General features: G+C 45.1%; 1 protein-coding gene across 1 annotated transcript; it reads right to left on the reverse strand.

Moving 5' to 3' along the window:
* Positions 1 to 356: 356 nt before the first annotated feature.
* On the reverse strand, positions 357 to 45393 carry LOC137528708 (H-2 class II histocompatibility antigen, E-S beta chain-like). The gene is made up of 6 exons (XM_068250202.1): positions 45250 to 45393; positions 44729 to 44998; positions 22982 to 23254; positions 11561 to 11674; positions 8120 to 8149; positions 357 to 603 (listed from the first exon to the last, which is right to left on the reverse strand). The coding sequence occupies exons 1-6, from the start codon at positions 45320 to 45322 to the stop codon at positions 590 to 592; spliced, it is 774 nt and encodes a 257-aa protein (XP_068106303.1). The 5' UTR covers positions 45323 to 45393; the 3' UTR covers positions 357 to 589.
* Between the last annotated feature and the right edge of the window lie 26696 nt (positions 45394 to 72089).

Below are 72089 nucleotides of genomic sequence, written 5' to 3' on the forward strand. Positions count from 1 at the left end.
CTTAATGCTTTGTGGGTGCAAACCAGGGCGTTAGGTGGTTTGCTCCCACACATTGAGTATAGTGCTACTCAGTGTGCGTGCAGCGCCGGTAACAGTGCGTGGTGCGACAATAACTTCGCACCCGCTGTAAACGAAAATGGTGCATCGGATGTCCCCGAAGCGGCGCATTGATGCGCCGTTTTCAGCGCGAAGTAGCTTTGCGCGACTGTTAGTGCGTGCAAAGCTACGCTATCTTGTAAATCAAGCTCTATGTATGTTAGTGAATTAACCCCTATATCACTAGCTTGTAATGTAGGGCTTCCACGGTCCCCATCTACTAAACTGGAAGAATAAGCCACAATAAGCAAGCTAGGTAGTTGTAATAATCAGCACATTATTTAATTCTAAATGTTCTTTCTGAACATAAAATCGGTAAATCTATTTGTCTCTTTCCAATCTTAAACCTATTATATGTAGATTGTTATCTATATTTGTTATTTAGAGTTAGCTATTGCGAGAGTGCAAGATTTTAGGTTTTGATTTATTTGAATGACAGCACTGCAAGAAGCAACATGAAGAATTGTCCAGTGTAGATGTCCTCCTCTCAAGTTCAGCTCATTGGACCTAGTGGAAGAAGTAAATAAACAAGCATGGTAACTAAGGAGGCAAGGTTCAGTACTTGAAAACTACAAACTTAGGGCTTGATTCACTAACCGGCACTAAGTGTTAGCACCAGAGTAAAAAAAAAAGTTTTCTGGCGCTAAGCCGGTTAGTGTGCCTTATCTGAGTTAGTGTGCCTTCAAGCAGACCCAAATCAGACATTTTTTTTATTCAAAATATTTAGTTGCAGCACTCTGACACATACAAAGATAAATAAACACTCCTTCAAGCCTATGAGCATTTCAGTGCATGCTTTTTACCCTTCTCTTTTCATAACTAGGATTATACAGGTGGCAGCCATTAGCAATTCCTCCTTTGCCGGACACCTCCTACTCCACCAGTTTGCTGGATTCTGTCCCGGCAATTTGAAAGGAAGGGAGGGGTTCCTCCAATAAATGTAAAATATTTTATATTTGTCGTTATGCAGCTGAAAAAAGGCTGCTATGTATTATTATAATTTAGAAAATAGATTTTATTTCTGAAATCTTGTATTTTTAATTTGGGTCAACTTTAAGTAGCTTTGTGCACACTAAACAGCTTTGTGCACATTAAAAGATGGACAAAGCTACATCGCAAACTGCAGATAAGGCACACTAACCTCAGATAAGGCACACTAACCTCAGATAAGGGTAGCGCTGTAGTTTGTGCCCACTAAGTGATAAGGCACACTAACTGGCTTAGTGCCAGTTTTTTTTTTTTTTTTTTTTTTTTAAAGAGAATTTTTATTACATTTTTAAACAAGTAACAAATCATGTCATTTCAGAAGGTTTAGTAATTCAGCTGGGTTACATAAATGCATTATAATTACCGTGACATCAATCAGAGCAGTGACAAAACTATCTAGATACATTCAATAGTTATTGAAGAGATATGTCTGAGGAAAGATTTACATAAATCAGATGTATATTGATTATAGAATTAGTATTTGATGAGTTTCCAGCATAAGTATCACCCTAATTAAGCTTGTATAAGGTCCTGTACAGTGGCCGTGATGTTAAGATTCGGGATAATGGAGTCTGTTGCTTTTACCCATCTATTCCATACTTTGTCAAATTTTTGAAACTGGTTACGTGATTGATATGTGAGTTTGTATAGTGGTAAAGCATCATTAATTAACTTTTTCCAGTTGGATAGGGAAGGTGGCACAGAGAGTTTCCAATTAAGTATTATTAATTTCCTAGCGTAGTATAGGAGTATGCGGATTAAGGACAATTGATGTTTATTACATGGAATATCTCCTATGATCCCCAGTAGGCATAATTTTAGGTCTAAAGTAATTGGTAGATTTAAGGAGTCCCTCATGAAGTGCAGTACTGACTTCCAGTATTGATTGACCATTGGACAGGACCATACACAATGTATGAAATCTGCATTACTCAGTTTACATTTAAAGCATCCACTACTCGACATAGGTTGCATTTTAGAAAGTCTCAATGGGGAGAGATATGCCTGGTGCAAGGCTTAGTGCCAGTTAGTGTATCAAGCCCGTAGTTTTTAAAGTGACCATCATACTTTTCCCCACATTGTACTGCAAGTTTATAATGTTCCTGTTTATATCTTTACCTTAACCACTTTTGGAAGCGGGTCTCTGCTCCCCTAAGGACCAGAGACTTATTTCCTAAATCGAGCTGTGATTGGTTCACAATGATCACAGGACACAGAGCTCTGTTGTCAGTGTGACAGCAGAGCGAGCAGGCTCCAATGACCACAGAGCAGTGCAAACTGTAAGAGCGATGGGACTGCACAGCAACAGTGATTGAAATCTAAGCCCTGGCAGGAATAACAGGTCATCAATATTACTAAAGACAGGTCCTGTCTCACCAACATGTTCACCTTTCATGAAGTGGTGAATGCACATTTAGATCTTGGAAAAGTTGAAAACTGTTTCCTACAATAGCCTGGTGCAGAGCTGAGGATACAGGGACTAGGAGAACATGTGTGTATGTGGATAGAGAACTGGTTAAGGGACAGAAGGCAAAGAGTGGTGGTCAACAGGTCATATTTAAAAAGGGGAATCTATTAGCAGTGGGGTACTGCCGGGGTCAGTACTAGGTCCAATCCATTTATTAATGATCTAGCAGATGCAATACAAAGTAATTTCACCTTCTTTGCAGAGGATACAAAATGTTGTAGAATTATAAACACTAAGCAGGATAGTGACATTTTACATCAGGATCTCAACAGCATGTGTACTGTATATAGGCAGAAAGATGGCAGATGAAATGTAATGTAAATAAATGTAAGGTTATGCACCTTGGACATGCTAATGGTAGAGCAACATATAAGATAAATGGCTTAAGGTAGCCATACATCTAGCAATTCTGATTCAATCAACAAAGCGATCGATTTTATTAAGGAATCGACTTCAGTATGGTTGATCGAAAGTCGATCGACTAGTGACCTACACACTACAAAAGATATCCTATGCATTTCACCTTCACATTCGATCTGACCAATGTTGTGTCTCCATGCTCTGAATGCAAAAAACGATTCAGAGTCGATGGAATGACATGTGAACAGTAGCCAATTCCTGTACGATCGACGGATATCTTGCTCGATTGACTAAGCTGGTTGTTCCGACACAAAATCAGCCACTTTTCATAGTTAGGGAATTATGGAACACACTCGATTCTCTCTCTCGATTCTATCAAATTATTGAATCGAATGGTCGATCATACAGCCAAATCACTAGATGTATGGCCACATTTACAGCTGAGAACAGCAGAATTGGAGAAGGACTTATGCCCAATACACACTATGAGATTTTCTGGCAGCTTTCTTGCCAGATCTATTATTTCTAGCATGTCCGATCTGATTTCCGAACGATTTTCCATAGATGTGAATGGAAAATCGATCGGAAATCAAATCGGACATGCTGGAAATGATTGATCTGGCAAGAAATCTGCCAGAAAATCTCATTGTGTGTATTAGGTATTAGGAATACTAGTTGATAACAAGTTAGGTACAATGCCAAGCAGCAGCTAAAGCAAATACAATTCTGGACTGCCTAAATGGGAAGTAATATCTCAAGATGCTAGTATACTACTCCCTCTGTATAAATTACTTGTGAGGCCACTTCTGGAGTAGGGAATACAGTTTTTGGCATCACACCATAGTAAGGAAATTAACATCCTAAAACAGGTACAAAGACGGGCAACTATATTAACCAGGGGGGTTGAGTTTATTTAGCTTGGACAAAAGACAATTAAGGGGTTGCCTGATTAACACGTATAAATACATCAGAGGGCACTTAAAAAAAGCTTGTCAGATGTGCTTTTTTTCCTAAAAGACATGGGGACATAATCTGCCTATGTAGAAAAAAAAGGTTTTGCCATCTATTTAAGACGGGGTCCTTTACAGTAAGAGTTGTTAAAATGTGGAATATTTTACCACAGGATGTAGTTAGGACAAATTGTATTTCTGTCATTTAAAAGCGGTTTGGATGATTGCCTAGTTTATTCCCAGCAGAGTTGTCCAAGGATATTATCTGACTGACCACAGCTGAAACGCCGCATCCCCACGGCAGAATGATCTATTTATACCCCCAAAATCTTGGGGCAAAATTCCTCGACTTTCCAGGTCATGGATTTTGCTGCCTGGGGAAGGTGGAGCTTTGCACTGTAGCTCTGCCTCTGCTCGTGCCACTCTCCGTTGCTCTCCACCTCTCCCTGCCCCTCTTCTTTCGCTGAGAGGGGTGGGGACAGGTGGAGATTGACGCGAGCAGAGGCAGAGCTACTGCGCAAAGCTCTGCCACTATCCGGAAGGAGCCCCAAATTTTGCCCCGGGGATTTCGGGGGTATAAATAGATCGTTCTGCCTCGGGAATGCGACGTTTCACCGATGATCATATTGCTGAAGAGGACTGGACAGTAAAAAGAGTTTTTTTTTTATACTTCAGACTGTCTTTAAAGGTTAATTAGCCCAAGCCTTTTAAAGTGGATCCGAGATGAACTTTTACTCATTGCATAGTTGTGTTCCTTTCCTATTGTTTATAGGGCATTCCTCAAGCCAAATACTTTTTTGTTTTAATACTCTAATCCCCTATAAACTAAACATGCCTTGCCCACAGCTTTTCAGAGAGCCTTGGCATTTTCATACAGGAGCAACGGCTCATGGGAGCTCAGTCTGGGCAGGAGGAGGGGGGTATTACTAGCCAGAGATTTCAGAGGCAGAGGGGAGGAGGGGGGATTAGATTTTTTTCACAGGCTGAGTGCTGAAGATGCAGATAAGCTTGCCTGTGTGTAAGGTTTACAAACATGGCTGCTGTCATTGTATCACAGGAAGAAATAAAAAAAACATTCTATTGAAGCTGTTTGCAGCTAAATTAGATCTAAACTTTAGATAAGATATATAGACAAGTTACTTGTTTTTCATCTCAGATCCGCTTTAAGGGTTTTTTTGCGTTCTCCTGGATCAACTGCACTGGCGTAACAATAGGGGATGCGACCCCTGCCACCGCGGTGGGAACCAAGGCCCCCCTAGGGCCCGCTCAGGGACTTTTATGGGGCAGGAGGGGTCGCAGCATAAGAGTAGAGCATGGCCACAGATCGGTGAGGAGGAGGGGGGGAACATTCTCCCCCCCCCCTCCCTCACCTCGGGCTCTCCTCTCAGCGCTCCCCCTCCTGCAATCATTGGTGGCAGTGGGCGGCGGCAGGCAGGCTGAACACATACCTTCTTAGCGCCGGAGGTCTTCCAAACTAAGAGCTTTATGCTACTTTCTGTTTACACAGGAAGTTACATGAAGCACTTAGTGATCGGAGACCTCCAGCGAGAAGGAGGAATGTGTTCAGCCTGTCTGCCGCCGCCCACTGCCAACTGCCGAGGTAAGGGGGGGGGGGGGGGCGAGAATGTCCCCCCACGATCTGCGGCTATGCTATCCTCTTATGCTGCGACCCCTCCTGCCCCACAAAAGTCCCTGAGCGGCCCGCTCCTACGGAGGTGGGGGGCCCGGATTTTTTTTTGCAGGGGGGGGGGCCAGGGATTTCTAGATACGCCCCTGATCAACTGGCATATGTGAGGGTGCAGGACAGAAAAGGTACTTTATGCTTATCTATTTATTTTGGTTGGACTTGATGGACAAATGTCTTTTTTTAACCAAACTATGTAACAAAGCATAGATATCAATCATTGTTATCTGCAAGAGGTTAAAGGCGACAAAAAACCTGTAAAAAGTAAATAACTTCCTGGTGATCTTACTGGTGCTCTGCATTATGTCCAAATATAGCCTGCAGTACACATGGCCATTTAACACCTCACAGTGATAGCCAGACATGTGTGCACACATGCGCAGAGTGTGCTGGGCTTTATGCATAGTCCCGGCAAGAAGTCCTGTGTCACCCCCCTGCTCCGAAAAAACCACCACATGCTAGAATATATAAACCATGTGTCATATAGGGTGGATACATAATACAGGTAGTCCCTAAGATACAAACAACCGCCGAGTCTACTGCATTTTGTTGCACACCCCCAGCTTAGTGTGTAAACGCAGAGTATAGTGCAGTAGAGTATAGTGCAGCAGAAGCTGTGCTCTCGCCTCTCCAGTGGAGTCCAGTGCTGTGTTTCCACCTGTCTACTCACCACTCGCCCTAGTGCCAAGCATCTCCTACCCCATGTGTGTGATTAAACGCTACATGAGGAGAGCCAGCGCTAGACAGAGAAGAAAACAGACAGGATGGTTGCACAGGCACAGCACAGGACTCCGGAGGGGAGGTTAGAGCACAGCTTCTAGTGCGCTATACTCTGCCTTTACACACTGGACTAGGGGTGCTCAGGAGGGAGATCAGAAAAGCTAGTGGGACTAGGGGTGCTCAGGAGGGGGATCAGTAAAGCTAGTGGGACAAGGGGACAGAAGGAAGCACAAAGGGAGACAAAAGGAGGCGTAGTGGGACGGAGGGAGGCACAGAGGGATGCACACAGAGCTGGATCATTAACAAGGCAACATAGGTAGATACCTAGGGGCCTGGTTCATGCTAACCCACAACAAATCTTGCCAAAAAAGAAAGGTGGCCATCATGCGTGGGCCCAAAGTCTTTGCTTGCCTAGGGCACCATTTCACTTTAATCCATCTCTGGATGCACAGGGGGACTGAAGGTGGTACAAGGACACAGAAGGAGGCACAAAGGGAGACAAAAGGAGGTACAAAGGGAGACAGAAAGAGGAACAGGGGGACAGAGGGACACACACAGGGCAGAGGTAGCACAGGGGACTGAAGATAGCACAAGGAGACATAAGTGGGCACAAGTGGACAGAAGGAGATACAAATATAAGTGGGGCCAAGGCTTCATTCCAGGGCATGGCTTAGTTGGGGTGGGGCTTAGTTAAGGGGGCAGGGATTAATCAGGGGCATTGCACCCCCCAGGGCTAATGGCACTCCAGGCAAAGGCATGTAATGCCCATGTCTAAAACCGCCCGAGGCAGATCATGTGCATGCAGCATGCACAGGGGTGCATATTAGTCATCCCAAGACAAGCATAGAAGACTCCTCCTAGTAGCATTCTGTGGTGCATCTTCCTGCCAGCTTCAGACCGAACCAGGGTTTCCTTGGGGTTGCCTACTGCTGACTTATATTACTGATGCTAGCCTGATTTCCACATTTAAACTGACCTAGCCTGACTGCCACCTGCTTTAACCTTTGTCTGAACCTTTAAATAAAGAATGTCTCATTTATCTTTATAAATAAATCTGATCCCCACTAAGTGTCTACTGACTCAAGTTTCCCCCTAGGTAATGGCAGAGTAAAGCAGCTTTCCCCCCCCCTCGTTTCCCCCAGACAATGTAATTCCAAAACTGGATGAACTGGAGTGTAGCGGGGGTTGCCACAGCTTTGGAATTACATAGTGTGGGGGAGAAAAGAGCCGGAAAAGTCACTTGCGCTGGTCTGAATTTTAGCATTCAGACCATAAGACGCACTGATTTTTCCCCCACTTTTAGGGGAGAAAAAGTGTGTCTTATGGTCCAAAAAATATGGAAAATGGGTTTTAAATCAGAATCAACTTTATTCTTCAAGAGTGACAGGGGCCACACCCGGAATTATTTGTGGTAAACATAGCAATTAAATCCAGGTGCTGCACCTGTGTTAAGAAAGACTTTAAAACATCCTGTGAAGAATACTCTGAAATATAGGGATAGCATGAACTTAGGAATCTTTCAGATTCACAGCGGAACTGCTTGCTTGTCAAACAATTTGGCATCCCCTCAGACAGCTACAAATGCCTTTCTGGTGAAATGAAAATGGAGCTGAATGGCACATGGTGGCGTTCTCTGGGGGAAAAACAAAACAACGTGGCACTGGAGCACTGCCGCACTCAGATTTTACTCCAAAGGGGGAACCTGTAATTCATCACTGGTACCGAGCACTAGCAAGGACATGACCATGCACAGGAACAGCTGTCAGGTGGTGAATTCACATCCTTCTGCCTCCCATCTGAAAGAGCCCTTTGAGAGGTTAAAGCTCATATGGAAAAAGCATAAGGCATACGTACTTTCTTGCTGTACAGCCAGAAATGCAACTCCTGCAAAGAAATGAGAAATTATGAGAAATTTAATTGAAAATGCAGAGATTAACTGGGCAAGATTTATCAATAATGTCTGAGAGAAAAAAAACTAAGGCCCGGTTCACACTTGCTGTTTGCCAAACGGACCGGATGACCTGACCGGATCCGGATCGGAACCGTACGGTTCTGATCCGGATCCGATCCGGATCCGGTCAGGTTGCATCAGGTGTCCATCAGGATGCGATCCGGATCAGTTTGGCAAAAAAACGTTAAAAACAAAAAAAAAGTTGGGGGTCTGGGAGGTCAGCAGAAGGGGGACCTGTGGAATCAGGCCCTCTGCTGTTTAGCACTCACCTCCACCTGCGACATGCTGCCAACATCTCCGGATCCAGCTGTGCTGCTCCACTCCAAAATGCTTGCCCATGTGTCCCCATCCAATATCGCTGCAACAATCCCCATAGGAAGTGGGGTAGAACATCCGGATTTCTCAGCCTGTGTGTTGTGCGCTCTCCGGTTCCCATTGGTTTGTATTGGCCGGATGGTGCAGTCTGGCTCCGCCCCGGATACGGCTGCCGGAGGAGCCGGATGAAAAAATAGCGCATGTTGGAACGGAGGCCGGAGTCCGGATCCGGCCCGGATCCGGTTCGGCAGAACGGACGCATGTGAACGGACGCATAGGCTTTCATTGCTATGCCGTGCGTCCGTTCCGTCCGTTCTGCAAGCGGTGCGGCTCCGGCACGGCGATTCCGGAGGGCCACCGCAAGTGTGAACCGGGCCTTAGGAGGTTTCTAGAAATCATGCAGAACTGTCCTAGACTTTTTAAGAAGGTGTTCTAAAACAGGAGGAAATAGGTAGAATACACAGATTTGTTGCAGTCTGTGAGAGAATCCTCTGAATGAGGTAAGCTCTACTGCATCAATAACACAGAAATGACTGGGGATCACATTAGTATTTTAACTGGTTCGAGTTCCATGGTTTTTACCCCTTAAAGGCCAACTGTAACAAGATGGATATGGTGGCTGCCATATTTATTTCCTTTTAAACAATACCAGGCTATTCAGCTGGTCCATTTGTCTGCAATAGTGTCTGAATCACACCAGAAACAAGCATGCAGATAATTGTCAGATCTGACAATAATGTCAGAAACACCAGATCTGCTGCATTCTTCTTGTTCAGGGTCTATGGCTAAATGTATTAGGATCATCAGGGATAGCCAGGCAAATGGTATGCCTTAAAAAGAAACAAACATGGCAGCCTCTATATCCCTCTCATTATAGTTGTCCTTTAAAGAGAATCTGTATCCTCCTAAAATGCCCCTTTTTTTCAGCAAGTCTTCTTAAGCATTAATAGATCAGCTGAAATGCCGATATCCCGCTGCAAAATGAGCCTTTAATCACTCTTAAATGCCTGGTGCAAATTGCAGGGATCCTTCCTGTTGGAGGCAGAGCTTTGAGCTGCAGCTCTGCCTCCATTCACATCAATCTCCTGCGGATCTGCGCCTCCTCCCACCCCTCTCAGTCTTCTTTCACTGAGAGGGGCGGGAGAAGGCGGAGGTCCGTGGGAGATTGACGCAAATGGAGGCAGAGCTGCAGCTGAAATCTCTGCCTCCCCGGGCAGCAAAATCCAGGACCTGGAAAGTTGTGGATTTTTGCCCCGGTATTTGGGGGTGATTAAAGCTTCATTTTGCCATGGGATAGCAGCGTTTCAGCTAATCCATTAATGCTTAAGAAGACTGGCTGAAAAAAAAAAAAAAAAAAAAAGGGCATTTTAGAAGGCTTCAGACTCTCTAAGGTTCCTGACAGTTTTGACATTTTAGCTGTGTCGTTTTGACAGCAGAAACAATCTAGGCTTTCTTTGGGTAATTTTTTCCCCCAGACTTTTTTTTTTTTAATAGTGTTTTATGGGGATATCACATGAATACGTTCCACAGTTATAAAACACACAAAAAAAAAATCATTTGGCCCTTCCGGTTAAAACGATACCCGGTATGCCATATTTTATTACTAGCTGAGCATACGGCAAAACTTTATCGCACAGTCTTTGGCGATCGGATGTGTTGGCTAGGGCGACAGTTCGGGGATCATAGTGCTGTACAGGTGCATTGCTAGGCAACAACAGAGCGATACATCTGTAGAGCATTGGGACCCCAAACTTTTGCCATAGCGATCGCATCCAGTCATTAAAAGTTTAAAAACAGGTATAGGTATTGCAGGGATAACAATGAGTTAATAGGCTAGGCTGGGGTTACAAAAAAACAAAACAAACCTTTATTTTACTGGTTCAGGTCACTATTTTTTTTTTCAATTTTTAAAACTTTTTCCCCCTAACCTTATTGAATGAGTGCTGGCTGCTATTTGCTAGCAGCATTCATTCACAGGGCCGTGCATGTGCGGGAGAACGCATCCACGTGGCGGCAGTTTTTAATGCAGGATGTAGATTCTATGTCCTAAAATCTACAGAAGCACTAATTAGGGAGTAGAATCTATGTCCTGGAACCATAAGCAGTTAATGGTAAAATTGCAGCAGTTCCTGGGTAGGATGGACAAGGATGTCAATCAGCCCAGATACTCCTGCTTCATAAAAAAAAAAAAAAAGTGGCTCTCTTATCTCACAGGCTAGTTGCTGTCTGGGCTCAAAGAAGAGATGTGACTGACAGCTGTGAAAGAGAACTTTAGTTGTGTGAGGAATAATCATAATAAAAAAAAATCTAGCACATGCTAACAGTTCAAGTCCCACAGTGTAGCAGCTTTACAGGAGTTTAATCAATATCAACACTGGTTTAGCACTGTTCTAACTGTACAACATTTCTAGAAATTCCTGTAAAACTAGTCCCCCTGCATGAAAATAATCATAATGCGGCAATGTTTCCCCATAAAATAATCATAATGTGGCAATGTTTTACCATAAAATAATCGTAATGCAGCAATGTTTCACCATAAAATAAACGTAACGCATCTAATAGACGCTGCGCCAGTTCACCCCGCAGCTCACCTCAGCCTTCTGGCAGGCAGAGCAGGGCTACGGAAAGATGTCGCCCGAAGCCCTGTACGGGAGTTTCTAGTGCAGGACTTCAGACGCCATCTTCCCGTACCCCTGCTCGGCCTGCCGGAAGGCTGAGGTGAGCTGCAGGGATGAACCGGCGCAGCATCTATTAGATGCCATGGCCAGTTCAGCACGGGTGGTCCCACAATCTGGTGGGGGGGGTGAGCATGGTCCCCCCTCCCCATGACAGCGCCCCCCACACGGCGGCCCAGGCGACTGCTTGGTCGGACTGTTAGTGCACCTGATTGCGATGAAATAGGTAAGAAATAAGAAGAAAAAGAAAAAAAAAAAGAAAAACACACACCTGTTGTAATTTGATAAAGCTACCCCACTGTTTTCATCACAAAATGTGCATAACAGAAAAAGGCATTAGATCAGTGACAATACCTTTCTTATTGTGGAAATACACAACAAGTCCGACAATGAGGAAGACTGCTCCCAAGATGAACCCAAATATTCCCGTCAGCTTCTTGTTCCGAGCAGATTCTGATGCATCAAGCTCTGCAAATAAAAACAGGAAAATCTAGTTTTGAAATTAAATTTCATCTCCAGGCATAGACCTAAATATACCATATTACTGCCTGCTAATCAGAGAACTCAGATGTTAACTTTCTGTGTGAAATAAGATTTTTACAATTACATTTTGATCACATGACCAGAAAAAATTCAGTTGAAGACGATTATTTCAGTTTCTTTTGGTAGGGCTGTGTTGCTTGGATTGCATCATTCCACTAGTTACGCACAGACTTAAGGTGGGTACACTCGTCAGATAAAAGTCTTTGAAAAATGAAAGATCACAGACCAATTTTACCCCCTTTCATGTAGTATGAGAGCCATACTCTACACAGTCTATTCTATGGAGCTGAACTCCCCTTCAGATAAAAATCTTTGCAAGATGCTGCACACACAGATGCTGTACACATGCAACAGATCAGTATCTGCAAAAGATCAATCCCTGCAAAAGATCCATTCCTGCAAAATACATTCATAGTCTATGAGATCTGCATATCCCATACACACCTTGTTTAATGGACATTCATCTGCAGATCAGACAATTATCTGCCGATCTGAAGATCCAACCTGGTGGATCTGATCTACAGATAACTGTCCGCTAAACAAGGTGTGTATGAGATCTGCAGATATCATAGACTATGAATGCGTTTTGCAGAAATGGATCTTTTGCAGGAACAGATCTTTTGCATATACTGATCTGTTGCATGTGTACAGCGGTCTTTGTGTGCAGCATCTTGCAAAGATTTTTTTCTGATGGGAAGTTCAGCTCCATAGAATAGACTGTGTAGAGTATGGCTCTCATACTACATGAAAGGGGTAAAATTGGTCTGTGATCTTTCATTTTCCAAAGACTTTTATCTGACGTGTGTACCCACCTTAAGAAGTTTGCAGCCAATAGCTCAGGCAGTCTGTGGTGCAGGAAGTTGCTAGAGTCTAGGCTTTACAGAGTACTTCAATTATTTGACAACTACTGACTTTAGCAGTTAATAGCAAAGCCCCCTTACATGCTAGAATCACCAAATTTTCAGGGTATGTGGAGGAGGGTAGTGGGTACAAGAGAGAATTTTTTTTTTTTTTTTTTTTTTTAAAAGACCTTTTGAGAAAATCAATTTTAACCATTTATCCCGCCTGGACGTCCTGGACGTTATTGTCACGTCTGGAGCTGGTTGCGTGCGATCATGTATGCCCGTGCCGCCCCAGTAGCCCGGAGATCAATGAATGGGAACCTAGTTCCCTTTCATTGATCTAAGTCTCCTCAGAGGCCGCGGTCTTTCTGACAAAAAAAAAAAAGTTTCCCGTGTTCTATACGCTTCCTGGAAGAGAGCACTTCCAGGGCTTTAAATTAAAAAAAAAAAAAAAAAACTCACTGTGGCCATCTTGTGGCCAAATAGTAAAACTACATCTACCCACATTATTACATTTAAAATTAACGGTTTACCTCCCAAACCAGCAATTCCAAAATAAAATTTTTAATGGAAAAAAAAAATGACAATAAAAAAAAACAAAACATAAATAGTAACCTAAGGGTCTGATCTTTTTTAACCACTTGAGGACCGCAGTGTTAAACCCCCCCTAAAGACCAGGCCTTTCTATTGTTAATTGGCCACTGCAGCTTTAAGGCCAAGCTGCAGGGCCGCACAATACAGCACACACGTGATCCCCCCCCCCCCTTTTCTCCCCACCAACAGAGCTCTCTGTTGGTGGGGTCTGATCGCCCCCGTGTTTATTTTTTTTTTATATAAATATTTTTTTTTGCTATAACTCGTTTTTGTTTATAATTGTAAACCCCTCCCTCCCCCCCAGCCAGCCAATCCTGTGATCGGCTGTCATAGGCTTCTGCCTATGAGAGCCGATCGTTCTCTTGTCCCCCAAGGGGACAGCCGTGTCACACACACGGCTGCCCCCAGTACAGTGCTGCTGCTGATCGCAGCGCTGTACTAACAGAAAAGACGGCGGTTCCGCTGTCTAACAGTCTTCCGAGCGGCAATCGCCACTCGGAGACTGAAGAGGAGGCGGAGCTCCGCCCCCCAAGCAGGAGATGCGAGCGCAGCCTGCGTGCAATCTCATGCAAATCAGAGCCCCAGGACTTGACGCCAATTGGCATTAGGCGGTCCTGGGGCTGCCGCCGCGTCCACGCCCATTGGCGTGGGGCGGTCTTCAGGTAGTTAATATGCAAGTGAAGAGGGTATATTGCAAACATTTTTTAAATTATAAGCTTGTAAATAGTGATGGACGCTAAACTGAAAAAATTCACCTTTATTTCCAAATAAAATATTGGCGCCATACATTGTGATAGGGACGTAATTTAAATGGTGTAATAACCGGGACAAATGGGCAAATAAAATACATAGCTTTTAATTATGGTAGCATGTATTATTTTAAAGCTATAATAGTCGAAAACTGAGAAATAATGAATTATTTCCATGTTTTTCTTAATACTGTATTCCTGTTAAAATACATTTAGAAAAAAAAAAAATAATTCTTAGCAAAGTGTACCACCCAAAGAAAGCCTAATTGGTGTAAAAAAAAAGACAAGATATAGATCAATTTATTGTGACAATTCGTGATAAAGTTATTGGCGAATGAATGGGAGGTGAAAATTGCTCTGATGCATAAAGTGAAAAATACCCGCGGGCTGAAATGGTTCTCCTTCTGAACATGGGAAAAGTTTTAACAGCCACCAAATTTAGCGGTTAATAGCAAAGCCCCTTATATGCTAGAAACACCAAATTTGCGGGCTATGCTATTGTTAGGCTATTTTTTTTTTCAAAAAGTCTTTACTTTGATTAAATTGATTTTAAATTTCTCGTTCAAAGTGTGGGGAATGTTTCCCTGGCTGCAGACTTAGGCAGTTAATAGCAAAGCCCCCGTATGAGCTAGAAACACCAAAACACCAAATCTGCAAGCTATGAAATGCATAAAAAAAATAAAAAGTTCAGAATATGGGAAATGTAAAAAACAAAACAAAAACAAAAAAAAACAAAAAAAAAACACGGACATGGGGTCCCCCCTCCCGAGCCTCTTTAAGCCCTTGTCCCCCATGCAGGCTGGGATAGCCAGAATGCAGAGCCCCGGCCATTTGGGGCTTCACATCCTGAGCTATACCACCTCATCCATACAGCCCACAAATTAGTTTTTTTCTAGCATGTAAGGGGGCTTTGCTATTAACCGCTAAAGTTGGCGGCTATTAAAACCTTTCCTATGTTCAGAAGGAGAACTTTAAAATCATTTATCTCAAAAACTATAAGGGGCTTGATTTACAAAAGAGTGTTAACTGTTAGCACGGCCATTTTTCGCGCGAATTTTCACGCGAAATGATAACATTTTTGCGCACAAAATCGATATCGTTTTCGCACAAAAATTCGCATTTGCGCGCGAAAACCTTATCGTTTCGCGCAAAAATTCGCAATCGCGTGCAATGCGAAAATTCGCGCGAAAACGGCCGTGCTAACAGTTAGCACTCTTTTGTGAATCAAGCCCAAGGTCTTTTGGGATTTTCTTTCTCTTGTACCCACTAACCTCCTCTACATACCCTTAAAATTTGGTGTTTCTAGCAGGTAAGGGGATTTGCTATTAACCGCTAAAGTCGGTGGCGGTATACCTGCCATTTAAGTCTATGGAGCCGCTGTAAATAGCCAGTTCGTGAACATTGAGGAAATTCACGTTTGCTATTCGCGAGCCAAAAATTTGATGTTCACTACATCACTAGTTGTAAGTCGGATGCTTCTCACCGTTCTGCAGCGTCTTGTGCATTCTTTTCTTTTTGAGCTATTACGGGTTGCTGAGTAGGAATTATTATGCACTTTTTATCCTATTCTCCTCTCCCTTGTTTTGCACTCTGTCCAGTAGATGCTGGATTCTTTATTCTATTTTTATTGGGCTTTCACCCCCCTTTTCCGCTTCCGCCCGATCTTTGGTGTTGGAGGGATGTCAGTCCGCTTTAGTATTTTGTGATTTGTATGGACCAGCATTTGTCTGCCAAAACAGAGGTGTGGTGGCATCCCCGTCTGTAACCATAGCGACCGTTTCTTGTATCCTGGCAGATAGCCCTGCTCTCGTGATTTTACTCCCTTCCTACAAGCTGTCTATGCCCACTCCTAGCCACAATTCATCCAGCTATTTATAAGGGAGGAACTCTGAGTTATATTCCCGTTTGTGGCAGTGGTTGTCATGCTTGCATAAAGGGGTGGACTTTTAGGATCCAGCGTTTAGTTACTCCATTGCAGTGAACAAGTATCAACACCACGTGAAACAGCTGTTGGGCTGGCCTCCACTCTACAACCATATGCCGTGCACCCCATTACTTTTGATGCATGTGTAATTAGTCTATTTCATGGTCAATAAACTATGAACATACATTCTCTCTTCTGTACAAGTGACTTGCCACCTAGCTAAAGTCCATGTTTTTGCCCTGACTTTGGGCTGTTCATGTGAGTTTTCATTAACCTCTGCAACTTATTTTATAGTCCATGCAATTCAGACAGTTACCTGGTCTTCTAATAAGCCTGACACCCTCTTAGACAAACATCTAAAATGCTTTGGCCTTACTTGCAAATTTAATATACAATGGTGTGAAAAACTATTTGCCCCCTTCCTGATTTCTTATTCTTTTGCATGTTTGTCACACTTAAATGTTTCTGCTCATCAAAAACCGTTAACTATTAGTCAAAGATAACATAATTGAACACAAAATGCAGTTTTAAATGATGGTTTTTATTATTTAGTGAGAAAAAAAAACTCAAAACCTACATGGCCCTGTGAGAAAAATAAATTGCCCCCTGAACCTAATAACTGGTTGGGCCACCCTTAGCATCAATAATTGCAATCAAGCGTTTGCGATAACTTGCAACGAGTCTTTTACAGCACTCTGGAGGAATTTTGGCCCACTCATCTTTTCAGAATTGTTGTAATTCAGCTTTATTTGAGGGTTTTCTAGCATGAACTGCCTTTTTAAGGTCATGCCACAACATCTCAATAGGATTCAGGTCAGGACTTTGACTAGACCACCCAAGTCTTCATTTTGTTTTTCTTCAGCCATTCAGAGGTGGATTTGCTGGTGTGTTTTGGGTCATTGCCCTGCTGCAGCACCCAAGATCGCTTCAGGTTGAGTTGACGAACAGATGGCCGGACATTCTCCTTCAGGATTTTTTGGTAGACAGTAGAATTCATGGTTCCATCTATCACAGCAAGCCTTCCAGGTCCTGAAGCAGCAAAACAACCCCAGACCATCACACTACCACCACCATATTTTACTGTTGGTATGATGTTCTTTTGCTGAAATGCTGTGTTACTTCTACGCCAGATGTAACGGGACACGCACCTTCCAAAAAGTTCAACTTTTGTCTCGTCGGTCCACAAGGTATTTTCCCAAAAGTCTTGGCAATCATTGAGATGTTTTTTAGCAAAATTGAGACGAGACTTAATGTTCTTTTTGCTTAAAAGTGGTTTGCGCCTTGGATATCTGTCATGCAGGCCATTTTTGCGCAGTCTCTTTCTTATGGTGGAGTCGTGAACACTGACCTTAATTGAGGCAAGTGAGGCCTGCAGTTCTTTAGATGTTGTCCTGGAGTCTTTTGTGGCCTCTCGGATGAGTTTTCTCTGCGCTCTTGGGGTAATTTTGGTCGGCCGGTCACTCCTGGGAAGGTTCATCACTGTTCCATGTTTTTGCCATTTGTGGATAATGGCTCTCACTGTGGTTCGCTGGAGTCCCGAAGCTTTAGAAATGGCTTTATAACCTTTACCAGACTGATAGATCTCAATTACAGTACTTTTGTTCTCATTTGTTCCTGAATTTCTTTGGATCTTGGCATTATGTCTAGCTTTTGAGGTGCTTTTGGTCTACTTCTCTGTGTCAGATAGCTCCTATTTAAGCGATTTCTTGATTGAAACAGGTGTGGCAGTAATCAGGCCTGGGGGTGACTACAGAAATTGAACTCAGGTGTGATAAACCACAGTTAAGTTATTTTTTAACAAGGGGGGGGGGGGGGGGGCGATCACTTTTTCACACAGGGCCATGTAGATTTGGAGTTTTTATTTCTCACTTAACCTGCTGGGCGGTCTGGACGAGCTCAGCTCGTCCAGTACCGCCGGAGCCTGCCGCTCAGGCCCTGCTGGGCCGATTTGGCTCAAATAAAAAGCAGCACACGCAGCCGGCACTTTGCCAGCCGCGTGTGCTGCCTGATCGCCGCCGCTCTGCGGCGATCCGCCGCGAGCAGCGGCGAAAGAGGGTCCCCCCAGCCGCCTGAGCCCAGCGTAGCCGGAACAAAAAGTTCCGGCCAGCGCTAAGGGCTGGATCGGAGGCGGCTGACGTCAGGACGTCGGCTGACGTCGATGACGTCACTCCGCTCGTCGCTATGGCGACGATGTAAGCAAAACAAGGAAGGCCGCTCATTGCGGCCTTCCTTGTTTATTCTGGGCGCCGGAGGCGATCGGAAGAACGCCTCCGGAGCGCCCTCTAGTGGGCTTTCATGCAGCCAACTTTCAGTTGGCTGCATGAAATAGTTTTTTTTTTATTAAAAAAAAAAACCCTCCCGCAGCCTGCCTGGCGATCTTAATAGAACGCCAGGCAGGTTAATAATAAAAACCATCATTTAAAACTGCATTTTGTGTTCAATTATGTTATCTTTGACTAATAGTTAACGGTTTTTGATGAGCAGAAACATTTAAGTGTGACAAACATGCAAAAGAATAAGAAATCAGGAAGGGGGCAAATAGTTTTTCACACCACTGTAGGTAGATATGGCTTGACTAGTAAAGATACTTTAGCTAGAACCATGGGAACCATGAACGGCAACATGTACTGTAACATACTGAAGCAGAGCATGATCCTGTTCGTTCAAGGACCACTATCGCGAAAATCATAAAATTTTAAATGTATGCAATCACTTAAAAATAAGAAGTACATTTCTTCCAGAGTAAAATGAGACAATTACTTTTCACCTATGGTGCTGTAACTTAGAGTAGGTAATAGAAATCTGACAAAGCTGACCGGTTTTGGACTAGCCCATCGCCTCAAGGGGGATGCTCAGGGTTTTCATTATTTTAAAAAGCACTTAGTGAATGGCAGTTTCTCAGTCTAAAGGCTCATACACACATCAAAATGAAAGATCACAGACCAATCTTACCACCCTTCATGTAGTATGAGAGCCATACTCTACACAGTCTATTCTATGGAGCTGAACTCCCCATCAGAAAAAATCTTTGCAAGATGCTGCACACATAGATGCTGTACACACACAAAAGATCAGTATCTGCAAAAGATCCGTTCCTGCAAATTGCAATGATAGTCTATGAGATCTGCAGATCATCATACACACCTTGTTTAACTGACATTCATCTGCAGATCAGACAATCATCTGCAGATCTGAAAATCCATCCTAGTGGATCTGATCTGCAGACGAATGTCAGTTAAATCATGTGTGTATGATGAACTGCAGACCTCATAGACTATCATTGCAATTTGCAGGAATGGATTTTTGGCAGGAACAGATCTTTTGAGTGTGTACAGCATGTTTGTGTGCAGCATCTTGCAAAGATTTTTTTCTGATCGGGAGTTCAGCTCCATAGAAAAGACTGTGTAGAGTATGGCTCTCATACTACATGAAGGGTGGTAAGATTGGTCTGTGATCTTTCACTTTCCAAAGACTATAGTCTGATGTGTGTATGCACCTTAACTGCCAAAAAAGTGTGCAACGAGTAGGGCGGCTAGCCAGCACCTTTGTAAAAATCTTTTTCAGGGAGTGTCTTTATAAAAAAAATGAAGGCCATGGTGAGATCCCCCATGAAGAGATGGACTAGCCCAAAACCTGTCAGTTCTGTCAGATTTCTACTACCTCCTGTAAGTGACAGCAACATAAGAGAAAAGTAATTTATGGCTCATTTTACTCTGGAAGAAAGTAACTTCTTATTTGTATGTGTTTACATGTATTTTAAATTTTACATTTTTCACGATAGTGGTACTTTCAGAACCTGGGCTGCTGAGCAGTATTCATGATAGCATGATAACAACCCCTAAAACAGCTCTGAGAAGACCACTGCCTTGTTAAAGAAACTGAGGGTAAAGCTGCTGGACAGGCCAAGCATGTCTCCAGACCTAAAGCCTGTTGAGCATCTGTGGAGAATCCTCAAATGGAAGGCAGAGGAACGCACGGTCTCCAACATCCATCAGCTTCAAGATATCGTCATGGACAAACTAGTCTTTCTTGGGGAAACGTTTTCTCTCAAGAATAAATTTAATTTATATGCTTTTAGATGCAAGAAAAAGAAGAAGAAAGAAACGAATACATTATTTCTCAGCATTTACCCATTAAAGCTTTAAAAAATAAAAAGCTAATGCAGATAAAACCCCCAAATGTTATTGGACTATTTCTAAACTTTTGCGGTCAGGAACAGTCCTCAAAAACACTATTGTCCCTAACTGGTGCACTACAAGAAGTGGTGCACCTAGGAAGCAGGTGCACAGCACAATATCACAAATACAATCTATCTAGTATGTAGTAAGGAAGGATGAGTCCTAAAAAGGACTATTGGGGGTCCCTAGCTGGTGCACTACAAGGAGCAGAGCACCCAGGAAGCAGCTACACTGCACAATATCACATTACAGCCATCTAACACTGTCCCTGTATCAGCAGCAGCACCTCTCCATACACTGACTACAGGCTGACTTAAAGGGGCACTATGACGAAAACCTGTAAACTAAGGTTCCCTTAAGGCTGCTTACACACAGGGACGTTAAAGTCCCACGTTACAGCAGCCAGTAACGCAGCCTAACTCACAGCACTGTAAAATCAATGTGCTGGTTCACAGTGCACATGTTGCGTTACTTAGTAACACAGCACGTTTAAACAAAGTGCTGCATTTATACTGGGCTAAGCCACGTTAGACTGCTTGCACATGCTCAGCAATGTTGGAGGAGGAGGTCTCCCCTCTTCCTCCTTCCTCAGCAGCAGCCAGCCACATGGCTAATTAATATTCACTGCACTGTGATGACTTGTGGTGGGACTCGTAGTGTTGTCCGGATCATGAACGAATCCTTCATTTGATCCGGATCTTTTTTGTGAGTCGAATCATCCGGATCACCACAATGAAAGATTCGGTTCACAGTGGATGTCTGTCTGGAAGAAACAGGAACATACAGAATGTACAGTGCAGGGAAAGTCCTGTCCTGCTAGTCATTTCACCCAGTCTGCTTCCCTAGTAAAATGATTCAAATGATTCGGTTCAAAGATCTGGATCTTTTCAATGATCCGATTCAAATGATCCGAATCCTTAAAAAGATCCGGACTTCCTATCACTAACCTGGAGCAGCTGCTTTGAGAGCTGCATAACGCAGCTCAATCTGACGTCCAACTTCAACACCACCATGCGTTGCGTTAGGGGCACGTTATGTGCACTATAACGTCCCCTAAACGCAACGTCCTGGTGTGTAAGTAGCCTAAAATTTAAAATATGTACAAACATAGACAATAAGAAGTACGTTTTTTTTCCCAGAGTAAAATGAGCCATAAATTACTTTTCTCCTATGTTGCTGTCACTTACAGTAGGCAGTAGAAATCTGACAGAAGTGACAGGTTTTGGACTACCATCTCTTCATAGGGGTTTCTCAGCAAGGCTTTTATTCTTTATACAGATATTCCCTAAAAAAGGATTTAAACAATGATGCTGGCCAGCTTCCCTGCTCGCTACACAGTTTTTTGGCAGTTGGACAGAACAACTGCCATTCACTAAGCGCTTTTGAAAATAAATCCTTGAGAATCCCCCATGAAGAGATGGACTAGTCCAAAACTTGTTGCTTCTGTCAGATTTATATTACCCACTGTAAGTGACAGCAACATAGGAGACAAGTAATTTATGGCTCATTTTACTATGGGAAAAAAAAAAAAAAAAAAAAAGCACTTATTTGTCTATGTTTGCACATATTTTAAATTTTACGCCATAGTGCCCCTTTAACCTATTGGGGGCCGCGGTGTTAAACCCCCTAGTGACCAGGCCATTTTTTACTAAATAGGCCACTGCAGCTTTAAGGCCTCGCTGCAGGGTCATACAACTCAGAACACAAGTGATTCCCCCCCAACAGAGCTTTCTGTTGGTGGGGTCTGATCCCTACCAGCTTGTTTATTTTTTTTTATTTTTTTTTTCAATTACTTTTACTTTTCTTTTTTTTTTAAATCCCCTCCCTCCCCCCACCAGCCAATCACTGTGATCGGCTGTTATAGGCATCAGAATGACAGCGCTGCCATAGATCACAGAGCTGTACAGTGATAAAAGACGGTGGTTTCGCCATCTAACAGTCTCCGAGTGGCGATCGTTGCTGGGAGACTGATGGCGGAGTGCTGTCATTCCAGCGGTGGATGCGCGTGCATCGGCACACGTGATCTCCTGCAATCCTCGCCCCTAGCCATTCAAGCCGGTCGGTGTGGAGTGGTCCTGGGGCCGCCGCCGCGTTCACGCCAACCGGCGTGGAGCCATCGGCTAGGGGATAAAATGGTCACTGGATCATGCCTTTTATTGGGAGGGGGGGGGGGGGGGAGAGGAAGTGGCCCGGGTGGTGATCCTGCCCGATTGGCAGTCCTGTCCCATGCGAGTTCAGGGTGAAGGGTCAAAAAAAATGACTCCATGGGAAAGAATAGGGAAGTCACAAATGGCCCATTATAGTTCGTGTTTAGCCATGAGCTTGCGAATGTCTGCCATTTGCCAGGAACCGTTCACCCGAACGGTTCTGCCATCCCTATATGCAGAGATTGGCAGGAGGCTTTTTGGCTAAATATTAAATCACTACTCCGGGTTCCAGAAAGGAGTAGCTCCCTTCCGCCTAGCACAGCAGCCAGCCTCGTACTGCTGCAAGCACCACAACTCGATACTTGCAGCAGTGTGAGACTGCAATCGTGGGTGGAACAGGAGAAGTTAGTGCCTTCAATGATTTCTATGATCACTGCTGATGGAAGTGATCAAGTGATGCATGGCTCCTGTTTAGTGCTAAGAAATGATGATGTAGATTTCACTGCTTCCGTTCCATGCACTCCTGCTATGATTATGTGTAACAGGAGCAGTGAAACCTATGTGAAGAACTAGCGAGCATGAACACAACATAGATTTCACCTTACATGGTCCACAAGGGGGTTAAATTATACCATAAACTAAACAATTTTAACAGTTCAACAAATTTACTATATTACATCACCTAATAATATTGTTGTAATGAAAATCAAACAAGTGAACAATGAAATATTCTGATTCTGAAAACGTCCCCATTAAGATCCCTTCCATTGTTATATACTGTAGGTATGTTGAACTTACTCCAGTCTACTTCTATGGGTGCCTTGAGACTGCTGTGCTCCACACGACAGGTGAAGGTATCTCCATGCTTTATGGTGGTTTCCAGTAGAACATGGATCTGGTATGTCCATTCCCCATCATTCAGAAGCTCAAAAGATGTGGCCTGTTCTGGCTCCTCCACTCCATTCTTCAGCCAGGTGACATTTATCATGGAAGGAAAGAAACTGTCCACAAAGCAGGTCAAAATATTTTCATATTCTGATGGTTTGTAGGTAATTCTCACATTGGGTTCAGCTGAGTGACAGAGTGAAAAAAAATAGCACAAGAAAAAAAAAAATTATTCCACTTAACTTGATAAACTATATATACACAGTAAAACCCCGGTTATCTGGAACTCCGTTAAACAGAAGTCTCAAGCAACCAGAAAAGAAAAAAATTCATGGCCTTGCAGGATTCAGAAATCTACTTTTACACTTCTCTATACAGTAATAAACCTCTGTTATATTAAATTAGGTCTATCCATTGTCTTAATTTGTTTTTAATTACTGCTATTTAACATTAATACAGAGCTTATGGTAAATATACAGTGTGGGGTATTGTACTGGTTTTAGCTAGGATTGTTTATAACATTGACTCTCAAGCAACCAGAGACTATACTCGGTTGTTTTGTATGTGAATTCTCCTTAAAGGACAACTGTAACAAGAGGGATATGGAGTAGTGATGGGTCGTTCGTGAACGAGCCGGCTCTAAGAGCCGGCTCTTTGCTGCGAACGACAAGAGCCGGCTCTCAGTTTTGAAAGAGCCGATGCCTCAGCCGCCCCACACAGCTCTGATTTGCTGTGTAATAAAGGGCGCTGAGGCATGCTGGGAGATGTAGTCCTGTAGTTGCAGCTTGTAGGAGTGTATGGGGCAGAGCAGAGCAGTAGCAGGAGGGATTGGGGCAGTCAGCGAAACAGTCTGGAGTTGTCATGGAGACGGGGGCGGGGCTTTTACTCCGATTCTGAGTGGCGTCCAGTGATATTTAATGAAGAGCCGATTGAGAGCCGTAAGAGCCGGCTCTTTGATGGGAGCCGATTCAGAAGAGCCGATTCTCCGAGAAGAGCCAGAATTCCCATCACTAATATGGAGTCTGCCATATTTCTTTCCTTTTAAACAATAACAGTTGCCTGGTAGCCCTATTGATCCCTTTGGCTGCATTAGTATCTGAATCACTAAACAAACAAGCATGTACATAATCCTGTCAGATCTGACAATAATGTCAGAAACACCTGATCTGCTGCATGCTTGTTCAGGGTCTATGGCTGAAAGTATTAGAGGCAGAGGATCCGCAGAACAGCCAGGCCACTGATATTGTTTAAAACGAAATCAATATGGCAGCCTCCATAGCCCTCTCGTTACATTGTCCTTTAAATGCAATAGCCTTCTTTAAATTTGCAAGATACAACATAGCAGCAACATTCCGGGACAGCATTGTTTATGAAGCTTGCATCACCATATGATATACTGTACTTACCCTGTTATCTCAAATACAGTTTATGTACAGCATCAAACAATGAAATGTAAAATTTAGTGTGAACCAATCATACTAAAGAAACAAGTAAATTATAAGACTGTATAAGTCGATTTTTGAAAAAGGTAGATTTTATTGAAGTTTGAAATAATCAAAATTCACGCAACATGGACAAAAGTCAAACAATCACTCAATGTAAGTGAAGCCTTGGGCAAGGCGAGGAACACAAAAACAAATGCTCTCCTCTCACATTTCATTCCCAGAGCAAAGGAACAAGTCTTTAGTGACAGCAGAGGGCAACATGGGTTATTTAAATGACTGTGTAGAGAAGCACATTGGATTAACCACTTTCGTGGTTCACTACAGTATATCTACGTCGGGGAGGACTTCAGTTGCTGCCCAGCCACGTAGATATTAGTCAATGGCTGCGGATGAAAGCCGCTCGTCCCTACGAGCATTCCCGCCGCCGTACTCGCCGATGCCCGTTAGCGGGGAGATAAATGTATGGGAAATGCAATTCACATTCATCAATCTAACTCCCCATGTGAGATGCGATGCTGCAATTATTTGTAACTTTCAAAGTGACACGTCCACACATTACTTACCCGTTTAGCGTACTTAATGTAAGCTAATAGGAAATAATGCGCAGGACATCTTGTGGCCAAATAGTAAAACACCTACACACAGTAAAATTACACCTACACACATTTATTTTAATAAAAAAAAGACCCATAAATACCTTCCACCCTCTCCCATAGTTCCCTAAATTAAAAAAAATAAATAAATAATATAACACACACACACACACACACACACAAATATACATATATATACACACACAGTGGGTTGCAAAAGTATTCGGCCCCCTTGAAGTTTTCCACATTTTGTCACATTACTGCCACAAACATGCATCAATTTTATTGGAATTCCTCGTGAAAGACCAATACAAAGTGGTGTACATGTGAGAAGTGGAACGAAGATCATACATGATTCCAAACATTTTTTACAAATAAATAACTGCAAAGTGGGGTGTGCGTAATTATTCAGCCCCCTGAGTCAATACTTTGTAGAACCACCTTTTGCTGCAATTACAGCTGCCAGTCTTTTAGGGTATGTCTCTACCAGCTTTGCACATCTAGAGTCTGAAATCCTTGCCCATTCTTCTTCGCGAAACAGCTCCAGCTTAGTCAGATTAGATGGACAGAGTTTGTGAACAGCAGTTTTCAGATCTTGCCACAGATTCTCGATTGGATTTAGATCTGGACTTTGACTGGGCCATACTAACACATGTATATGTTTTGTTTTACACCATTCCATTGTTGCCCTAGCTTTATGTTTAGGGTCATTGTCCTGCTGTAAGGTGAACCTCCACCCCAGTCTCAAGTCTTTTGCAGTCTCCAAGAGGTTTTCTTCCAAGTTTGCCCTGTATTTGGCGCCATCCATCTTCCCATCAACTCTGACCAGCTTCCCTGTCCCTGCTGAAGAGATGCACCCCCCGAGCATGATGATGCCACCACCATATTTGAAAGTGGGGATGGTGTGTTCAGAGTGATGTGCAGTGTTAATTTACTGCCACACATAGCGTTTTGCATTTTGGCCAAAAAGTTCCATTTTGGTCTCATCTGACCAGAGCACCTTCTTCCACATGGTTGCTGTGTCCCCCACATGGCTTGTGGCAAACTGCAAACGGGACTTCTTATGCTTTCTGTTAACAATGCCTTTCTTCTTGACACTCTTCCATAAAGGCCAACTTTGTACAGTGCATGACTAATAGTTGTCCTATGGACAGAGTCTCCCACCTGAGCTGTAGATCTCTGCAGCTCGTCCAGAGTCACCATGGGCCTCTTGACTGCATTTCTGATTAGCACTCTCCTTGTTCGGCCTGTGAGTTTAGGTGGATGGCCTTGTCTTGGTAGGTTTACAGTTGTGTCATACTCCTTCCATTTCTGAATGATCGCTTGAACAGTGCTCCGTGGGATGTTCAAGGCTTTGGAAATCTTTTTGTAGCCTAAGCCTGCTTTAAATTTCTCAATAACTTGATCCCTGACCTGTCTTGGACCTGTCTTGTGTGTTCTTTGGACTTCACGGTGTTGTTGCTCCCAATATTCTCTTAGACAACCTCTGAGGCCCTCACAGAGCAGCTGTATTTGTACTGACATTAGATTACACACAGGTGCACTCTATTTAGTCATTAGCACTCATCAGGCAATGTCTATAGGCAACTGACTGCACTCAGATCAAAGGGGGCCGAATAATTATGCACACACCACTTTGCAGTTGTATATTTGTAAAAAAATGTTTGGAATCATGTATGATTTTCGTTCCACTTCTCATGTGTACTCCACTTTGTGTTGGTCTTTCATGTGGAATTCCAATAAAATTGATTCATGGTTTGTGGCAGTAGTAATATGACAAAATGTGGAAAACTTCAAGGGGGCCGAATACTTTTGATATATATATATATATATATATATATATATATATATATATATATATATATATAGATAGATAGATAGATAGATAGATAGATAGATAGATAGATAGATAGATAGATAGATAGATAGATAGATAGATATACACACACACACACACACACACACACACTCACACACACAGTTACCTTAGGGACTGAACTCTTTACTATGAGTGTCAAAAGGGTATATTAACCATTACAGCCCGTGGGTTGTTTTCACCTTATGGACAAAAGGAATTTTCACATTTCAGCTCTTCTCCCATTCTTTCCCCAATAACTGTATCACAACAAAATGATCTATACCTTGTTTTTTGCCACCAATTAGAGACTTTCTTTGGGTGGTACTTTTTGCCAAGAATTATTTTATCTTTCATGCATTTCAATAGGAAACATAAGAAATTTAAAAAAAATGCATTATTTCTCAGCTTTCAACCATTATAGTTCTAAAATAAAATGTTCTAATGAGGATAAAAGCCACACATTTTATTTGCCCATTTGTACAGATTATTGCATCGTTTATATTATGTCCCTAGTATAATGTATGGTGACAATATTTGATTTGGAAATAAAGGTGCATTTTTTTCAGTTTTGCATCCATCACTAATTGCAAGAACATGCTTTAACAGTAATATACCCTCTTGACATACATATTAAAAAATATTCAGTCCCTAATGTATGTAGGTGTAATTTTACTATTTGGCCACAAGATGTCCTCGTGCATTATTTTCTATTAACGTACTACTGTATAACTACACAAAGAGGCAAGTAATGCTTGGCTGTGTTACTTCAGAAGTGACATAGGCATCTCATTGATGCCGGCAATAATGGGGACCTAGAGGGTAGGTGAATCAAAGGGATTGATGTTCCCATTCATTAATCTGACGATCAGCGGTGGGAGCGAGCGTGACGCCACTATCGCTCCTAAATCTGAGAATGATCACCGTTTTTGCACAATTCTCGCCGTACAAGCATGGATTGTCTCAGCGCACATTTTGTGACTCCATCACAAATGTGCACTTCCGCACACGCACCGCCACAAAGTGCATGGACATGAGTCTCGTGTCCCTGCAGCTGTAGCAGCCGCGGATGTGAGATATGTCCGTGCGGCTGAAAAGGTTAATGTTTATAAAAGGATAGGCTTGTAATTAGTGATGGGCGCAAAATTGAAAAAATGCACCTTTATTTCCAAATAAAATATTGGCGCCATATACAGTGGTGTGAAAAACTATTTGCCCCCCTCCTGATTTCTTATTCTTTTGCATGTTTGTCACACTTAAATGTTTCTGCTCATCAAAAACCGTTAACTATTAGTCAAAGATAACATGATTGAACACAAAATGCAGTTTTAAAAGATGGTTTTTATTATTTAGTGAGAAAAAAACCTCCAAATCTACATGGCCCTGTGTGAAAAAGTGATTGCCCCCTTGTTAAAAAATGACTTAACTGTGGTATATCACACCTGAGTTCAATTTCTGTAGTCACCCCCAGGCTTGATTACCTCCACACCTGTTTCAATCAAGAAATCACTTAAATAAGAGCTATCTGACACAGAAGTAGACCAAAAGCACCTCAAAAGCTAGACATCATGCCAAGATCCAAAGAAATTCAGGAACAAATGAGAACAAAAGTACTGTAATTGAGATCTATCAGTCTGGTAAAGGTTATAAAGCCATTTCTAAGCTTTGGGACTCCAGCAAACCACAGTGAGAGCCATTATCCACAAATGGCAAAAACATGGAACAGTGATGAACCTTCCCAGGAGTGGCTGGCCGACCAATATTACCCCAAGAGTGCAGAGAAAACTTATCCGAGAGGCTACAAAAGACCCCAGGACAACATCTAAAGAACTGCAGGCCTCACTTGCCTCAATTAAGGTCAGTGTTCACGACTCCACCATAAGAAAGAGACTGGGCAAAAACCGCCTGCATGGCAGATATCCAAGGCGCAAACCACTTTTAAGCAAAAAGAACATTAAGGTTCGTCTCAATTTTGCTAAAAAACATCTCAATGATTGCCAAGACTTTTGGGAAAATACCTTATGGACCGACGAGACAAAAGTTGAACTTTTTGGAAGGTGCATGTCCCGTTACATCTGGCGTAGAAGTAACACAGCATTTCGGCAAAAGAACATCATACCAACAGTAAAATATGGTGGTGGTAGTGTGATGGTCTGGGGTTGTTTTGCTGCTTCAGGACCTGGAAGGCTTGCTGTGATAGATGGAACCATGAATTCTACTGTCTACCAAAAAATCCTGAAGGAGAATGTCCGGCCATCTGTTTGTCAACTCAAGCTGAAGCGATCTTGGGTGCTGAAGCAGGACAATGACCCAAAACACACCAGCAAATCCACCTCTGAATGGCTGAAGAAAAACAAAATGAAGACTTTGGAATGGCCTAGTCAAGTCCTGACCTGAATCCTATTGAGATGTTGTGGCATGACCTTAAAAAGGCGGTTCATGCTAGAAAACCCTCAAATAAAGCTGAATTACAACAATTCTGCAAAGACGAGTGGGCCAAAATTCCTCCAGAGCGCTGTAAAAGACTCGTTGCAAGTTATCGCAAACGCTTGATTGCAGTTATTGCTGCTAAGGGTGGCCCAACCAGTTATTAGGTTAAGGGGGCAATTTCTTTTTCACACAGCTCCATGTAGGTTTTGAGGTTTTTTTTCTCACTAAATAATAAAAACCATCATTTAAAACTGCATTTTGTGTTCAATTATGTTATCTTTGACTAATAGTTAACGGTTTTTGATGAGCAGAAACATTTAAGTGTGACAAACATGCAAAAGAATAAGAAATCAGGAAGGGGGCAAATAGTTTTTCACACCACTGTATTGTACTAGGGAAATATTTAAAACGTTTTAATAACTATGGGCAAATAAAACGTGTGGGTTTTAATTATGGTAGCATAAATTATTTTAAAAATATAATGGCTGAAAACTGAGAAATAATGAATTTTTTTATTTTTTTCCTGTTAAAATGCATTTAGAATAAAATAATTCTTAGAAAAATGTACCACCCAAAGAAAGCCTAATTGGTGGTGAAAAAAAAAAAAAGATATACATTGTTTCACTGTGATAAGTAGTAATAAAGCTATAGACGAATGAATGGAAGGAGTGCTGAAAGATGAAAATTGTTCTGGTACAGGAGGGGAAAAACCCCTCAGTAGTGAAGTGGTTAAGAAACTCTTAAATTAGGAATTGGATGGTTTTACTCAGGAGCTTGGGTATTTTTTTTATCCTATTATCTCAAACTCAAACTGGATGAATAAAAATTTCCAGTTTGAGCACCGCTAATACTACAAGGACGTACCAGTGCATCCTCTTAACCCCCTTGCCGTTCCAACTCTGACGGCAAGGGGGCAGCGCAGCACTTTTAACATTTTTTTTTTTTAAATCATGTAGCGAGCCCAGGGCTCGCTACATGATAGCCGCTGACAAGCGGCATCCCCCTACCCACGCCGATCGCCTTTGGCGATCAGAGTAAGCAGGAAATCCCGTTGAGAGCGGGATTTCCTGCTGCGCTTCCCCGGTCGCCATGGCGGGATGACGTCACCGACGTCATGGACGTTGGGACGTCACAGGGAATCCTGATCCAACTCTCAGCGCTGCCTGGCACTGACTGGCCAGGCTGTGCAAGGGGTCTGGAGGGGGGGCGGGGCGGCGGGTAGCGGTGAATCAGCGGCGATCGGAATATGCACGCAGCTAGCAAAGTGCTAGCTGCGAGCAGTAAAAAAAAAAAAAAAAAAAAAAAAAAAAAAATTTGAAATTCGGTGCAGCGGGGCCGGAGAAATCCTTCTGCGCAGGTTACCCCGAACTGAGCTCGGGATAACCGGCAAGGAGGTTAATCAGCAGCAGGTGCGACGAGAGACAGGAGTTACAGGGCAGCAATTGGTGAATGGGAAAATGTGTTCCCTGAGCCAATCTAAGTGCTTGCACTGCCCGGGAATGAATGAACATAACTCAAATCACAAGACATATTCATTCATAAAAGAGAATTTAAACAATGTAGTAAAAAAAAAAAAATAAATAAAAAAATAAAATCAATACTCTTCCTGGTAACTTCTAGGATAGTGTATAACGCCATCTTGTGGCCAAAAAGTAAAAAATAAATTTGCAATTTTATATGTGGTCTCATACAGTTTTATGTCCATGTCAGTTAATTACTTTTTCTGAGCAGTGTGTATAATTGTTACTGTAAGAATGCGGATCGATATAGAGACAAGAAGAACAGGAGTGGGTAAGGTGGGACTTTGTATGAGATTTTCTATGAGAAAGCCTACAAACAACCACCCAGGGTGTCAGTCATGATACATTTGTATGAGGCTTAGGCCTGGTCCCAGTCACTGTTTGGCTGCAGTAGTGGCTACATCACACACCTGAAACCAGGGCTGTGGAGTCGGAGTCAGGACAATTTTGGGCACCCGGAGTCGGAGTCGTTGATTTCATAAACTGAGGAGTCAGGAGTCGGATGATTTTTGTAAAAAAATCCACAGCCCTGTTAAGTGTTAGACTAAAGCCTAGTACACACTAGTAATTTTGATGGATCAATCATTGGTCAATTTTACCACCTCCATGTAGTATGAGGGCCAAACAGATTTTCAATTCTATGCAGATAATATAGGTAAATGGTCATACTACATGGAGGTGGTAAAATTGACCAATGATTGATCCATCAAAATTGCTAGTGTGTACAGGCATAAGGAGTCGGAGTCGAGCCATTTTGGGTACCTGGAATCGGAGTCGTGGTTCCATAAACTGAGGAGTTGGAAGATTTTTGTACCGACTCCACAGCCCTGCCTGAAACAAGCATGCAACTAATCCAGTCTGACTTCAGTCAGAGCACCTGATCTGCATGCTTGTTGAGGAGCTGTGTCTAAGGGTACGTTTCCACTAACGCGAATTCGCATGCGTTTTTCGCATGCAAATTCGTATAGCAATACAAGTGTATGGGACTGTTTCCACTTGTCAGGATTCCTTTGCGTTTTTCTGTGCAGATAAAATTTGCATGACAGAGCCATCAGAATTCGCATACCGCAATGCGAATCGCATACAATGTATTTAATAGGAAATTCGCATGTGGTTTGAGTATGCGAATTTTCATGCGAATTCGCATAGAAACAATGGAAAAATCACACCAGCACTGCCATGGTTAAATTTGCATGCATCGTCATCCATGCGAATTCGCATGAAAATTCGCATAGACCCGCATGCAAAATTCGCATCCGCATGCGAATTTTTCCCACGACGATTCCCACCGCACAAGTGGAAATGCAGCCTAAAAGTATTAGACACAGGATCTGCAGGAGAGTCAGGCAACTGGTATTTTAAAAGGAAAAATCCATATCCTTCTCAGTTTAGGTTCCCTTTAATGGGGTTTCATGGGTGTACTATTAGGTTTTTCCCACCAAGACGTTGCGTTTTAGGGGACGTTATGGTCGCATAACGTGCCCCTAACCCAACGCATGGTGGTGTTGAAGCAGGACGCCAGAGTGAGCTGCGTTATGCAGCTCTTTGTTCGCACTGCACAGTACAGACTGTGGAGACCACGTGATCGTTCCGATCACGTGGTCTCCGTGGTGCTGATTGGCTGGCGGGACCACGTGATGCAGAGTGTTCCACTCCGCATCACGTGGTCCCGCCAGCCAATCAGCGGCCGCTCCAGGAAGACAACACTGCAAGTGCAGTGAATATTAAGTAGCCATGTGCCTGGCTACGTTAGCGGACTCTAATATTCAAAACCAAGGCAACTGCTCAGGGAATTAGCCAATCAATGTAAACCTTTATTCAATTATCGACAAGCTGAAAAATGGATCCAATTGCCTAAAACCACTTAAAAACCCCTGTGGAGCGCTCCTCACACATGGCCAATCACACACCACCCATACCTCACCCACACTGGTACCGGTACCACATACTCCGGATTTTCTTCAGAGTGGGGAGGGGAGGAGAGTAATAAAGGATCTTTCATAGACCAAGGTGACACCAGCTGACAAATGTTGACTGTCCCGTGCACTCAATAGCTTCTTTTGCTGACATCAAGGGCATGCAGCAACACCAGCAACGTTTTCCTGACCAGCAGATCTCACCAGTCAGAGGACAGCGTGGAGGCAGCTTCTCCCCATTCCGATCAGCAGCACGGATGCTTGGCTCTGTCTTCCACCGCCTCACTCAACCACGCTAGTGCAATAGCGGGGAGCAGCGGTTCAGCAGCTCGGGAACCACAACACATAGCCAGCCGGACATGAGACGCTCACACAGGACGGGACGTGACCCCGCCCATCGACGCGTTGCGCCCGCCCACCGCGAGCTTCGTCAGGATGAGTGACAGGTGGGCATGGATCGCATTTTAACAGCAACGGCTTCCTGAAGGTGGAGCTTGCCTGGTCCGCCCCTGTTGCTATGTCATTACTGACACACTCCTCCATGGACAGCGGACCCGCCTCCCTTTCAGCCACTGCAGCTTTCCCCTTGTTTCCAGGGCGACAGTCCACGCTACCAGAGCTGTGAGTAACCTCGCCTCACCGATCAGCTGATCCCCACACAACGCTCCTTATTCCGCTGGACCATGTCATTCTTGTATGCTGCTACAGGCTGACATCTTGACATTATTGTATTTTATTGTGATATTTAGCTCATAAAAAGGTACACAGTTTGATCTTGCGACAAGCTAGGGGATTTTTAGGCTATTCTTTCCTCTCTCCCCTCACTCTCCTTACTATCCCATCTCCCACTCTCATTTTCAGAACTTCCTCCATCTTCCTTATCCTTTTACAGGAATGATGAATAATCCAACTCCTGATTCAACCCATTTGGGGATAGAGAGTCCAGCAGGTATATCCATCTACATTCTTGTTGTAGTAACACTCTCTCTTTATCTCCTCCCCTCCTGTTCTTGTTAAGTCTATATATTCCCCTAACTCGAAGTCCTTTGGTGGACCCACCATGCTGCACACAGAAATGTTCTGCCAGAGCACTGCGATACTCGCCATTCTGTTTTTCTCCACAGTTTATGTTGCTTATGTGCTCACCTATGCGGGTTTTGAGTTTCCTTAGCGGACTCTCCCCGCCTCCTCTCCGGCAGCATATATTAAAAAAAACAAAACATTACTGAGCATGTGCACACAGTCTAACGCGGCTAAAGCCGCATATAACGTACTGCATGCTACACTTTCCCAGAACGTTCAGCGTTACAATGTAACGCAACGTGGGCACTGTACAGCCCATTGATTTTTCATTACTGTGCGTTACTCTGCGTTACAGGCTGCTCTAACGTGGGACTTTAACGTCTCACTGTGAAAGCAGCCTTAATGTCAATGTGTGTTTTTTTTTTAAAGCTGTGTTATAAATGTGTAATGTATCTTTGAGGATCATGTTCATTTGTTTGGGGAGGGTGCCAAGCTATGTCATGGGGAGTACAGTTGATGGGGGGAGGCCTCACCCAAATTTTGCATCAGGGACCACATATGTGTAGCTACGCCACTGGTTATACACAGGCTCATCTAGTAAATCAATGGTTCAACGGACATTAGGTGAGTTGAGTTCAGTGTGGTTGATTGGAGGTGTGACATGTGAGTCCAGGGAAGTAGCGCTCTTTAGATACAAGCTGGCTTGGGTTTTAGGAGTAACTGGGTATTTTAGGATTGTATGCTAATAAAGGTTTCATTGCTACAATCATGCAAGCAGTAAAGCCTCATCTACACGTGTAGATCCGGCGGCGATCCGGCGGTTCGATTAGCCGCCGGATCGCCTCTTCCGTGTCCCCGCTCGCCGGAATCAATACCCGCTCGTCCCCGCGCCGCGCATCTTCCGCTCGATTCCCTGCCATTGTCCCCTCGCGGGGAGCGAGCAGGGAATCAGCGGTGGGGAGATCCGTCCTGTCGGATCTTATCAATCGAGCCGCGTTAGCGGCTCGATTGATAAGGAACATCGCAGCCGCATCTACGCGTGTAGATGCGGCTTAAGATGCATCGTGTACAGCAGGGGTCCGCAACCCCTGGGCCTCGGCCGCAGGCTGCTTTGGCCTGGGCCGTGCCGTCTGTCATCATAGTGCAGAGAGAAGTGTCACTGAAGTTTGCCGGAAGCTATAGAGAAGAGCTGTCTACACCCATTGTTACTGCTGCCACCTACTGTCTGTTATTTGTAATGCAGCATGCTTTCTGTCTGTACAGACACCAGGTGGCAGCAGTGAGGATGACTGGGACGCTCTGGTCTCTTGCCAGCCACAGAGTTCAGATGCATGGAGGTGAGCAGCTGATGCTGGAAGCCAGTGTGGGAAGAAGAATGGAAGGGTAAAAGTGAGTGTGGGGAGGAAAGAAGTGAGTGTGGGGAGGAGGAAAAGGTGAAATGAGTGTGGGGAGGAGGGTAAAGGGGCTGTGGGATGGAGGGAAGGATAAAAGTGAGGGGAGGCAGATGAGGGTAGGAAATGACTGTGCCAGTAGATAAGGAAGTCCAGGCAGTACCCCCTTTCACACCACCTGACACACCAAATGTACCTTGTGCTGGTGGCTTATGCAGCAGCCCCAGTGCAGTGCAAAGACATCTTTTCCAAAGTGCTGAGGGTGATGAAGACAGTGGTTAGGTAGGGCTGGTGTTGCCAGGACCTCTTTATGTAATGACCCTGCCTGTAGAACAAGCCCCCGCTTCCCCCCCCCTCCCGTAATAGCACCCCGTCCCCAGCATTCGCCTGGTCCTTGGGAAAATTGCCTGATGCTGAAGCGGTCCTTGGGTCAAAAAAAGTTTGGGGACCACTGGTGTACAGTCTAAAGGTACTAGCCATACATCAGGCGACTTGTCGGCCGATTGACCATCTAATTGGATTATTGTAATCGAATTGGATGAAAATCGGTGCCGCCAAGTGCATGCCCGACTGACAAAGCGACCAATTTCGGGGCGAAAATTGGTCACATGGTCGATCGCGCATGCCCTAAGAAGTCAGCCTGAAATTGGTTGGTCGGCTGTGCGGAAGCTATTTCCGGAAAGAGCGACGAGGCGATGAAACCCCCGTCGCAATGTACAATGTATAAATGTGCATTTATATGTTGCCTGTCCTGTAGTAGCCTCCGCACGGCTCTCCATACACGCTACAGCGGCACTGTGTGGAGGCTGTTACAGGACAGGTAATGTATAAATGCACACACGGGATGTGGGGGGTGGAAACGGAGGGGGGCAAGCACATTATACATTGGAGGCAGCGGCAGTGCAGACTCAGCCAATTCCCTGAAGATTTCATGCTGAAATCGTACGGGAATAGGCTTGTAATGTACGAGATGAATTTGTCTCTTTGTCGAACCTGCCCATACATCGCTAGATGTATGGCTACCTTAAAGTGAACCTCCGGACTAAAAATCTACTCAGCAGAACTGAAAAGGCTTGGTGTTTCTTTAACAGTTTAACAGCATCAGAACTTTGTTTTTCTTAGCAAACCATCATTTTTAGCTAAGCTCCACCCATCAAAGAAAAAAAGCCCGGGCTTTTTTTCCCTGAAGCTGTGCAGAGCATGATGGGATTTCCTATGTTGTTATTCACGTTGCCTAGCAACTGGGAAAGGTGCTCAGGACACAGGACAGTTGGAACTGTGTCTCATGCTCCCTGTCACCCCTTTCAACCAAAAAGATGGCTGCCATCATGAAATCAAACATTTGCCTGTTCTTTTAAAACAGTGTGGGTAAGAGATTATATTACCTATCTATTTTAATTAACATAACTAATGTAACTTAATGACAGTATGTTTGTTTAGGCTGGAGTTCCTCTTTAAGGCTTTGTTCACATCTAAAATCGAAATCGCCAGCGATTTACGACTTTTTTTTGTCAGTCAGCAAGTTTTTTCGTCAGGAAGTGAACTCTTTCACACAGAAATTAATAAATACCATGTATTTATTCATAAAAGCGCGAGCGCAATCGCTGGGTAAAGCGATTTGTGAGCGTTTTGTGCTTTTCCTATACCTTCCATTGTAGCAAAATCCCCCCGAAAATGGTACATGCAGCGCTTTGCTGAGTGGAAAGCGGACAAAATACGCTGATAGGAACTGTCCCATAAGGAATCATTGCACTAGCGATTTCAGGGCGTTTTAAAAAATTGCCGGCCCTCAAAACAAATCAAAAAAAAAAAGAAAAGAAAGAAAAACGCCCTAGGTGTGAACAAGTGCTTGTAATGTCCTCTTCCATCTGTTAACCCTGTGTACTTTATCCAGTCAGATCTACAAAAGAAATAAACTTCAGCTTACTGCTGCTTTCCTCTCTTTGCATGAGCTGTCCAGATCAGATGCGGAGCTTCCAGTATCTGAAGTGTGTGAGGAGAAAGAGACCTTGTGCACCACTAAGCAGAAGGAAAGTGGTGTACCTCTTTAGTGAGTAAATATTCTCTTGCCTTACTGTACGTGAAGCCTGATACCAAAACACTGAGGGCCTTGGCACACAGCAGAGCATTTTGTTGGTGGTTTTCGTTTTCAAAAAACCTTTGACTTGCATTCAAACTGAAGTAAAATAGAATAGTAAAAAAACAAAATAGCTGCAATGTTTTTTTTTAAAAAGTGATCGCTGCAATTTTGCAGCATTTTAATGCCACACCCACTATAAAAAAAAGCAGCAACGCTAACCATGTTGATCACATTGCTTGGCTGCTGTAGTGAGAGGAAGGGACAGAGCTTGGTGGAGATAGGGAAAGCATTAGCTATGCTTGCTTTTTCTGATCCTCGCTTGCTGTTTAACCCTTTCGGGTGGGGGGGGGGGGAGGGGGGGTCAGGCAGCTAGATCCCTGGTGTGGCATGCTGAGCTGTGTGTCTCCCCTGTAGCCAGATGAATTCCCAGTAACCAGCAGCCTTTACTCACCTCCCAGGCTCCAGCAATGAGCCGCAGTGGTCCCCTCTGCTCCAGCCGGTACCCCCCCTCGTACTGCCGCCAAGTTCCGGGCACAACTCCCAAACCCTAAAATTCTGAGGACGTGGTCGACTGGCTTACACATCTTCTACAGCTTCCCGCACAGAACCTCCTTGATGCACCGTCCTCCTCCTGCTCAGTTTCTAGTACCCCACAACAACTTACCACCACCACTAGCACCACTTGATATGTCAGAGGAGTTATTCCCACATGATGCATTTAGTGTTACACTTGGGGTAAGCCAGCCAACACACCCTTCAACGCCTGCTGCTGCCACCACCCGAATGCTGACATTCCAAAGCTCACCAGTGTGGCATTTTTTGTTTGTGTGCCTCTGATAGCAGCAATGCCATCTGCTACCTCTGCCAAAAGAAACTTAGTCGTGGGAAGCCCAACACCCAACTAGGGACAACTGCTTTGCGAAGGCACCTGATCACAAAACACAAACACCAATGGTATGCACACATTAATAAAAAGCAGCACACAAATATAATAACTCAAGAAATATTTTTTTTTTTTTTTTTATAAATTTGACAAACATGCTTTAAAGGGAAGATCTGCAATGGGGGGGGGGGGGGGGGGGGGAGACAAACATACAAAACAAAAAAAAAACACACAACTAATCCACTTACCTGGGGCTTCCTCCAGCCCGTGGCAGGCAGGACGTGCCCTCGACGCCGCTCCAGAGGCTCCCGGTGGCCGACCCGACCTGGCCAGGCCGGCTGCCTGGTCGGGCTTCTCCTCCTTGCGCTCCAACGTGCGTCTCACACCGTTGCGCTGACGTCATCGGACGTCCTCCGGGCTGTACTGCGCAGGCTCAGTAGTTCTGTAGTACAGCCTGGAGGACGTCCGATGACGTCAGCGCGACGGCGTGAGACGCACGTTGGAGTGCGAGGAGAAACCCGGCCAGGAAGCCGGCCTGGCCAGGTCGGCCACCGGAGAAGACCGGGAGCCTCTGGAGCGGCGGCGAGGGCACCTTCTGCCTGCCACGGGCTGGAGGAAGCCCCAGGTAAGTGGATTAGTTGTTTTTTTTCCTCCGTGAACCCTCCCTTTAAGAAAAACAAAAAAAAAAAAATAGGTTGTACAGTGAGCCTACTCTGCTTGCTACCCTCATAAAGTTCTAGAATTAACTTCCCATCCCATCCAGGCCTCTGGTGCACGTGACATGACGCGGCGCCATGCTGGTCCGTTTACTTGAGCATGACGCATTAACTTACTAAAATTTTGTTGTAAATGACATTGACTTTTTTTTTTTTTTTTTTAAACAAAAACACCTGCATACATGTAGTAAAATTACCAATATTCTACTACTTAATTCTGATAGCAAAATATCTAATCTTTTGATATTTTACTATTTATTTATTGCATTTACTATGACCTAACCTAAGCCTACTTTCACACAGAACCTTCCCTCAACTGATACCTAACCCTATTTGTCCACTTTGATTGATGGAATTCTCCATCCTCCATTTTAAAAATGGCCATTACCCCATAACAGCTTCCTGGTCAGCACACTGTTAAACTGCAGTATTGCCCACTTGAGCCATAGGGAAACATGGACATTACCTTGCACATTCAGTTGTAACCGACAGCTGCTGATATATAACTGACAGCAGCTGGTATATTTCAGTTCTGACAAAATATTGCCAGAACAGGAAGGGATCACTGTAGGAAGAAAATGGTGAGCTTCTGAGAGGAACTAATGGTGAGGTTAGTATGTAATATTCATTTGCAGGTACAACATGTGGTTATTTTAAATAATTTTACTCGCTTCAGCTTCCCTTTAAGTGTAAAAGGGACCTTAACCCTTCCTCTACAAGTAGCAGCATTGGGCAGAAATTTGGGTGCCAAGAGTTGCCCGATAAAATAGCGTGCGCCAAGGTTTCTAGCTATACAAATTGCAGCTTTACATAGCATGCACCAATTGAGGATTTACACATCCTTATGCCTGCTATTTTATTGGGTGACTCCTGGACCCCGAATTTCTACACAATGCCGATAATTGTGGCTTTTATAAATGAGAAATATAAGATTTTTTTTATTGAAATGCATTGAAAACAAAAATTTTTCTTGGGGAAAAAAAGAATGCCCAATAAGCATAAAGTTTGCCTTTTATATTTGTGTCAGAAATTGGGATAATATTGCTGATTAAGCAGGGACATAGCTAAAACTGGACCGTAAAGGTGGCCACTAATGATACAATTTGCTGAACGATTGTTTAGGAATGATTATTCATATGAACAATTGTAAATGATCATTTGGGACTTGTAACGGACAAACATCTACTAACTATCCAAATCAGATTAACAGGATCGATCTGAAAATCAGATCATGTTAATAAATCTGATGTAACTGGTTGGGAGATTTTCATCTGTTACTGGTCTCAAACAATCATTTCCAATAGTTCATATGAATAAATTGTTTGCGAATGATAGTTCGGCAAATTGTATCATTAGTGGCCACCCTAATGGGAAACGAGGTCTACATGCAAAGTGGTTAAATACCTTCCCCTTAACCACATAGTTTCTGACAACAGAGAACGGAATTAAAATATAGAATTGGGAAGCTAGTGTAAGGGCTCATTCACACTATGTGCTGCCCTGTCAGTTTTGACGCAATGCACATTGTGCACGATCCATATGGTAACATGAAAGTCTATAGACTTCCATGTTACCATTCACACTACAGGCGTGCGTTCCCATGCATTACGATGTAACGCTTCTGGGGACATTTTATTACACGACGCACACGTTACCCCGATGGGTACAGCTGCGGACGTCTATCCTTTAGCACACCATAACGTGCATTCCGTGCGATGGCAGTGCATGCAGGAAATCACGTGCGTGCATGCGTTCTGTAGTGTGAATGTGCCCTAAAACAGGATCGTTGTTTCAATATTTAAATATGTTAAATTAAAATACACTAACATCTTTACTGGTGCTTGAAGAAACAACAGCATCTCCCACTACATGTACTAAAAATAAAACTAAATTTGAATAAACACAAAAAGGACAAATTGCCAATTTTATCTGCAGTCAGAAACAAAGAACAAACATTTCCTCTTGACACTTTGCTACTTCATAGCATTTTGTTTCTGTTACATGTAAAATCACTTTGTTGAAAAGACAAAACAAAATTGTAACATCATTTTGAGTTATTGTGGGTAGACACAGCTGGAGGAAAAACTATATTTTTAATCAATAATGCATGAAATATTTTGAAAAAAACAAACAAACAAACAAAAGCAGTAGAATTGTTGCTATACACAGGTACTCTGCAGTTAAATTTCTGTTAATTCCTACCCATCATGTCTACCAGGGGCATAACTAGAAATCTCTGAGACCCCCTGCAAAACGTTTAGATGGGGCTGCCGCCGCTGAAGTTTGGGTGCCACCATAGCCGCCCAAATCCCAAAAACATACAGATAAGTTAATTGGCTTCCCCCTAAATTGGCCCTAGACTATGATACATACACTACACAATATAGACATATGACTATGGTAGGGACTAGATTGTGAGCCCCTCAGAGGGACAGTTAGTGAAGAGACAAAATTTGGCTTCAATTCATCAAGCATTACCGCATTCAGTAATGCTGAAAACAGCTGACTTAAGGGAGCACTTTAGAAAATGTTAATTCATCAAAGCTGTTACCGAATGAGAAGCTGAAATGACACAGCAATGAGATAAATTACCAACATGTGCTCAACAAATGTTAATTCATCAAGGTTCCCACATTCCCTAACACATTCAGTGTTTATCTCAAGCTCTCCCCTGTCCTTACAGGCTTGGAAAGCCTTCTGAATGTTTTCATGATTAGCAGGAGCAGGCAGCCAATAGAAACAGCCCCTGTTCTCCTGCAAGTGCCACTGATAGGTCATGCAGGCTTCTCCACACAAGCTTTCAGACCCCCCAGGCAGTGAGCAGAGAGAAGGGACAGAAGATATCCCCAGATTCCCTTCGGTGGTGTAACCCTTTCAGGCCCTGTTTGATAATGCAAAGATGCTGGTGGTGAAATCACCAAGCATGGCATTTGTAATGTCTCCAGGAAGTTCATCTACGTTGTGGAAAATAAGTCAAATGTTAAGAAAGACTGATGGACAGATTCAGAGCAGCAGAGGCAGTATAAGTAACAGTAAATATAACACAGGCTTACATCTAAAGGGATGTCTGGATGCCTTCTATTGTTATCAGCTTGTAACAACACAGAGACATTCCAAGCTGCTCTGCACCACTCTGCTGTTATCAAACAGCCTTTGATGAATTGAAGCCTAGTAGTTCGGTAACTTAACGAACCTCTACCACACATGGGAAAATATTGATGAATTAGCACAGTGAAGTGTAAAATACCGAATGCGGTATTTTAAGGACTGGGGCTTTGTTATCGAACACCCTTTGATGAATTGAAGCCATTATATACTCTGTACAGCGCTGTGTAATATGTTGGTGTTATATAAATACCTAAATTAATAAAATAGAAATTTAGGTACCTGCTATTTGTAGTAGCCAGTTTACATACACCTCAAAATTCAATCTACAATCGATAGCGGTGACCCAAATTTTTAGTTGTTTGCAGCAGGCTGGGTGTCAGGACGGAGAGCAGGGAGTGTAGGGTTAGGTTTAGCTGCAGTAACGTTAGCAACCACCTCAGCTGAGTTTCATCTAGCGTGTGTACAGACACAGACAGCCACTTGATGGAGGAGAAGGATGGATGGATTGACAGAGGTGGGGTTGTGATACAGAGAGGGATAGAAAGCCACATGGGGGAGTTGAGGTGACAGAGAGGGAGAGACAGTGACATTGTAGATGGCGAGTAAGGATGAGTGTTCTAATTTGGAACAGCATTCTGAATGCATAGAATCTGGGGGAGGGTATTTAACTCACTCTTAGTGCTCCATATTGCATTCCAGTTCTCTGACACTTCCTTCTTTTGGCTGTGATGGAGGAAGAATCAGAGAAGAATCAGAGAGCAGCCTGGAACTAAACGTGTAGCACAGGGGGCAAAAAGGGCGAGTTGAATCCCCCCACCAAATATGTAAAAAATTCAGATTTGAAGCATTCAGAACAGTGTTCCAAATTCAAATGTTCATCCCTAGCAGTGAGAGTGACAGAATGGGAGAGACAGCCATGGGGATGTACCAAACTGATAGAGAAATACCTGGAGAGGTAGGAAGGCACACAAAGACATGTCAGGGAAGTGAGAGATACACATAAAGAGTTATGCTGGATCCACACGATGCGCTCCCGGACTCGATTTCCCGCTCGATTCATTTATTTCCAACTTGTCCGATTTGGATTTCGATGGATCGTTAGGTCGATTCGCATGCAAAGTATGCCGAATCGACCGAACGATCCATCGAAATTCAAATCGGACATGTTGGAAATAAACGAATCGACGGGAATCGAGCAAGAAATCGAGTGCGCGAACGCACCGTGTGGATCCAGCATTAAACATGTAGAGAGAGTCTTCAGGTTGTGAAAGGAGAGACAAAAAAAAAAAAAACCTCAGGCAAATTGTAAGAAGCCATTAATGTAGTACAACTGCAGGGAGATTCCTCAAAGATTCCCTTGCTGCTGGTGAGAGGAAGAGAGCGGGCACCCACTCCGGACGGCTTAAAGAGAACCTGTGACAAAAAAAAGTTCCAATAGGGGGTACCCACCTCAGGAAGGGGAAGCCTCAGGGTCCCAATGAGGCTTCCCTCTCCCCTGTAGCTGCAAGCAGTCCAGCGCTGGCTCCCCCGAAGTGTCCCGGAATCCTCCCTCCACAAGCCTGATAAGCGCTGATAAATTTATCTTCCCTGGCTCCAGCGGGGGCACTGTTGTGGCTGTCTGCACGGAGATGGGCAAAAATAGCTGATGTCCGTCGGGTCCGCTCTACTGCGCAGGAGACTTGCGCCTGCACAGTAGAGTGGACCGACAGTGATTGGCTATTTCCGCCTATCTCCGAGCGGGAGCCGATACTGCACCTGCACTGGAGCTGGGAAGGTAAATATTTACATCCTCTCTGTTCAGGAAGCTTTATCGATGCCGCCGTGGGACCGAGGAGAATGGGGGAAGCCTCAATAGGATCTGGAGGCTTCCCCCACCCGAGGTGAGTAGCCCTCAGGGGAGGTTTTTTTGTTACAGGTTTTCTTTCATTACCTGCTGGCTACCTAGGAAAGAAGTGTGGAGTGTACAGTGGCAGTGCAGGAGAAGATATCTAGAAAAAGGTCAGAGGTGAGCTGTGTGATCAGCACTTATCACTCATTTAAACATTCACCACACAGATCACTAATGCGACAACTCTCTTTGTGTGCTAGCTGGCCCATTCACACTAGAAGTGCTTTTCTGAGTGTTTTGTGATTGATTAGTATTTTTTAAAATTGCTCCCATTCACTTTCATTAAATGTGGAAAAATTGACACAGTTTTCACATACACGATTGCGAAATCGTGGCGATTTTTAGCTCGATCTTAATGAAAGTAAATGGGAGCAATTTAAAAAAAAATGGTAATCAATCACAAAACGCTCAGAAAAGCGCTTCTATTCCCCCTATGTCAGCACCTCAACACAGCACGTCATGGTCACCAGCCACACTTTCCTGCTTGCCCTGCCCATCCACTTGCGCTGCTGTCAGCAGCCCTACATTAGTAGGATTTGTAGATTACCCCTAGATTAGCAGGCAGCCAGCATAGACGCCCCCCCATGAGCTCCGGGCCCCACTGCAGTCGCAGATGCAGCAGGGGCTATAGTTACGTGCCTGATGTATACAGGTGTGCTGTATAAACGTAACTAGAATACATAACTGATATACTTATGAGCAGACAAGATAACTGACCACAGCATGAAAGTCGCAGAACATCGTTACTGGAGACAGAAAGTGAAGCAGAAGCTATGCAGGGCGAGGGGCGGGATAATAGCAGCTGTACTCACATCTCCAGCCCAGGGTGGGGATTCGGTTTATCTCATAGTTGTGTTTGCAGACCGTCTCCACCTCAGCCCGCTTCTGCGCCATGAAGTCCGGCAGGCTGTTCCAGTACTCGGCGTCGGGTCTCCCCAGCTCAGTCTTGGCGATGTAGTGCCCCACATCACTGTCGAAGTAGACTATCTCCTCCTGGTTGTAGAAGTACCGATCCAGATACCTGATGTCCTCCGTGCCGTTCCTGTAATAGCACTGAGACTTCTTCCGATACACGTAATCATCTGCCGGGAGAGGAGAGAGTAAACGCATAGCTATGGTCACACGTGTGTATAAATCCCAGCAATTCCCCCCACAGTGCCTCCCCATCACCAAGCCTGCGCCTGGTACTACATTACCTGCACCAATCTACAAACCTCGTGTTTAGCTGTGAGCAGCTACTACAGTCTGTCTGCATACATAGATATTTATATATATATATATATAAATATATATATATATATATATATATATATATAGATCATAATCATAGTACCTGGGTGAGAGGTGGCCGCCAGGGAGATCGCTGTTAGTAGAGAGCACAGTGCTGTCACACGGATCACCTCCATCCTGAGCACCGCGGAGCGCAGACACACCCGTATTGCACTGCTGTGTGTGCTGCTTATACACCGATCTGACAACTTCAGTCTACACTAAGCAGTAAAACTAGCCAATGAGCTGTGTGTGTTTCCCATGCGTCACCAGTCTCTGGGCAGACAGCTTCTGTGCCGTGAACAAAACCTGGTACTGTATATATGTTACCGCCAGCACTTCTGCCAATGTGAGAAATGAAGATTTTCCAGCCACATAAATGAATTAGGTGCGCATCTCGCTGCGGTCACGTGTGAAATCCTGGCAGCATAAATGAATGAATTCCCTTGGCAAGGTGACAGATGAAGCAGCCTCTCCTCCCCTTGCCCCTCTCCTATGCAGCTTTGGCCCCCAGAGTCCTTAGTAGAATCCTGCCTAGTTCCTCTGCAGAGCGGGTGCTGGCAGAAGCAATGTATACAGCCTTCGTGCTCTGCTTCCCTGCCACTACACTACGAACGACTCTGGGGGACACACATGTCCCCGGTAGAGATGTCCCGAACGATTCGCCCGCGAATGGTTCCAGGCGCACTTTAGGTGGTTCGTGTTTGGAGGCAAACTTTTCCGGAAGTTCGATTCGCACCATAATGCTCCGTTGAGCAGAACTTTGACCATCTACATCACAGTCAGCAGGCACATTGGGCTCTATTCGGTGGCATAGTGGTTAGCGCTCTTGCCTTGCAACACTGGGTCCCCGGTTCAAATCCCAGCCAGGTCAACATCTGCAAGGAGTTTGTATGTTCTCACCGTGTCTGTGTGGGTTTTCTCCGGGCACTCTGGTTTCCTCTCACATCCCAAAAACATATAGATAAGTTAATTGGCTTCCCCCTAAATTGGCCCTAGATTATCATACATACACTACATGATACATACATAGACATATGACTATGGTAGGGACTAGATTGTGAGCCCCTCTGAGGGACAGTTAGTGACAAGACAATAAACTCTGTACAGTGCTGCGTAATATGTTGGCGCTATATAAATGCTTGAATAAATAAATAAAATATTCTCAATGAGTTACCGCATGAGTTAAATTAGGTAGTGATAAACACTGACCAAAATATCTCCATTTTGAAATTCACACATTTTTTTCTCCCTAAATTACCTCATGCGGTAAAAGTGAGGTAAAATGTGTGGTAATTACCTCAAAATTTATCTCCAATTTGAGATTCTCAATTGAAAAGTTGGTGTTAATTAAGGATTTTTTTTATCACCTACAATTGGTAGGTGATAATTATCACTTCTCTGCTGTTGGCCTTCAGGATGGAGCCTTTTGAGCTTTCTTTGCTCCAGTTTATGTCAATTTTACATAGAAGGCAGAAAAGACGAGTGTGTCTAATCTCAAGGCGCACTTTCACACCTCGTACAGTCTTTTAGATGATTTTATAGATGCTGAGGAGGAAATTCCTCTCTGCTCTAAAAGACAAGCAACAGCATAATAACCTTTAAAGAAAAACATTTTTTGTTGTTACAGCTGATACAAATCTAAGAAAAAATCTCCGGTGTATGTACTTCCTGCTTTCATCTGAGGCAGCCAGCTGGCACAGCTGAGAGCTAAAATTACAGTTGTGATTATTCACAGATGAGGGGGAATTAGACAGGCTAAATTATATACATACGGGGTGCATTTCTATACGTTTTCCTTCTGCCCTGCGCAAGAGTTGAGGTCCCACTTTAAATGTGACAGGCTTTCCTGGGCCGTCTCTGTGTAATGGGTGGCAAGCATATGGGCTGCCCTACAGAGGTCAAAAAAACTTTATTTCCGTACATATTACTGACAGTTTTATCACCTGTTTTATCACCTGTTTTATCACCTGTTTTATCACCTGTTTATCACCTGTTTTACCGCACTTTTATCAAACATTTATCACACTTGGTACATTTTTAGTGAATACTCACTATTTTCACTATTTTTAGTGAATTATCACTGGAGGTAATTTTTCACCCAAAAAAGAGTTACCGCACATGGTTATGTGAATAGAGCCCATTGTCACCAATCAGACTACACTCACTCTTGGAGCCCCCCCCCCCCCCCTTATAAAAGGCAAGGTTCTCCTGTAATTTTACTCACTCGCCAGCCTACAGTAATTAGTTAAGGGACAGACTCTGCTAGGGAGAGTTTAGTTAGGCTCTTGTAGGCTTGTTCCTAGCTGATTGTTATTCCTTATATTATCCCTCTCTCCTCCTCCCGGAGGGACTCATTTTCCAGGGAATTGTAGTATTTCAAAAGCCAGCTTACATACCGTGGCTGGGAATTGAACCCAGGCTGGGCTGGGAATTGAACCCAGGTCGCAGTGTGTGGTAGATAACTCACTTAACCTCTTGACGACCAGCTAACGCCGATTGACGTAAATTGGTCGTCTGCGGGTTTCCATGGAAACGGCCGCTCGATTGAGCGGCCTTTCCATGTCCGTTCACGGAGGGTGTCTCCGTGAACAGCTGGAGAGCCGCCGATCGCGGCTCGCCGGCAAAATGTAAACACGCGGGGAAGAAATCCCCGCTGTTTACATCATACGGCGCTGCTGCGCAGCAGCGCCGTAAGGCAGATCGGCGATCCCGGGCCTCTGATTGGCCGGGGATCGCCACCATATGATAGGCTGAAGCCTATCCTTCAATGCGCAGGACGGATATCCGTCCTGCGCTACTCACAGGGGGAGGGAGAGGGAGGGAGATGCACGGAGCGCCGAAAACGCTGCGGAGGGGGGCTTTGAAGAGCCCCCCCCCCACAAAGAGCAGCAAGCCGGCGGCGATCAGACCCCCCCAGTAGGACATCCCCTAGTGGGGAAAAAAGGGGGGTAAGTCTGATCGCCCTGGCTCTATCCTGATCTGTGCTGCGGGCTGGAGAACCCACGCAGCACAGATCAGGCAATAGTTACCTGGTCGTCAAGTGGTTAACCACTATACCACCACCAACACAACATGCTGAAGCCAGCCTAGCATGTACCATTATGATCAATCCAAGAGAAAAATTAGCTTGCTTAACAATTTGTAGCATGTCAAAAGCCAACTCACATGGCTGGGAATTGAACCCAGGCTGGGCTGGGAATTGAACCCAGGACTAAGTGTGTGGTAGCTAACTGACTTAACCACTATACCACCAACACTACATGCTGAAGCCAGCCTAGCATGTACCATTATGATCAATCCAAGAGAAAAATTAGTGTATCTGTGTGTGTCTCGGGTGCTCCCTTCCCAATGGAGAGGGTTAACCTTGACCTATAGGAAAGGTGAGAACGGGAGCCCTTATAGTGCAGTATTGTTAGTATAAATTAGAGGTATAAATTTGTGAATAAGATATACTCACAAAGGAAGGTTGCAGTCCTGCAACCACCGTAAATGCCTGCGGAAAGATAACCGTCTCCACTCGGTATCCCGGACCCTCTGGATCTGGGTGGTCGCTCTCCTCCTTTAGTCCTGTTTCCCGGTAGATAATGTCGCCCAGGGATAGGGATGACACCTCAAGGAGGTGTGGAGTATACAAGTGAAGCACGTTGGTGGAGGCGCCCAAAAGTATGTTATAGCAACAGCTAGATAATTTTACTCATAAAATTGGATAAAAATAAGTAAATAAAAATATATATGGTATGATGAGGAGGTCTCTTACCTCCAAAGAAGACTCACATGGGTAGAAAAAGGAGTCTTTATTAAAATAACGGTTATACTGTAGACAACACGTTTCACGGGACTCAGCCCGCTTCCTCAGGTCAATAAAACAGATAACCTAAAATAAAACATTTGTTTACAGCAATTTGCTCATAATATAAAAACAAAACTCTGCACGACTAAGTTATCTCCACCTTTTTCTTGTTATGCTATCACTGAAATATTATCTTCTATCATAATAAGATTACTAGACCTTCATTTTACAATACTTTCCTGACAAAATCAGATCATATATTAACCACTTCCCAACTGAGGGGTTTTACCCCCTGACCACCAGAGCAATTTTCACCTTTCAGCGTTCCTTCCATTCATTCGTCTATAACTTTATCATTACTTATCTCAATGAAATGAACTATATCTTGTTTTTTTCGCCACCAATTAGGCTTTCTTTAGGTGGGACATTATGCCAAGAATTATTTTATTCTAAATGTGTTTTAATGGGAAAATAGGAAAAAACGTAGGAAAAAAATTATTGTTTTTCAGTTTTTGGCCTTTATAGCTTTTAAATAATGCATGCTACTGTAATTAAAACCCATGAAATGTATTTGCCCTTTTGTCCCGGTTATAAAACCATTTAAATTATGTCCCTATCACAATGTTTGGCGCCAATATTTTAACTGGAAATAAAGGAGCATTTTTTTCAGTTTTGCGTCCATCCCTAATTACAAGCCCATAGTTTATAAAGTAACAGTGTTATACCCTCTTGACATAAATATTTAAAAAGTTCAGTCCCTAAGGTAACTATTTATGTATTTATTTTTTAATTGTAATTTTTTTTTTTTAAATTTACAAGAAAAAAAAAATTGGGGAGTGTGGGAGGTAAAGGGTTAATTTTGTGTGTTAAACTAATTTATTTCTATGTGAAAAATGCTTTGGATGTAGTTTTACTATTTGACCACAAGATGGCCACAGTAACAGTTGTTTATGCGACCTGCAAGCGTCCGGAAGGACGCTAGCAGGAAGTAGAAAGAGGCTGAGAACTTTTTTTTTTTCCCCACAATGATCGCGCTGCTCAGCCGAGCGGCAGCGGATCATTGCGGGGCTTAGATCAACGAACGGGAATGGATTTTCCCGTTCATTGATCTCCGGGCGAGCGGGCGGCGGCGTGTTTACTAGTGGCGGGCGGCGTGTTTACGAGCGGGAGCGCGGACAGCGGCGGGAGCGCGGAAAGTACGTATTTCTCCGTCCCTGGTTGTTAAAGGATGGAAAAAGGGACGGAGAAATACGTACGCGCGGGGGTAAAGTGGTTAATATACTTGCTACGTGGTAAAATAGCACCCTGTTCACTTCATATAACCAAGTTTTTCATATGGCATCACAATAAAATATTATAACACCTGATAACATCTGCAATTAGCATTACGCAGGAAGAATAGTACATACAGCTATATTCATCTTAGCTTAAAAAGTTCCTATTATCCTTACTGTTTCTGACAAAAAAAAAAAAAAAAAAAAGCCCTGTTGACATGCCAGCAAGCTATGTGTATAATCAGTAACATGCATATAACTATAGACACATTATGCATGTCAGAAATAAACATTACATTTGATAGCACATAGTATGTAATTTATACCTTATAGTATACAGCATCAGCAGGGCTCCAATAGCGTTTATAGTCTCTTACTGGCTATAAACGCTATTGGAGCCCTGCTGATGCTGTATACTATAAGGTATAAATTACATACTATGTGCTATCAAATGTAATGTTTATTTCTGACATGCATAATGTGTCTATAGTTATATGCATGTTACTGATTATACACATAGCTTGCTGGCATGTCAACAGGGCTTTTTTTTTTTTTTTTTTTTGTCAGAAACAGTAAGGATAATAGGAACTTTTTAAGCTAAGATGAATATAGCTGTATGTACTATTCTTCCTGCGTAATGCTAATTGCAGATGTTATCAGGTGTTATAATATTTTATTGTGATGCCATATGAAAAACTTGGTTATATGAAGTGAACAGGGTGCTATTTTACCACGTAGCAAGTATATTAATATATGATCTGATTTTGTCAGGAAAGTATTGTAAAATGAAGGTCTAGTAATCTTATATGATAGAAGATAATATTTCAGTGATAGCATAACAAGAAAAAGGTGGAGATAACTTAGTCGTGCAGAGTTTTGTTTTTATATTATGAGCAAATTGCTGTAAACAAATGTTTTATTTTAGGTTATCTGTTTTATTGACCTGAGGAAGCGGGCTGAGTCCCGTGAAACGCGTTGTCTACAGTATAACCGTTATTTTAATAAAGACTCCTTTTTCTACCCACGTGAGTCTTCTTTGGAGGTAAGAGACCTCCTCATCATACCATATATATTTTTATTTACTTATTTTTATCCAATTTTAATGAGTAAAATTATCTAGCTGTTGCTATAACATACTTTTGGGCGCCTCCACCAACGTGCTTCACTTGTAAGAGAAAAATTAGCTTGCTTAACGATTTGTAGCATGAAAAGCCAACCCACATTGGCTGGGAATTGAACCCAGGTCTCAGCGTGTGGTAGGTAACTCACTTAACCACTATACCACCACCAACACTACATGCTGAAGCCAGCCTAGCATGTACCATTATGATCAATCCAAGAGAAAAATTAGCTTGTTTAAGGATTTGTAGCATGTCAAAAGCCAACTCACATTGGCTGGGAATAGAACCCAGGCCTACCGTTCTGTAGGCTGCTATCCTAACTATTATACCACCAACACTTCATGCTGAAACGTCTTGGAGCAGACTTACTTCCTGCCTCCAAAAGACACGCATACATCCCCATAAAATCATTCAACAGCAACTGCATGCACAGTATTTGTGGTACACAGTCTGTGTGGCACAATTGGTTAGTGCATTTGGCTGTTAACTGCAAGGTTGGAGGTTCAAGCCTACTCAGGCATGGCCTGGCCTTTTGTGTTCCACAGTTGTCCGAAGAAAACCCCAGATAGCCAGGTAGATTCATCTCTCTCTCTCTCTCTCTAGTAGGGATGGTCACCGCTTTCCGCGGAATTGTATTTTCCGCAATTTTAGGCGGAAATTGGTCATTCCGTTCCGTTTGGTCGTAATGGAATTGCTTTTTCAATCTGGTGGAATTCCGAAACTGCCTGTGAAATTCTGCTGGTATCCGTTGATGGTTTTAAGCTGAAAATTCACTTCAATGGCGTCAAGTCCTAGAGAGAGAGAGAGAGCTCATTTTTCTCTTGGGTATATCACAATGGTACATGCTAGGCCGGCTTCAGCATGTAGTTTTGTTGGTGGTATAGTGGTATAGTGGTTAAGTGAGTTACCTACCACACACTGAGACCTGGGTTCAATTCCCAGCCACGGGATGTAATCTGGCTTTTGAAATAGTACAATTCCGTGGATTAAGCAAGCTAATTTTTCTCTTGGATTTATCATAATGGTACATGCTAGGGTGGCTTCAGCATGTAGTGTTGGTGGTGTAGTGGTTAAGTGAGTTACGTACCACACACTGAGACCTGGGTTCAATTCCCATCCAATGTAAGTTGGCTTTTGACATGCTACAAATCCTTAAGCAACCTAATTTTTCTCTTGGATTGATCATAATGGTACATGCTAGGCTGGCTTCAGCATGTAGTGTTGGTGGTGGTATAGTGGTTAAGTGAGTTACCTACCACACACTGAGACCTGGGTTACCACACACTCCGGGAGGAGAGAGAGAGGGAGAGAGAGAGAGAGGGGGAGAGAGAGGGAGGGAGAGAGGGAGGAGGGAGAGAGAGAGAGGGAGGAGGTAGGGAGGAGGGGAGAGAGAGAGGGAGGGAGGAGGGGAGAGGGAGAGAGGGATTCCTGATGTAATAAAGCAGTGTAGGCCTGCAATTGAACATTCAATGAGATTTCTGACCTTAAAACACTGCTTTGTAGTAAATACAGATTTTTTTTCTGGGACTTTTGATGTGTATTTCACTCAACCATGTCTTCCTCCAGGTATTAGACCCCTTGAAACATCTTTTCGCGTGAACCGAACCTTCTGCGAAAGTTCACGAACGGTGTTTGCGAACCGAAAATCGGAGGTTCGCGACATCTCTATTCCCCGGCTGCCACAGCTGCAGAGGACAGGGGCAGAGGAGGAGGCAGAGCCAAAGAAACGGCTGCGCCAGGGAATTCATTCATTTACGCCGCCGGGAATCTTAATTTCACGAATTTGGCTGCAGCGAGATGGCCACCTAATTAATTTATGCAGCCGGGAAATCTTTAATTTCTAACATTGGCCACAGGTGCACAGCCACTTCACATGACCGGCCAGAACCCGAAGTGGCCAGACTTCAAGTTCTGGCCGTAACATATATACAAAATATAAGTTTACTGATTATTCAGGCTGGCATGAGCTCTGAGGTGTCACACAGTCACTGTGGAACAGGGATGAGCAGAAACTACGCCAGTGCGAATTTACGCATCATAGTTCGCATCTATGCATCGTAGTTCGCATCTACGCATCGTAGTTCGTAGGTGAAGTTTCAAAACTATGCTTATGAATTTCCGCGTATCGAAGTACTGGTATGCGTAGCTTATGTCTACTAGGCGTAGTTAACATATGTATTGCGTAGTGAATTACGAATGCATTGTCTAATTTTCCGCGTGCGACTGTATGTTTACAAATTTACGCATTGGGAAGCGGAATGTACGCAGAAGAGTTCCTGGTATAAGACTCTAAAGAGGAATTAATGCGTAAAATTTTCTGCATAGGGGCATAAGCATCCGCATACACTAGGCTTCGCACTACATGTAATTGCGTATTTTAACACGTAGCCTACGAAATGCATAGTTTGGCGAAGCATAATTGCGTAAAACTACACGTAGTTCCGGAGTAGCGAAGTTGGCTGACTATGACCATCCCTGCTGCCGAATATGCAAATCATCTCTTTCCTCTGCTGCCCCGGAAAGCATATTCTGCAGCGATGCATTGTGGCTCAGGGCTCACTCCAACCTGAGTAATCGAAAATACCTTATGTTTTAAGAAGGCAAAACTCTGTTTTGAATAACATTTTAGTGAGGGCACGTTAACACTACAGGCGTTTTTGTCATTTTTTAAGCGCTGGCGATTTTAATGCAGGGAACAAACTTGAATTTCACTTTTCTGCGCGCATTTTTCTGCATACTTTTTATGCACACCAAGTGTGTTTCTATGCAGGGAAACGCGCACGTTTTTTCACAGTAGGTGATGTAATTGATAGAGAAAACTGCCAAAATGTGCAGAGTCATCATGCAGAATGTCTGTTTTTTTTCTGCGCGGAAACAACATATTAAGTGGGAACTAGCCCATTGATTAACATGAGTTCTCAGTTTTTCTGTGCAGAAAACGCGCACGAAAACAGTCAAGTGAGTTTCCTGACTCAAAATCGCCCTGAAAGCGCTTGTGCAATGATTTTCTATGAGAAAGTTCACATTTGAGCGGTTTGTTTCCGATCCCCACAGAAAAGCGATGCCTGGGCCATTTTTGAGGCCATTTTGCCTCAATGGAAGGTATAGGAAAAATGCAAATGCTCACTAAATCGCTTTATGCAGCGATTGCATTCACATTTTAAGATTAAATACAATAGGCTTGATTCACAAAGCGGTGCTAACAGTTAGCACCCTGGCGAAAAGCCCCTTATCACGCCTAAACTCAGTTTACGTGTGATAAGTTTAGGCGTGATAAGTTTAGGCGTGATAAGTTTAGGCGTGATAAGTTTAAGCACCAACTGGGTTAGCACCGCAGTGCACAGCTGATCAAATTTTTGCGCTAGCAAAGTCTGGTGCACTTCGCATAAAGTTTAATGGCTCTGCTTTGTGTGCGGGACTTTGTGCGCGATCTAAACTTATCTAAACTTATCACGCCTAAACTGGCTTTTCACCAGCGTGGTGCAATGGTTATCAAGCCTAAAGTCTTTTACTGGGTTAGCACCGCTTTGTGAATCGAGCCCATTGTATTTATTCTTTACCAGATCAAAGAGTTCACTTCCTGACTGACATCAGGAAGTGAAAAACCGCAATCGCTCAGCAAAACCGCTTAGAAAAGCGGTTAAAAAAATACAGCGAGCAGGTAATCGCCGGGAATCGGAAAAAAAAACCGCCACAAAACCCACACAACACGGACGGACACACCAACAGAACGCAATGTGAACAAAGCCTAAGAGGGCTTTTTATCCCTTTTTAGCCTGTTACAAACTCCTACATGTAAAACAGTGCTGGGGAATTTGGGCACAGGGTGAAACTGAAAAATGGCTCATCCTGTTCCTGCAAAAGTCCCAGCGGCATTAAAATGCTATTCCCCCTCCAGGACACAGCTAATAGTGGCAGCAGAATTACACAGTTTTAAAAATAATCTGAACTCCGTCTTTTGCCGGCGTCCAAATTACCTTCTGAGTGCCGTTATAGCAGTCATTCACATTACAGCCTATGTAGGGTTGGATTTACCATAAGGCACTGTAGGCACGTGCCTACAGGCGTCTTATTATGGAAACGCATCTGACTCCCCTCACCTAATGCCTTCCTCCATCCTTCACTATGCAGAGTCCTTAGCAGAGTGTAGCTACCTGTAATGGGCAAGGGAAATAAGGGGGAAGTGACAGCTGGGACAGCCAGCACACTTGCAATGCAGTTCAGTGGGTGTTTGTAGATTCATGGAGGGTGAAGTCTAGGGTGCCAGGACATCTGTGCCTATAGCCTCCTGTGATGTAAATCCGGGCCTGAGCCTATGCCAGTGATGGCTAACCTTGGAACTCCAGCTGTGACAAAACTATAAATTCCATCATGCCTCTGCCTCCCCGAATTATGCTTAGAGCTGCCAGAGTATTGCAATGCCTCATGGGACTTGTAGTTCCTCAACAGCTGGAGTGCCAAGCTCAGCCATCTCTGGCCTATGGCAACAAATTGGTGCACCCAAATTTCCCAGTGCCTATTTATTCTGTTTTGCTTACACATGCCTAGGAGTTCTGGTTCATCAGGAGAAAGCCCCAGATATGTATGAATTCTTCCTTTTACATTATCTGCTCGGCCAAGCACAACCTCCTCCACTTCAACACCCTCCACATCAGGCCCCATGATGTCATTAAAAGTGGCCCTCAAGACCAGAAGTGCTCAGATACCCCAATCACGGATTATTTATTTATTATTTGTGAGGAAACGCGGAAAAGCCGCCGTCTCTCGAGGTGAGGCGGCTGTTTCCGCGTCCAGCAGCGCGTCTCAATGCGGAAAAACCGCCGCAAGCCGCTCAGGCAGAGCGGCGGAATCCGCATTGGGAACGGCGGAATCCGCATTGGGAACGGCGGAATCCGCATTGAGAACGGCGGAATCCGCTTTGGAGGCGGCCCCCGCACGCGGTTCTCAAGATACATTGCAAGACAGCTTTAGTATGGCTGGGACTGATAGTCCACCAGGATTCAGAGTGACGCGCGCGCGCGCAGAGACAGAGCTTATATAACAGTCAGAAGTGAGTCAGCTGACCAGGCTGGTCAGCTCACATTTTCCACAACTTTCATTGGTCCAGCAATTAGGGAGGTCCTGGAAAGGTCCTTGGGTATATATACTGCTGGCTGTTCACTTGTTCCTTGTCTGGCGTTGCGATCACATACGTGGGAGCACCCAGATCCGTAGTCAGATCCGCAAGTGTGCCGGGACCAGCTGGAGCTGTAATCCTACACTTAGCTAGATTCTGTTGATAGCTAAAGTACTAGTTTGATTGTGATTATCTGTTATGACCTTTGCCTGCCTTGACTATTCCCCTGAACTCTGATCTTGTACCTCGATACTTCTGATACTCTATTGCCGAACCCCGGCTTGTTCCTAGACTCCGCTTCTGCCTCCTGATTCTGTACCTCGATATATCTGATACCCCATTGCCGAACCCTGCCTGTACTTTGACTCCGCCTTTGTCTTCTGATCTTGTACTGTAGCTGTCCGTGTGTGTACGACCTGGCTTGTCCGACCTCGAGAACCGACCTTACCGTTGGAGGCGGTTCCTCGCTCTGTTAGCGATCCTTCCTCCTGAGGGTCACTTTCAGACAAACCTTCCTACTGTCAGTCTGACTCCTCCCGTCTTGGAGAGCTCAGGTCTGCGGAAGGAATCTGTGCAGTACTCCTTGCTGCACTGAGGCCTGGTCCTCTAAGTGTTACTGTTACACCAAGCACTACACTCTACTCAGGTGAACAGAGGTTAGCTTGTATATCGGATTATCGGTGATACTGCAGATCACATATAATCTGGTATATATCTGTATTCCCAGTGATACTGCAGACCACCGGTAATCAGATTCTCTCTGTGCTTCACCGATCGTTACAGAACGCCAGACCAATAAACTGATGGATGCACGCGCTGACCCTCTGACTGTGCTTGCCACTTCGGTGGATACTATCCATCAAGCACTGGGCCAGCACAAAGCCTTAATTGATGCCCTAAAAGGCTCTGTGCAAACCCTTCAGACGTCAGTTGATTCGGTGCGATCTTCTCCTAGTGATGACATACGTATGCCTGTACCTGATACATTTTCCGGCCACAAGTCTGACTTACGGAATTTTAAGAGTAGAGTGTTGTCATACTTCGAGTTGAGACCCCGATCCTCGGGGACTGAGACCCAACGGGTCATTTTTATTAAAACATTGTTAACCGGTGACTCCCAGACCTGGGCATACAATCTGCCTCCCACTGATACAGCTCTGACTTCGGTAGAGGAATTTTTTAAGGCCATGGCCGTGATATACGACGACCCTGACCTTGCAGCAACCTCTGAGCGCAAGCTCAAACTTTTGCAGCAAGGCAGAGGCTCAGTCGAGGATTACGCGGCAGAATTCCGCAGATGGTCAGTCACCGCCAGATTTGACAATTTTGCCCTGATGGATTATTTCTTGTCTGGGTTGTCGGAGGAGGTCTCCGATTTAATGTTAACTTTGCCCGAGCCCAGGACAGTCGATGAGGCCATCACATCGGCCATTCGAGTCGACCGTCGATTACGCCATCAGAGGCAAATTCGGGGCAGTCACCGTGTAAGGGTGACATCCTATGCGGCACCCTCCGCTGCACCCTTAGTAACGCCATCTCCGTCTGTCTCATCCTCTCCGGCCTTGCCTCCACCCGAACCAATGCAGATTGGTCGATCGAAATTGACCCAGGTGGAGCGAAGGCGGAGAATGATGGAACAACTATGCCTGTACTGTGCAGAAGCAGGGCATAGGGTGCGAAACTGCCCTAACAAGTCGGGAAACGAGTTTGCCTAGGAGTAGTGGGGGGGTGACACCCTAGGCACACAATTTTCACCCCTTAAAGAGAATAAATTGCTTCTCCCCTGTACGATCACATGGGAGAATAAGTCAGTAGCCACTGAAGCGTTTATTGATTCTGGCTCAGCGGCTAATTTTATGAACCTTGAATTTGCTCAGGAGTTGGGTATTCCCCTCACTCCAGTGAGTCCCCCCATTCAGGTCACGGCAGTGGACGATTCCCCTCTGCAACGGGATCGCCCACTGTCACAGACCCCGGAGGTGAAGGTCACCATAGGGGTACTGCATGGGGAACAGTTACAGTTTTTTGTGTTACATATGTCTACCTCCACTATTATCCTAGGCATGCCGTGGCTGCAAACCCATTCACCTCAAATAGACTGGGCCACGGGTCAGTTAACTACCTGGTCACCTCATTGTTTTCGACGGTGTTTGGGAAAGTTGACATTGGGGCAAACCAGAATTCAGGTGGGAGGTGTGCCAGACCAGTACTCTGAATATGCCGATGTTTTCTGTCCCAAAGCAGCTGACAAACTACCCCCACATCGCCCTTTCGACTGTCCCATTGATCTCCGTTCAGGTTGTGTACCCCCCCCGGGGCCATTTGTACAATTTGTCGGGGCCCGAAAAATTGGCCATGCAGGATTATATCCATGAAAATCTGGCCAAGCGCTTCATTCGCCCGTCTCGGTCACCCGCTGGGGCAGGTTTCTTTTTTGTTAAAAAGAACGACGAAGCCCTGCGACCCTGCATTGATTATCGCGGCCTTAATAAGATTACAGTGAAGAATCGCTATCCGCTGCCTCTGATAGACGATTTGTTCACTCAAATCACCGATGCCAAGATCTTTTCCAAACTGGATTTGCGGTGCGCGTACAACTTCATACGCATAAGAAAGGGCGATGAGTGGAAAACGGCCTTTAATACACCAGACGGGCATTATGAGTACCTGGTAATGCCCTTCGGGCTATGTAATGCCCCGGCCGTTTTCCAGGAACTTATCAATGAGGTCTTCAGGGAGGTGTTGGGGAAATTTGTTCTAGTCTACCTTGACGATATCCTTATCTTCTCCAACAACCTCTCTGAACATAGAACCCATGTGAGGTTTGTGTTGAATCAGTTAAGGCAGAACTCCTTGTACGCAAAACTTGAAAAATGTATTTTTGAGGTAACTTCTGTTGCTTTCCTGGGGTACATAATTTCCACCACGGGCCTGTCTATGGATCCTGCCAAGGTCTCCGCAGTTCTGGAGTGGCCTCAGCCGGTTGGGTTAAAGTCCCTCCAACGTTTTCTTGGTTTCGCCAACTATTATAGGAGATTCATAAAGGGGTACTCCACGGTCATTTCCCCCCTTACCAGTCTTACTAAAAAAGGGGCGGATACCACTCACTGGTCTCCTGAAGCTTTACGGGCGTTTGCCACCCTAAAGGGCCTATTCTGTTCAGCACCCATCCTCAGACATGTGGATACGTCTTTCCCGTTTATTGTTGAGGTGGATGCTTCGGAGGTTGGGGTGGGGGCTGTGCTGTCTCAGCGGTCAGGTTTGCAGGGTAGAATGCACCCGTGTGCTTACTTTTCTCGGAGGTTCTCCCCTGCAGAAAAGAACTACGATATAGGCAACAGGGAGCTCTTGGCCATAAGTTGGCTTTCGAGGAATGGCGACATTGGTTAGAGGGAGCTGAGCATACCATCACGGTTTACACCGATCACAAAAACCTAGAGTACATCGAGGTTGAGCCCTCGCCAAGCTCGATGGTCGTTATTTTTCTCTAGGTTTAGTTTCATTATTACGTACACTCCGGGTAGCAAGAATGATAAGGCGGATGCGTTATCCAGGTGTTTTGAGTCAGAGGCAGCACAGCCCTCCGTTCCAGAGACCATTGTTCCCCAGAGGTTGATACTGGCAGCAACTGGAACTTGGGAGGACTGGAAGGAGACTTTGATTCCCTTTCAGCAGGACATCCCGGAAGGGAAGCCCGCAGGGGTTTTGTTCATTCCTCTGCCATTTCGTCTCCAGGTACTGGAGATGTTCCATGCGCATAAGAATGCTGGGCATCCAGGGGCATCTAGAACACAGGATCTGGTGGCCAGATGCGCCTGGTGGCCTTCACTGGCAGCAGATTGCAAGGAATACGTGAGGGAGTGTACGATATGTGCCAGGAGCAAACCCTCCCGGCTGGCACCTGTCGGTACCTTGCAGCCTTTGCCCACCCCGAGTGAGCCGTGGACCCACCTCTCCATGGATTTTGTGGGTGAGCTTCCCAGATCTGAAGGCATGGCGGTCATTTGGGTCATAGTTGACCGCTTTAGCAAAATGGCCCACTTTGTGCCATTGAAAGGACTCCCCTCGGCTCAGGAATTGGCCGAGTTATTTATCATTCATGTCTTCCGATTGCACGGCATTCCTGAAGACATAGTCTCAGATAGGGGAGTCCAATTTGTTTCCCGATTTTGGAAGGCTTTTTGCCAACTCATGGGCATAAAGCTATCATTCTCATCAGGTTATCATCCTCAGACAAATGGCCAGACTGAGAGGATAAACCAGTCCTTAGAACAGTTTTTGAGGTGTTATGTTGCAGAGGCGCAAGACGATTGGGTCAGATTCTTGCCCTTCGCGGAGTTTGCTCAGAATAATTTAAAAAACTCGTCCTCCGGATTTTCTCCCTTTCAGGTAGTGACAGGGAGATCACCCAAATTTTCCCCATTACCTGTGGTCTCCACTCCGTTCCCAGCCATGGAGCTCTGGCAAAAGTCATTTAGGGACCTTTGGGGGACGGTAAGAAGTAACCTGGAAAAGGCATTTCTGAGTCAGAAGGATCAAGCTGACAAAAGACGCTCAGTGGAGTGGAGGTTCCGACCAGGAGACTTGGTCTGGGTATCCACACGTCACTTGACCCTGAGACAACCTTCTGACAAACTTGGTCCCAGGTTTGTGGGCCCATTCCCGGTTGCCAGGAAAATCAACGATGTTACATATACCGTTGATCTTCCCACCAGCATGCGGGAAGTAAGGTCCTTCCATGTATCTCTTCTTAAACCAGCAGTCCAGGTGGGTCCCACTCCTCCTCCTCCTGTGTTGGTAGATGCCCAACCCAAATATGAGGTGGAGAAGATTGTAGATTCACGTACTGTACAAAACTCAGTACAGTATCTCATACATTGGAAAGGGTACAGCATTGAGGAGAGGCAATGGGTACCAGGGAAGCGTATGCATGCGGACGAGTTAAGGAGGGAATTTCATGCCTTACATCCCGAGAAACCTGGTGGGAGTTGTCCGGAGTCCACTCCTCGGGGGGGGGGGGGGTACTGTGAGGAAACGCGGAAAAGCCGCCGTCTCTCGAGGTGAGGCGGCTGTTTCCACGTCCAGCAGCGCGTCTCAACGCGGAAAAACCGCCGCAAGCCGCTCAGGCAGAGCGGCGGAATCCGCATTTGGAACGGCGGAATCCGCATTGAGAATGGCGGAATCCGCTTTGGAGGCGGCCCCCGCACGCGGTTCTCAAGATACATTGCAAGACAGCTTTAGTATGGCTGGGACTGATAGTCCACCAGGATTCAGAGTGACACGCGCGCGCGCGCAGAGACAGAGCTTATATAACAGTCAGAAGTGAGTCAACTGACCAGGCTGGTCAGCTGACATTTTCCACAACTTTCATTGGTCCAGCAATTAGGGAGGTCCTGGAAAGGTCCTTGGGTATATATACTGCTGGCTGTTCACTTATCACATACGTGGGAGCACCCAGATCCGTAGTCAGATCCGTAAGTGTGCCGGGACCAGCTGGAGCTGTAATCCTACACTTAGCTAGATTCTGTTGATAGCTAAAGTACTAGTTTGATTGTGATTATCTGTTATGACCTTTGCCTGCCTTATCTATTCCCCTGAACTCTGATCTTGTACCTCGATACTTCTGATACTCTATTGCCGAACCCCGGCTTGTTCCTAGACTCCGCTTCTGCCTCCTGATTCTGTACCTCGATATATCTGATACCCCGTTGCCGAACCCTGCCTGTACTTTGACTCCGCCTTTGTCTTCTGATCTTGTACTGTATCTGTCCGTGTGTGTACGACCTGGCTTGTCCGACCTCGAGAACCTACCTTACCGTTGGAGGCGGTTCCTCGCTCTGTTAGCGATCCTTCCTCCTGAGGGTCACTTTCAGACAAACCTTCCTACTGTCAGTCTGACTCCTCCCGTCTTGGAGAGCTCAGGTCTGCGGAAGGAATCTGTGCAGTACTCCTTGCTGCACTGAGGCCTGGTCCTCTAAGTGTTACTGTTACACCAAGCACTACACTCTACTCAGGTGAACAGAGGTTAGCTTGTATATCGGATTATCGGTGATACTGCAGATCACATATAATCTGGTATATATCTGTATTCCCAGTGATACTGCAGATCACCGGTAATCAGATTCTCTCTGTGCTTCACCGATCGTTACATTATTATTTATTTATTGTATTTATTGTATTTATAAAGCGCCAACATGTTACGCAGCGCTGGATATTAATTTAGGTTACAGACAATATTTAGAGGTGACATACAGCAATATGACAATACAGGAATATAAGAAAAACAGATCATGCAGCACAGTATGAGTACAAGGTAATGCTTAGTCACTGGATGGAGCATGGAGATTAGGCAAGTTAGGTTCACTCAGATGCATAGCATGGGTGCACAGTAATGGAGGTGCATGATCAGGTAGGACACAAAAGGAGGAGAACCCTGCCCAAAGAGGGAGAGGTAGGGACACGAGAGGTAGGGGACCAGAGTTCAGCTGTGAGATTAGAGCAATTGTGAGGGGTGATAGGCCAGAGTGAAAAGGTGAGTTTTGAGGGCCTTCTTCAAGATGTTAAAGGAGGGGGCTGCCCTAATGGGTGGAGGTAGTGAGTTCCATAGTGTTGGAGCAGCTCTTGAGAAGTCCTGGAGGCGTGCATGGGACTGGGTGATGTGGGGGGGGGGGGGGTCAGGCGAAGTTCTTTGGAAGAGCTGAGTGAGCGGCTAGGTGTGTACCTCTGAGATCGGAAATGTAGGTTGGACAGGTTTTGTGGACAGATTTGTAGGTCGGACACGGTATCTTGAATCTGATTCTGGACTGGATAGGAAGCCAGTGGAGAGGGATTCAAGGAGGGGAGCCGCCGTGGTGGAGCGATGGGAGGAGGGGATAATTCTGGCTGCCGCATTCATGATGGACTGCAGTGAGGCTATTCGGGACATAGGGAGACCAGACAGAAGGGCATTGCAGTAATCAAGGCGGGAAATTATGAGAGCATGGATGAGGAGTTTGGTGGTGGCAGAGGTCAGGAAAGGGCAAATCTTACAGATGTTACAAAGGTGGAAGTTGCAGGACTTTGTGAGGTTTTGGATGATTTTTGGAGTGAAGGAGAGTGCGGAGTCCAGGGTGACACCCAGACAGCAGGCTTGAGAGGTAGGGTGAATGGTAGTGTGGTTAACAGTGACATGCACATCTGGGAGGTTCATGGATGGCCAGGGTGGGAAGATCATAAATTCCGTTTTGTCTAGATTTAGTTTCAGGAACCTAGCGGACATCCAGGAGGAGATGGCTGATAAGCAGGAGGAGACCTTGTCCATGGTAGCGGTGGATATATTAGGGGTGTGGAGGTAGATCTGGGGGTGTCATCTGCATACAGGTGATAGTTAAAATCCATGGTGGAGGGGGGCGTGGCTATGCACGCAGACTGAGCGGTCGCTAGTCCTCGGAGCTCCTGATCTTCCCTCTCCTACCCGGCTATAAATCCTAATCTATACCCTTGGAAATATCCTGTCTGCCGGTGGAGCAACTCCTGATACCGGTGAGGTGATTATGTCGAAGGGAGGGACCGGTGCGGACCAGTCGGAGAAGAAATCAAAAACAGCCAAGTCACGAGGCATTCAGACCAGCGCCATCTTACCCTCAGCAAAAGTGAAGGCTACACAAACTGCAGCCCCGATGGCGGCAGAGGAACAACCCGACTTCACCCAACTCATGGCGGCTATCACAGCTTGCAAAGATCTTATCAGCTCAACAAGCGACACCCTGGGCACCAAAATAGATTACTTACAATCTCAGATGATGACTTTGCGCCAAGATGTCTCCACTATCTGAGACCGAGTCACCCAGGCAGAGCAACGCATAAGCAACATTGAAGACTCCCAGGCTATCCAGACGGCGACCTCGGCCGACCTGGTAAAGAAAGTTAAGCGCCTGGAAGACAGGATCGAAGATTCTGAAAATCGCAACAGGCGCAGCAATATTCGCATAATGGGCCTCCCGGAGGGATGCGAGGGAGACGAGCCTGTGCCTTTCATCACGTCCCTACTTAGACGCCTCATGCCTGAGGCCGTCTTCTCCTCCTGCTTTGTGGTAGAGCGGGCACACCGCATACCGTCCAAACCTCTCCCTCCTGGCTCTCCAGCTCGTCCCTTCATATTTAAGCTGCTTAACTTCCAAGACAGGGACGCAGTCCTCCGCGAGGCCAGGAAACTACAAGACATCCACTATGAGAATTCCCGCCTGATGTTCTTTCCAGACTTCGCCCCGGAGACCCAGAAAAGGAGGAAAACTTTCGAATTGGTGAAATCTTGGCTCCGTAAGAAAGAATTACCCTACGCCATGCTTTTTCTGGCGCGCCTGAGAGTGCAAGACGGAGAATCTACCCGCTTCTTTAACACCCCCGACACCGCCTCGGCCTGGCTGGACACCCTTCGGGCTTGATGGGGGAGAATGAGTGTAGCACTATTGCTTCTCCGGCCTGGCGGCCCGGCCCTCTCGGACTCTCTATTCCCTGCCAGGGTCACAGTGAGTACTGTATGCAGTCCCTCTACCCTTTGACTCCCTGTCCTCAGGGCCCAGCACTTAGGCTATTCCTTTCCGAATTCCAGCTTCTGGACGGACATGCTCACACATAACTGTACTGTTATAGTCTCTACGGGCTCCTACCACCCTTCCTATTCATCTGCACCCCGGCAGTTGCCTTTCCCTCACCGGTTGGACTGCTGCCCTCTTTAAGGAGAGAAGAGGTCCGAGGCCTCCTTCCCACTTCCACCGCCGCCTTCAGTACACGGCCGGTCTGTACTTCTAGAAGTGCAAAGCCACCTTAGTTTAGCATAGTTAGGGGTTAAAGCTTCAGCTAGTTAGACAGTGGGGGCAGGGTGGGATAGGGCTTCAGGAAATGAGGATGAGGCCCAGATCCTCATGGGTTGTAAATATGATGTTAACTGTTTATATGTTTGTACTGTTCTTTGACTGCAGCAGCTCAGAGCACCCAGGGTTTTTCCCTCCCCAAATGTCTATCATATGCTTGGTATATTGTATTCTCATTAATTTGCAATGTCTCAGGTTCCAGCTGAAATGAAAGTGATCCTCTGGAATGTCAGAGGCCTAAATGATAAGATAAAAAGGGCCCTTGTATTCTCCTTTATGCAAAATTACCAGCCGGACATTGCTGTCCTTCTGGAGACTCACCTCACCGGTAGCAGGGTCCTATCACTTAAAAAACCCTTTATCTCCGCATACTACTCCTCTACTTTCTCAAACTATGCGCGTGGCGTATCTATTTTAGTCCACAAAAAGTGCCCGTTCCAATTGCTTCATCTAAAAATAGATACTTTTGGTAGATATGTAATAATTCACGCCAAGGTGCATGGCATGGAGATGAATATAATAGGTCTATACCTTCCACCTCCAGCGGATATTCAAATACTGCAAGATATATTGGAGCATATTAATAAATGGCCCCCATGCAAGACCCTGCTATGCGGAAACTTCAACATGGTGATTTCACCCCAGAAGGACAGACTTTCACCCTCTAACAGAGACTCCTTAGTACTCAAACACTGGATTGAATCTCTGGGTCTAGTGGATCTTTGGAGGGAACGCTTTCCTAATGATGGTGGCTTTACGTGTCATTCAACTACACACCAAACCCTCTCAAGAATTGACATGTTTCTCTCTTCCCCTGACCTGGCTCCGGGGATGTCTAGCCTTAGGCTTCTCCCTAGAGGCTTCTCGGACCACGCCCCTCTGGAGCTAGCTCTTAAACAGAGAGCCCCCAATCCAGGCCTGTCTGGAAGCTCTCTTCCAAATGGTTAGATAACGCGTTCGTGGAAGAGGTGACTAAGGTCCCTCTCCAGAAATATTGGCGAGAAAATGAAGAGCCAGTCGCAACTAGTGTAGTGTGGGATGCATACAAGGCCGTTGTCCGAGGCTCATTTACTGCAGGCATCAAATACGCTAGAGACCAAACTAGAATGCTGCTCGCTAACGCGGAAGAGGCTGCTAAAAAAGCGGAGGTAATCTGTATATCCACCCGAACCCGAGATTCCTACTCCAAATGGCAATCAGCCCTCTCCACTCTTAAAGCTAAACAAACTAACTTTGCGCAGTCAGCTCTCAAGCTTAAAGCAGTTCGTATTTACGAACAAGGGAACAATACGGGTAGGCTGTTAGCTCACCTCATAGGTCAGGAAAGATTTATCCCACATATCTCAACAATTGTTGACAATAATGATCGCCCTGTCCATGATGCTCTGGTGATAAATCAGCTCTTTAGGGACTATTATACGACCTTGTATGCATCCTCTGCTCAATATTCTGATGCTATGCTATCTGAATTTCTTAATGGTATCCATTTCCCTACATTATCTCCCTCTGAGAGGGAATTCCTGGATGGGGACATCTCCAGGGAGGAGTTGGATATAGCCCTGGATCTAATGCCAACAAACAAATCACCTGGTACTGACGGCCTCCCACTAGAATTTTTCAAAAAACACAGGGGAATACTTTGCCCCCGCTTGCTCCAGGTATTTCATCTTCCACATTCAGATAAACCTCTTCCAAACTCAATGGCCGAAGCGCTGATAGTTATTATTCCAAAGCCAGGCAAAGACCCTACCAAGTGCTCGTCGTATAGACCTATCTCACTCCTAAATATAGATTACAAATTACTTGCTAAAATATTATCTTTTAGAGTGAATAGGGTTTTATCAACTCTTATTCACCCCGACCAGTCTGGTTTCATTCCCGGGAAAGGAACCGACATTAATATTAGACGGTTAATGACAAATCTTAGCATACAACATAACAACTGCGGCTCGAGAGTGATTGCTTCCCTCGACGCTGAAAAAGCGTTCGACTCAGTGGAATGGACGTATCTTTTTGAGGTCCTGCGACGCTTTGGCTTTGGGCCTAAATTTATAAAATGGATCCAGGTGCTGTACCACTCCCCAGTGGCTAGGGTCAAAACCAAACTGCTTGTCTCAACTCCCTTCAACCTGGGCAGGGGGACGAGGCAGGGTTGCCCCCCTGTCTCCCTCCCTCTTTGCACTGGCAATAGAGCTCCTGGCTATTCAGATTAGAACTGACAGCGAGATTAAAGGCCTGAGAGTGGGGAAAACTCAAGAAAAAATCTCCTTATATGCAGATAACCTGCTACTTTATTTAAATGATCCTGGTCCCTCCCTGGAGATGTCCCTTGAGGTTATACAGAGATTTGGCCAGTTCTCAGGCCTGAAGATTAATTGGTCCAAGTCCCTAGTCCTCCCCATCGATCCGGCTCCTCCCCCACCTGGTAAACAATCCCAATTAGCTTGGGTGTCAGAAATAAAGTACCTGGGGATCAGGTTAACAACTAATGTTCTTGACTTCCAGAAACTAAACTTAACTCCTGCCCTAGAACTCCTCAGGGACAAATGCAAGGCGTGGCGTAATCTCCCGCTTACCCTACTCGGTAGGGCCAATGCAATAAAGATGAACCTTCTCCCTAAATTCACCTACATATTCCGTAACTCTCCAGTCACTATTCCAAACAAAAACTTTAAATAAATAGACTCCTCCATTTCTTCATGCCTTTGGGATGCCAAAACTCCTAGAATTGCACTTAAAACCCTGCAGCTGCCAAAGGAAGCGGGCGGGATTGGTCTCCCTGTATTCAAATTTTACTATTGGGCCGCTATATTAGTTACCGCCCGGTGATGGTTCTCCCGCTCTCCCGATAACCCTGCCACGGCTCTCGAGGCAGCAGTTATGGGTTCTCACACGGCCCTAGCCAGTCTACCTTACCGAGGCACCAAATGCTCCCCAAAGCTCACATACTCCATGAAAACTGTAATCCTAGTCTGGGAGGCAGTTAAAAAAGCTCAAGACTCTCTGGGACAGGTATCCCCATATCTGCCCCTCTGGAATAACCCCTCTCTTCCTCACTTTGCCTCAATCCCAGACCCTTCAATATGGGCCGATAGAGGTATTTATAGACTTTAAGACTTTCTAGAAAACAACCAACTATTAAGTTTTGACCAACTTAAATCCCAATACCAACTCACAAACAAATATTTTTTCAGGTACCTCCAGTTACGCCACGCCTTCCATGCCCAATTCCCACCTACTGATCCCCCACTGCTGGTTTCCACCTTCCCTTCTGAACTCAAAAAAGCTCTTAATGAGCTCCCAAAGGCTCTTTCTACTTTATACAAAACCATCCTTCCCACTTCCTTGCCCTCAATGGTTAAACTCTATGATAAATGGAAATCTGACATCCCGGATCTAGAACCCTCTGAATGGGACGAAATTCTACAAAGCACGTTTAGTTATTGTATTTCTGCTCGAAACTAACTCATTGCGCTTAAGCTTCTCCACAGGGCTTATATCACCCCAGCCAAACTCCACCATTATAATGCTCAAGCCCCCTCCTCATGTGCCAGATGCGGACAAGTTAATGCTGACTTCATGCATGTAATATGGTCCTGCCCCAACCTCTCACACTTTTGGTCCGAGATGGGACAGTGGATCCAAAAATTATTCCCAAGGGCCTCTGTTCCCCTTAACCCTAAAGATTACATTTTGGGTGTCATTAACGACCACATTAAGGCTGCACCCAAACAAATTCTATATCGCAGTCTCCTCCTCTATGCTAAAAAACTCATCACCTTGCATTGGAATCAGCCAACACTGCCCTTAAAGGGAACCTTAACTGAACGGGGGGTAAAGAGTTTCACTTACCTGGGGATATTACCAGCCCCCTGCAGCAGTCCTGTGCCCTCGGCGCCGCTCTGGAATCCTCTGGTCCCCCGCTGTCACTTAGTTTCATTTTTGACGACTCACCAGTCGCCGGCCGCCATGCGTATTATTGGACGCATTCACCAATGCAATTAGCGCTATTGCGGACCGCAACGCGTACAAATATGCGTTGCCGCATTCCGCACGCGTAGATATGCGGCAACGCGTATTTTTGTACGAGTGGCAGTCCGCAATAATGCTAATTGCATTGGTGAATGCGTCCAATAATACGCATGGCGGCCGGCGACTGGTGAGTCGTCAAAAACAAAACTAAGTGACAGCGGGGGACCAGAGGATTCCAGAGCGGCGCCGAGGGCACAGGACTGCTGCAGGGGGCTGGTAATAGCCCCAGGTAAGTAAAACTCTTTACCTCCCGTTCAGTTAAGGTTCCCTTTAATCTCTGATTGGCGCATCTATGTAAACAAAGAACTCCTTATTCTTAGAGAGGTATACGAAAAATGTGGTGCCAACAAAAAATTTGAAAAAATTTGGTTCCGCTGGCTAGATGCAAATGAGATTAATTTCTGCTGAGGGGTTCTCCCTCACTTCACGATCAAACATTACCAAGCCAAGACTCCTTCTCGTAATCCTTCTAAGGGGGGGTAGCTATGTTCTGCTGCAGTGGTTCTGTGTCTCTGTTTTGTAATGTTCTAAGCCGACTGTTCCGGCTTTGTTGTATAATTTACAAAATTTCAATAAAATTTCTCTTTAAAAAAAAAAAAATCCATGGTGGAGATAACCTTGCCAATGGAGGATGTGTATAGGGAGAACAGTAGGGGGCCAAGGACTGAGCCTTGGGGGACTCCCACCGAGAGGTGGTTGGGGGTGGACGAGGACCCATTGAAGGAGGTCGTGAAGGAGCAGTTGGAGAGGTAGGATGAAAGCCAGGTCAGGGTGAGATCATGAATGCCCATGGACTGGAGCGACTGGAGGAGTAGGGGATGATCTACTGTGTCAAAAGCTGCTGAAGGGTCAAGGAGGAGGAGAATGGAGTATTTACCTTCAGCTTTAGCTAAGGCATGGTCATTGACCACTTTGGTGAGAGCAGTTCCGGTTGAGTGGGCAGGCCGAAATCCAGATTGCAGTGGGTCTAGCAGGGAGTTGGCATTGAGGTACTGGGTCAGGTGTTTGTGAACCAGACGCTTAAGGAGTTTTGAGGCAAAGGGGAGGAGGGAGATAGGGCGTTATTTGGAGGGTAGCGAGGGGTCAAGGGAAGGTTTCTTGAGATGGGGTAGTACAGTGGCCTGCTTGAAGTCTGAGGGTAAGGTGCCTGTGGATAGGGAGAGGTTAAACAGGGTAGTAAGGACTGGGGCCAATTCTGTGAAGTGAGGCTGGAGTAGGTGTTTGACTTCCTCAGTGGTAGTAGGAGTGAGGGGAGGATCGGGTGGAGGAGGAGCTGGTTGGGAGGGGGTGGGAGGTGAAGATTGGATATTTCCTGATGGATGGAGACAATTTTTTTGGTGAAGTGGGTGGCTAAATCTGTGGCAGAGAGGGAGGAAACGGAGGGTGGGGGGTTTAAGCAGGGAGTTGAAAGTGGCAAAAAGACGCTGGGAGTTGGAAGCTTGTGCTCCGATGAGCTTGGTAAAGTATTCCTGCTTCGCATGAGCAAGGGCAGTGTGGAACTGCAGCAGGTTAGTCTTGAACTGTAGGAAATCCTAGTTAAGTTGAGTTTTCCTCCATTTCCGTTCAGTGGCGCATTTCCCTCTGGAGGTTACGAGTATGGGTAGTGCGCCAGGGCTGGGGGTTAGGGGGACGGTTGCGGCGAAATATTGGTGGAGCAGCTTTCTCTAGGGCTGATGAGAGAGTTTGGCGATACTGAGCTGCAGCAAGATTAGGACAGGTTAGGGTGGGGAGAGTGGAGGAGAGGGCATGGAGGGGGTCAGCAAGGATGCTAGGGTTGAGCTTGTGTAGGTCTCGCTGCCATTGACCAGGTGGGTGGGCAGGTAGTTTGGAAGTGCCTTCCGTGAGGAGGTTGAAGGTGAGAAGGTGATGGTCTGAGGGTGGAAAGGGTGCGTTGTCAAGGTCTGCAATGGTGGTGGATTTATATATATAAGGTGGAGAGTGTAACCTGCAGTGTGGGTGGGGGTGTTGGTGTGTTGTACTAGGCCAAGTGAGTTGGCTATGGTGAGTACCCGGGTCACAACGGCGTTCTGGGGTTCATCAATGGGAATATTGAAATCCCCAAGGATGATGGTGGGGAGGTCAGAGGAGAGGATGTGTGGGAGCCAGGAGGCAAGGTCATCGAGAAATGGTGGTGTGGAGCCTGGAGGGTGGTATAAGACCGCAGCAATGGCAGGAGGGGGTGGTAGAGGCGGATGGTGTGGGCCTCGAATGATGTGAATTGTAGGGAGGTGGGTGGGGTAAAGACACGGAAGGTGCAGGATGGGGAGAGGAGCAGACCCACCCCTCCCCGGTCCTGTTGTCTGGTCTGGGGGTGTGACTGATGCAAAGCCCACCATAGGAGAGGGCAGCCTCTGCGGCAGAGTCAGAGGGGGTGAGCCATGTCTCAGTGAGTGCAAAGATGGTGAGGGATTTGGAGAGGAAGAGGTCGTGGACAGAGTTGCTCAAATCCAAATTCGGGAGATACCCGGATAGTTCTATCTGGATATCTCCCAGTAAACCTGGGCGGGGGTCAATCTTACCTGTATGACGTCTTCTTCGGTCCGTCCCTGGCGCCTCCCACGATGCGTTCCATGCGCCGGCCACATGACTACAAACACTTCCTCCTTCAACCCAGAAGGAGGAAGTGTTTGTAGTTACGTGACCGCCGCTTGGGCCGCATCATGGGAGGCTCCAGGGAAGGACCGAAGAAGATGTCATACAGGTAAGATTGACCCCC

Source organism: Hyperolius riggenbachi, chromosome 8 (genome assembly GCF_040937935.1).
Source record: "Hyperolius riggenbachi isolate aHypRig1 chromosome 8, aHypRig1.pri, whole genome shotgun sequence".
NCBI lineage: Eukaryota > Metazoa > Chordata > Amphibia > Anura > Hyperoliidae > Hyperolius > Hyperolius riggenbachi.

What these genes read in the sequence shown, in the direction of transcription:
- LOC137528708 (XM_068250202.1), bottom strand. Translation starts at nt 45,322, where the DNA reads ATGGAGGTGATCCGTGTGACAGCACTGTGCTCTCTACTAACAGCGATC. An exon ending in GGCGGCCACCTCTCACCCAG is followed by an intron (nt 44,999 to 45,249) that starts GTACTATGATTA and finishes CTCTCCCGGCAG; the next exon opens with ATGATTACGTGTATCGGAAG. An exon ending in ACCCATAGAAGTAGACTGGA is followed by an intron (nt 11,675 to 22,981) that starts GTAAGTTCAACA and finishes TTTTATTTGCAG; the next exon opens with AGCTTGATGCATCAGAATCT.